The sequence below is a fragment of the Nicotiana tabacum genome, chromosome 9, assembly GCF_000715075.1.
Source record: "Nicotiana tabacum cultivar K326 chromosome 9, ASM71507v2, whole genome shotgun sequence".
Lineage (NCBI taxonomy): Eukaryota > Viridiplantae > Streptophyta > Magnoliopsida > Solanales > Solanaceae > Nicotiana > Nicotiana tabacum.
The window spans coordinates 82,455,832-82,527,920 of NC_134088.1; the positions used below are offsets into that span (position 1 = coordinate 82,455,832).

At 39.4% G+C, this 72,089-nt stretch overlaps 2 protein-coding genes across 2 annotated transcripts; one reads left to right on the forward strand and one right to left on the reverse strand.

Moving 5' to 3' along the window:
* Positions 1–26,126: 26,126 nt before the first annotated feature.
* LOC107784868 (tobamovirus multiplication protein 3-like) lies at positions 26,127–34,697 on the reverse strand. Its single transcript, XM_075221784.1, has 11 exons — positions 34,330–34,697; positions 33,389–33,483; positions 33,214–33,262; positions 33,031–33,123; positions 32,883–32,954; positions 31,195–31,267; positions 31,067–31,112; positions 27,619–27,682; positions 27,468–27,521; positions 27,086–27,163; positions 26,127–26,505 (listed from the first exon to the last, which is right to left on the reverse strand). The coding sequence occupies exons 1-11, from the start codon at positions 34,495–34,497 to the stop codon at positions 26,413–26,415; spliced, it is 885 nt and encodes a 294-aa protein (XP_075077885.1). The 5' UTR covers positions 34,498–34,697; the 3' UTR covers positions 26,127–26,412.
* A 3,415-nt stretch (positions 34,698–38,112) lies between these two features.
* LOC142163990 (uncharacterized) lies at positions 38,113–39,276 on the forward strand. The gene is made up of 3 exons (XM_075221150.1): positions 38,113–38,361; positions 38,461–38,595; positions 38,650–39,276. The coding sequence occupies exons 1-3, from the start codon at positions 38,113–38,115 to the stop codon at positions 39,274–39,276; spliced, it is 1,011 nt and encodes a 336-aa protein (XP_075077251.1).
* The last annotated feature ends 32,813 nt before the right edge of the window (positions 39,277–72,089 follow it).

Genomic DNA, 72,089 nt, shown 5'->3' on the forward strand with positions numbered 1-72,089 from the left:
CACATGTGGAGTCCCAGTGGAATCTCATCTACGACCCGAAAAGGTACATTCTCAACGGTGCTCATTCTGCACAAAAAAAAAATCAAAACCGACACATTTTCCAAAAACACAAAGTGGTTAATTTTAAAAATCCAAATCAGTAAATTTCGTAAAAAAAAATTTTTTTTTTTTTTTTGGCAAATACGGCCCTTTCAGCACTTGAGGAAAGTTTTTAGGGTTGTTTCTGCCAACTAAGGTTGGTTATAGGAGAAAAAGACTGATTTGGGTTTACATTGTGGCATTCATGTGAAAACAGTTTTTCGGCGCTCCAGGAGAATATTTTAAGGCTATTTTGACAAGAACGATCCCGGGTGATGATCATGTTTCGAAAGGTTATTATTTTGGTTAGTTTTGAAAAAATATGGTCGGACTTGATAGGGATTGCCTACGTATCTCACATCCGGTGAGAATCAGACCCGCATAGTTCAGTAGGTTTTGGAGCAATAGGAAAATACGACTTATTTTGAAAATGACTTTTTTTCAGAGTTTCAGTATTTTTCAAATACCTGGATTTTCATAACCGGGTAAATTTTTTTTTTTTACCTCACTCTTTGTTTTTTCTTGGTTCCCTTTCCCTATTCTAGAAGCCGGTCAACATGCAAGCCGAAACAAATATATGCACAAATAGCACGTAAAATGCATCAAGATTATCCAATATATTGGGTACACTTGTCCTAGACGGACCCAACCCCTATGTTGAGTCCCCAAAGTCAAATACACGTGATGCAAATAAACGTTCCTACTAGGGATCCGGCATGAGGCTATGTTATTCTAGGTTTAGATCCTAGGTGTGTTGTTCTAGACCTGGCTTACCTGAGCAGACAACTCGAGCCGGGGGAGGGCAGCGTACTGGGAATACAAAAGCTTCACCGGCTTTGCAACTTGTCCGAACCTCGTTCTAAAATTAGGGTATGACTCTAATAGAAAAGAAGCCATGCGAAGTGCATGCTTCCCAAAAGATTTAGAAGACTCAGAGAGAAGAGGGTTTCGTAACAGTTTATATACAGTTCAAGCAATATCAAAGCGGTAAAAAGCGGCATTTAGCACATTAGGCTCAAACACGTAAAAATCAGATAATAAATAAAATCCAAGTACAACAGCTATTCTAAGCTCGAATTCTAAAACCTGAACCAGAGATTCTGGGTTCTTATTCCCCAGCAGAGTCGCCAGAGCTGTCACACCTCCTTTTTCCCGAGGGGATAGGGGATAGGAAATTTTTCCAATTTAAGTGACATTATTCGAAATGGGATTATTTATTTATTCAGAGTCGCCACTTGGAATAATTTATGGTGTCCCAAGTCACCGATTTATTTTAGAATCCCAAATCGAAGAAATTTGACTCTTATTTTTGGTCCGCGAACACAAAAGGCCGGGTAAGGAATTCTGTTAACCTGGGAGAAGGTGTGAGGCACTCCCGAGTTCCGTGGTTTTAGCACAGTCGCTTAACAATTAATACTTGGCGTAATTATCTGATTTATTACATGTTTTAAACCCATTGTGCATTTTTGTCTTTTACCGCTTTTTAATATTTATAGAATTTATTTGAACAAGTCGCGATGTCGCACACTTGTCGTTTTGGTACACATTGCGAACCGCGCAACGTGAAATGCACCCGCGATTTACAACATGTTTATTTTTATTATTATTTGAAGTTATGGTCAAGTCGCGTGAAACGCGCACTTGAATTGGGGTTTACGTATCATGACTATGCCACAGGAACCGTACTCATAGTCACGATGATTTATTATTAATCACCCCTAAATCAAGCTACGGTGTTCGAATATTATTCAATTACTAATTTTGACATTATTATAAGGTCATGAGGTATGTATATTGTTATGGAGGAAATGAAGTAAATTAATTATGGAAAAAGTTGGCTAGCTTGTGAATGTTTATTTGTTTTTGGTCATGTGCAACAATTAGCCCATAAATACGTTAGGGAAGTCCAATTAAAGTCTTACACCAATCATGGCCCAACCTAATCTCTTATAATTTTACTGCTAACCAATATTTGAAACTAGACTAAATTTATGGCAGGAATAGATAGATACAGGCAGGACCAATTTAGTCACTAAGATAGGAGATCAAAATGAAACTAAAGCATGCTAAAATGGAAAGCCATTACTTCATTGAATAAACAAGAAAAGTAACGAATTAATACATATTCATCAATAAAATTAACCATATAAATTGAACAAATACTTAACATGAGAACAAATTAATCTTAGCACACTCAGATGCGAACTCGATCATATCATACTCAAAGTTAAATTAAAACAGAGTGACCCAAAACATTAATGAGAAAAACAAAATAAAAAGAGAAGTGAACCTTTGTATTGATGATTGTGGATTTAAATTACAACCACTCAATGATCGGATAGCTCTCCACTGGACCCTTCGGACCACGAAAAACTCGAGCGGCAAATCTCAACTTGCAACCTCAATCGACCTTGCAAAATTGACGATTTAGTGGCTATTTTTGGAGCTTTTTTTATTTTTTGGGGGGTTAATGATGGCTCAAAAGTGGTCAAGGTATGGTGGTTTTGGGGTGGTGAAGCTACTGGATTTTTCGAAAGAAAGCCGAAGAAAGAATGAAACGAGTAGAAATTTCCTTATCCTAGAAGAAGAAAAATAAAGTTTTCTCAATTCCTTCCTCCCTATTTTTTCCTTTCTCTCCTCTCCTTTTTTTTCATCACATTTCTCTTCTATTTATAGAAAATAATTTCGGATTTTTCAGATTTTTATTTTTTATTTTTTATTTATTTTTTTATTTTTAATTAAAAAGAATTTCCACTTCCCATTTTTCTTATTTTTTAAAACAAAATAATTCTCCACTTTTATTTACTTGTATTTTTTAATTTCTCACTTTTTTACTTTTAATATATTTAAAATCCCACTTTTTTACTTTTCTTTTTTTATTTCCCACTTATTTTACTTTTCTTTTTTTATTTTCCACTTACTTTTACTTTTTTTTTTAAAAAAAAGCAGATACCCTTACTTTTATTTTTTAATTCCAACTTTATTTTACTTTTCATTTTTAAAATTTTCACATTCTTTTACTTTTATTTTTTTTAATTTTCCACTTTCTTTTACTTTTTTATTAAACAATTTCTACCTACTTTTACTTTTACTTTTTAATTTTATATTTCTACTTTTCCTATTTTTTAATTCCCACCAGAAATTTGTTTTAAAAATAATAATAATAATAATTAATTTTTATTTATTTTCGGTTTTTAATTCATTTTATTTAAAAATAAAGACAAAAATAATAATAAAAATAATACTAATAGTAATAATTGACCTTTTACATAGTAACGAAGCTAAAAAATATATATTAAATTCTGAAAATATTTACATAGTAGAAGGTGATAAAAATATATATAAGTGTAACAAAGCTAAAATATATATTAAATTCTGAAAATATTTATATAGTAGAAGGTGATAAAAATTCAAATATAGTCAAAAATTAGGTGCTCACAGTACTGATCGGGCTGCGAGGCATCTACCCTTATGCTCCTATAAGGGTAATGAGGCAGGCTGGAAGGAAACAAATCATACCTTGGGTTTCCAACATGGTTTAGTATAAAGCAGATTTCAAAGGAGATTCAAGTTCGAAGCACAACACGTGTGGAACCAAAAGATCATCGTGGAAGGAGAGACTATTGAACTAGACAGGTATCACGTCATTCATATGTACTACTATCTCTCGTGGTTGGAGGACGACGTAGTCGGGGACCTTAAATCGGGGGTCAATCTGAAAGATTGGATCATAGACAAGGTGGCTGAGGCACATGTGAAGTATAAGAGGCTACGCAAAAGGGTGTTCGAATCGGAAGCTAAACATCTCGAATAACATAAGGTGAAGATGGAGGCGATAAGGGAATGGAAGGAGATTTCCACTAAGTCGACAGAGAGGTTAGATTATCTAGAGCAATGATTGATGGAACTAGAAGGGAAGATGAGAAATAGGATTTGGGATTGTCAAGGCATGGACGATGATAAAGGCTTATTTGCTATTGGGCATGCGTGATCTGGAGAACATGATTGATGGGATCAAGAGATCCAAGCACGGAGAAGGTCCTGTGGGGGCCAAGTAGATTAAGAGATAATGTCCTTTACTACTTTCTAGATTAGATTAGATTTCGATGTAATAAGGCTTAATGCCATTAGTGACTTTATTATTATAGTCGATTTAGTGAAAGATTGATTTGGCTTATTTTCGCACTAATGAAATGAAGCAAACGTTGGCATAAATTTTCTCCAAGTCTATATGTCGCTTAGGCCTACCTCAGGTACAATGAGGTCCTCAAATTAGGACGAGAATTATTACATAACCTTATGTGATACATGTCTAAATAGTGCAAACACTCTTTTACTTCATCTTACTAACTTGGTTACCTTTTGTTTTTTCTTTCTTTTGATTATTCCTATTCCCAAAGGTTGGTTCATGCTTACTGGCATCATCAGCATACCACACCAGATCCAGAGGTCCTCCACCTTCACCTAGCGACCCAAAAAGAGTAAAGGCAGAGGCAACGGGAAGATGGATGATTTAAGCGGTATTCGAAAAGACAATGCTACCATGGCAAAAAACGTTGAAACCTCTAACAGAAAAAGTACTCTAGGACAGAAAAATTGGTCTTCCATTTGGAGCAGAAAATCCTGGAGTTGAAGGGTGAGCTTGAGCAGGTCCGAAATCTGGCAAACCTCCCTCTTACCCTAAATGTTCCTAACATCAACCAGCAAAACACAACCACTCAGAACCAAACACCACCACAAAATACACAAAACCAGAATCCACCACCCATAGCTCTGAATCCTCCCGCACCGCACCAGTACCACATTCCCGCACCTCTCCAAAACCTTAACCTACCACCAGTGCAAACCCCTCAACAACAACACTATCTCCCGACCCAATATCTGCAAACCACCACTTATCACACTCCTCAAAATGCACCACAACCTACCCCTGATCCCCCGCAAACCTCAAACAATCATCACCCATACACCCAAGTTCCAGGAACTCATCAAGGAAACCTGATATATGTGGAAACCTTACCCCATACACTGTAACAAACCCTATACATACCTGAGTCGACCGAGAAGGACCTGCTCATTCGAAATATGGAAGAAGAACTAAAGAAACTGACAGGGAGAGTCCAGATTGTTGAAGGTGAGAAGGGTGTTAAAGGTTTAAACTACGAAGATTAGTGTATTCAGCCAGATTTAGAACTGTCGGAGGGTTGCAAACCTCCCAAGTTTGAGATATTTGATGGTACTGGTGATCCTAAGGTGCATTTGAGAACTTACTATGACAAGCTTGTATGAGTGGGTAATAATGAACAAATCTGCATAAAATTGTTCATGTGAAATCTTACAGGAGATGAATTATCTTGGTATATCAGTCAAAATCCGAAGCAGTGGGCAAATTGGGTAAGCATAGCATCGAATTTCATGGACAGATTCAGGTTCAATACAGAGAACGCGCCAGGCATTTTCTACATTCAAAACCTCAAGAAGAAGCCGACAGAAACCTATCGCGAGTATGCTACTCGTTGGAGATCAGAGGTCGCCAAGGTAAGGCCATCACTTGAAGAAGAACAGATGAACAAGTTCTTTGTTAGAGCTCAAAATCCATAGTACTATGAAAGGCTGATGGTTATCGAGAATCACAAGTTCTTAGACATCATCAAGTTAGGATAAAGGATAGAAAAAAGGAATCAAGAACGGGATGGTGATTAATTTCGAGGCACTGCAAGCCACAAACAAAGACTTGTAATCAGGGGCATTTCAAAGAAGAGGGAAGCGGGTGCCGTAATGGTGGCCCAGGGCCCTAAGTCTCCCCTTACATACCAAACACATCCACCCCTATATCAACCAACACCTCCAAAATACCAATACCCCGCCACCACCTACCATGCCTATAACACCCAACCTGCATATTACCATTCACCTCCACCCGCCCACCAAAACTACCCCAAGCCACGACCAAATTTTCACCACAGAGCTCCCAGATAATACACCCTAATCGCTGAACACATAGCCCAACTGTATGAGAGAATAAGCGTCGCTAGTTACATCGCCCTTATTCATGTTGTTGTTGAGAACCCTTCCAATTGGATTACCCCAACAAAACAAGTGCCTATCACTCAGGAATGAAGGGTCATACCATTGAAGAATGTCGCATGTTAAAGGAAATGATTTAGACACTAATCGACACCAAGGTTATAAGGGAAAAGGAAGTCGTGCCAAATGTCTGTAACAACCCTCTCTCGGATCATAGGGGCGAGGGAGTGAATGTGATAGAAACTGATTAGGAATGGTATCAGGAGGGATCCATTGGACTTATTCGAGAGGGGGATACTCCCAAAATATCTTCTATCACCCTTACACTGATTTTGGTGCAAACCCAGGCACCATTTGAGGTCGAGGTAGCTATGCCTTTCACTGTGATGGTAGCTCCCACACCGTATTATAAGTCTAATGTTGTCCCATGGGATTATGTTGCAGAGGAAATAAGAAAAGAAAAAACCAAGATGGAAGAGACAGGTGTTGCGCAAGGTATGACTAGAACTGGCAGAGTTTATACACCTGAGAATCTTGGAGAAACAAGCAAAGAAGTTGCATCTAAGCCACCTGTCATTGAGACGAGCACTGATGATCTTTGGAGGAAGGTACATGCGAGGGAATACTTTGTTGTTGATCACCTAAACAAGACTCTCGCCCAAATATCCATTTTGTCAATGTTGCAAAATTCAGACGCGCACAAGAATGCCTTGATAAAGGTGTTAAGCGAAGCTTATGTGCCCTCCGGTATCACCAGCGGGAAGATGGCTAACATGGTCGGACAGGTACTGGAGAGTCATAAAAATACTTTCCACGAAGATGAGTTACAGCCAGAAGGGTTGATCCACAACAAAGCATTGCACATCACTGTATAATTTGAAGACAAGTTCATTGCCAGGGTCTTGATAGATGGAGGTTCGAGCCTGAACATATGACCGTTGACCACTCTGAAAAGATTAGGTAAAGGCATGCATGAGATACGGATGGGGAGCATGAATGTGAAAGCGTTAGATGGATCTCAGAAAGCCACTATTGGAGAAATCAACCTTGATATACAGATGGGCCCGACCTGGTTTGATGTCGAATTCCAAGTGCTAGACATATCCGCCACCTACAACTTGTTGTTGGGATGACCATGGATACACGCATCCGGGGCAGTCGCTTCTACCCTACACCAGGTTGTGAAGTTTGAGTGGAATCATCAGGAGGTGATCATTCATGGAGATGGAAGCAACCCTATTTACACCAACCAGACCGTATCAGTCATCGAAAATAAGAGGAAATTGGGAGGAGAAACATAACACCGCATTGAGTGAGTAAACGTAATTGAGAAAGATCGATGGTGGAGCAATAAGATAGAAAGCATATTAATGTGGTTGGGATATGAACCAGGCATGGGTCTTGGCCGAAAGCTTCAGGGGATCATAGAACCCATACGACCACGGTATCATGGCACGACCTTTGGGCTAGGATATGAATATACCCTGAAAGAATACTAGGATTGGATACCGATGTGGCGCACCAATTACTATCCACTGGAATAACCCATACCATCATTGCACCAAAAATTCCACCAGGCTGACATGATTTAGGGATCCGAGAAAGATGAGATTTTGGCCGGTATGAGGAAGTTATTTCTGAACGAGGAAGACATGGACTGCAGTGCAATTTTAGAGGAGGAGGAGGAGGAAGACCTTGCTATTCAGACAGTAGGAGAAGGAGTTGTTCTTAAGAACTGGACGGTTGCACCGTCCCGGGCTCGCCGAGTACCTGGGTAGCCTGGCAGAATTAGCATAACTTATTTTTAAATTGTTTTTGTGCATTTACGACATTTTTAAAGTGATTCAGAAGATTTGGAAGATGATATAATACCTGAGGAAATTGTCAAAGAAGTAGAGAATTTTGAGAAGAAATCAAAGTCCAACTTGGAGGAAACTGAAGCAATTAACTTAGGGGATTCTGAAACAGTCAAAGAAACTCGCATAAGCATTCATCTATCACCGTCAGAGAAGGAAGAATACATCAGGTTTCTAAAGGAATATGAGGATATTTTTGCATGGTCCTACGACGACATGACTGGGTTAAGCACATCCATAGTAGCTCACAAGCTCCCTACCAACCCCATGTGTCCGCCGGTAAAGCAGAAGCTCGGAAAATTCAAGTCAGATATGAGTCTGAAAATAATAGAGGAGGTTACCAAGCAAATCAAAGCCCAGGTCCTTCAAGTGATCGAATAACCGACCTGGTTAGCCAACATTGTACCAGTTTCGAAGAAAGATGGAAAAGTCAAAGTGTGTGTTGACTATCGAGATCTCAACAGAGCAAGTCCTAAGGATGATTTCCCATTGCCCAACATACACAGACTGATCGACAATTGTGCCAAGCATGAACTCCAATCCTTTGTGGATTGCTTCGCAGGATACCACCAGATTTGGATGGATGAGGAGGACGCCGAAAAGATAGCCTTTATCACGCCATGTGGGGTATATGTTACAAAATGATGCAATTTAGTTTGAAGAATGTTGGAGCCACATGTATGAGGGCTATGATGACCCTTTTCCACGATATGATACACAAAGAAAAAGAGGTGTACGTGGACGATGTTATCATCAAATCTATGAAAGGTTCAGATCACATAGCAGACTTGAGGAAGTTTTTCGACAGACTTCGAAAGTACAATTTGAAGCTAAATCCTGCAAAATATACTTTCGGAGTCCCTGCTGGGAAGTTGCTGGGTTGCATCATTAGTCACCGCAGTATTAAGCTAGACCCGTCAAAAATCAAAGCTATTCAGGATTTTCCATCGCCGAAGAATAAGAAAGATGTGATGAGTTTCCTGGGATGCCTCAATTATATTAGCCGTTTTATAGCACAATCAATGGTGATATGTGATCCTATCTTTAAGATGCTGAAGAAAGATGTTGCGATACGATGGACCGAAGAATGTCAAAAGGCTTTTGACAAAATCAAGGAGTACTTATCTAAATCGCCTATGTTGGTCCCGCTAGAACCAGGAAGACCTCTGCTGATGTATCTATTCGTGTTGGATGGAGCCTTTGGCTGTATTCTGGGGCAACATGATGAAACCGGGAGGAAAGAGCAGGTGATATATTATCAGAGCAAGAAGTTCACATCTTACGAGGACCGATATTCTTTACTAGAGCGCACTTGTTGTGCTTTGATATGGATAGCCCATAAGTTGAGACATTATTTCTGTACATACACTACATATCTCATATCAAGGATGGATCTACTGAAATACATCTTTCAGAAACCCATTCCTACAAGTAAGTTAGCAAGGTGGCAGATATTACTAAGTGAGTTCGACATCATTTATGTGACTAAGAAGGTAGTTAAGGGGAAAGCATTGGCTGATCACTTAGCAAAGAACCCCGTAGACGGAGAATACGAACCATTGAAGACATATTTTCCCGATGAAAAAGTGTCATTTATAGGTGAGGATATTGCCGAAACATACGACGGTTGGAGGATTTTTTTGATGGAGCAGCAGACTTCAAGAGAGTGGGCATTGGGCCTGTCTTGGTATCAAAAATTGGTCAACATTATCCGGTATCCGCAAATCTCAGGTTCCCGTGCACCAACAACATGGTAGAATATGAGGCCTGCATCCTAGGACTCAGGTTGGCCATCGACATGAATGTTCAGGAGTTGATGGTAATTGGAGATTCTGATTTATTGATACACCAGGTACTAGGAGAATGGGCCACCAAGAACACTAAAATATTGTCATACTTGCATTGTGAACAAGAGTAGATCAAGAGGTTCACAAAAATAGAATTCAAGCATGTTCCAAGTATCCAGAATGAGTTCGCAGATGCATTAGCTATCTTGTCTTCCATGATACAACATCTGGACAAGAATTTCATTGATCATATCCCAATAGAGATTCGTAAGCAGTCAGCTTATTATGCTCATGTTGAAGAAGAGTTTGACGGAAATTTATGGTTCCACGATATCAAGGAATATTTGGAGAAAGGAGAATACCCAAAAAATTCCATACACACTCAGAAGTTCACACTTCAAAGATTGGCCAACCATTTCTTTTAGAGCGGAGGAATTCTATAAGAAGGACTCCTGAATTGGGATTGCTGCGATGTGTCGATGCCAAGGAGGCATCTAGATTGCTCGAAGAAATACACGTCGGAACCTGCGGACCTCACATGAACGGGTTCGTTCTGGCCAAGAAGATATTAAGAGTAGGGTATTTCTGGATGACTATGGAGACAGACTGCATCAAATATGTTCAAAAGTGTCACTAATGCCAGGTACATGCTGATATGATAGGGGTGCCACCCAACGAACTCAATGCAACGAGTAAACCCTAGCCTTTCTCCGCTTGGGCATGGATATCATCTGACCAATTGAACTCGCTGCTTCAAACGGACACAAGTTCATTTTGGTGGCTATAGATTACTTCACAAAATGGGTTGAAGTCGCTTCCTATAAAGTTGTGACTAAGAAGGTCGTAGCGGATTTCGTCCGGGATCGTATTGTTTGTCGATTTGGAGTACCTGAGTCAATCATTACTGACAATGCCGCCAATATCAATAGTGATCTGATGAAAGCTATGGGTGAAACATTCAAGATCAAGCATCGGAACTCTACAACATACAGGCCGCAGATGAATGGAGTCGTAGAAGCCGCCAACAAGAACATCAAAAAGATATTGAGGAAGATGGTGGACAACAACAAGAAATGGAACGAGAAGCAACCATTTGCTTTGCTTGGGTACCGCACCACAGTTCGTACGTCAACTGGGGCAACCCCTTATCTACTAGTCTACAGTACTGAAGTCGTTATCCCCGCTGAAGTGGAGATTCATTCCTTAAAAATCATACAAGAGGATGAGCTCAGTGACGCGGAATGGATACGGAGCCGGTATGAATAGCTGGCTCACATTGATAGTAAGAGGATGAACGCAGTATGTCACAGTCAACTCTACCAGAATAGAATAGCAAGGGCTTTCAACAAAAAGGTTAGATCGAGGCAATTCACACTGGGGCAATTGGTGTTGAAACGGATCTTCCCGCATCAGGATGAAGCAAAAGGGAAATTCTCACCTAACTGCCAAGGCCCTTACATGGTTCACCAAATACTGACAGGAGGAGCGCTTATAATTGCAGAGATGGATATTGCTCATTTTCTCATGATACGCTTACCTTGTGTGAGCAATCAATCGTGACAAGTCAACACGGGAAATTTTTTCTCTTGGTCCGCTAACTTCATAAAAGGTTGGTGGGTAGGGATAGAGCCTCTAGCACCAATGTCGATAAATCAAAGGTGTCTGTTTATGGTATAGAATAGGAAGAGCAAGAATCTAACCGCTATCGCTTATCCTATCATCCTCGATGAGCTTCTTTCATTCGTCAGTATGGGGTAGGTAGAGTCCTTTGCTCGTATGCTTGGCATTACTATAGTCGCACCAGTCTTCCTTCCTTTTTAGTGCACATAAAACGGAAACCCTAATAGAGACTACCCACACGGTGATCAAAACTCTTCCTTCTCTGCTTCACTGTCAATTGATTGGCCATTTTAGTAGTCCTAGCTTTCCACTCCACTATATGGTAGAGTGTTCGTCCCCACCCCTTCGTAGGGGTACCTTCCCTTTTAATTGAGAAGGACTCGGAATTGACTCCCTCGCTTGACAAGTATACCTATTAATCAGTTGACATATCTCTATTTGTGTTTTCTTCTAGGTAGGCTGACCCTGGTCTTCTTTGAGTGTATGATATTCCTCGCTCGTCCGAGATTTTGTAAGTCGAAGAAAATGCTTAGATGAGAAGAAGTCAGAGCAAAAGTCAAAACAAGAAGGACAAAGAAGTCTCTTCCACTCCTCTAGAGGTTGAGGATGAGGAAGTGATGGGGACGACGATGCTCGTGCAAGATAAGATGACGACTGGCTGACTTACCGAACGGACGGACACTTTGATCTTGATCGTGCAATCTAAGTTGCAATGAAGGACTATCGTCAATGCGGTTGGAGCTGCTAGATCCCACAGCAGCGATCTTCAAACTATCAAAAATACTTTCTTAAAGTGGCGAATCGGCCGAACAGAATACAGACTTGATTGCTTATTTCATTCTATCTCTGCTCCTGGAAGATATGTCCAAGACCTATCAATTCAGACGCAGTCAAGAGATATTACGTTTAAGATTATGTTTGCACTTTCTATTTGATGTAACCTGAACTACGATTGACCTGATTCCCGTTTAAGGGGAGATATGTAGGCAGCCTGTGGGTTCGGTCACATCATAATAAAATCTTCACCCCTCCCCCCCCCTCCCCCACATGGTCAGAAACTAGGCAAGATTTTGAGTTCGTTAATCTCATTATGTCAAAGATCACTAAGAAGTATATCGCGAGAGGTAAGCATTTAAATTGGGGCAGAATTTTGAGGAGGGTCCTCAAAATTCCAAGTTGAGGAGGTTGCAATGTCTCAAAGCGTGTCATAGTATCCGATTCAAAAATTATTTGTTTTACGCATCATCACAAATTTTGAACAAACTGCATTTTTATACAAACGATTTATCAAAAATGCATATTTTTCGAAAATATTTCATTTTTTCTGTAGTAGTCACATGTTACCCAGGGTGACTCAAACAAGGCCTCAAGACAAGGATCAAAATGAAGAATCGAAAGCACAAACCAACCTTTCCCCCAAAACTCACAATTTTTCTTTGGATGCAGGTATAATGGGCATAGCGAGCACGTCTGACAATATGTACATACTATAAGATCACTATTTTCACACCGACATAGGTCGCCAAGTACAAACGTGTCAAGCTAAGGACCACCTTTCCCTCTCACATTTAATCGTTGCTCTTTCTGCATAGGGATAAACACTGCCCTCATCACTGCATAAGGCTAAGAACTACCTTTCCTTGCTTGCGGCTAAGCACTGCCTCCACTATTGCATAAGGATAAGCAAATCCTTCCCTTGCATGAGACTAAGCACCGTCTCCATTATATTGTATGAGGCTAAGCATTACCTTCACCATTGCATAAGGCTAAACATCGCCTTCTATTGCATGAGACTAAGCACTATCTCTATTACATGGCATGAGGCTAAGAATTGCCTCCATCATTGCATAAGGCTAAATGTTGTCTTCCCTTGCATGAGACTAAGCACTGTCTCTATTCTTTGCATGAGGCTAAGCACTGTCTCAATTATTACATAAGGCTAAGAATTGCCTCCATTATTACATAAGGCTAAGCACTGACTTCCTTTGCATGAAGCTAAGCATTGTCTCCATTCTTTGCATGAGGCTAAGCATTGCCTCCATTATTGCATAAGGGTAAGTATTGGCTTCCTTGCATAGGGCTAAACACTACCCTCATCACACACAAGGCTAAGCGATGTCTTGTCTCGTCCTCGCATACAACTAAGCATCAGTTGTTCCCTCTATCAAATGATCGATATCTCCGCATATTTGCATTTCATGGGCTGAAACATTGCCACATTGTCCGAAGGCATCATAGTCTGAAGGAATCATCCTCATAGCCCGAGGACATCATGCCATGGCCTAAGGACCTCTCAAAACTGCACATTATTATTCAAAGGCATCATCCTCATGGCCAAAGGACACCATTTCATGGCCTACGAATCCCTTATCATACGCTTCATGGCCCAGGACGTCATGGTCTAAGGACATCATCCTCATCGTCCAAAGACAACTCTCATGGTCTAAAGGGAATTTGCATCATGTCTAAATTTCTGCAATAACCTCATATATTCGTGTGCATCGTGTTTTAAGTTTTTTAGGTAACTCGGGAGGTAACCGTCCTACAAACATGAGCAATTCTCGCTCCGGTTTCCGTTCACATACTTCGATCATCTCAAACGTAATCAATGATCAGTAATTGATTACCCTTTGTCCCGTAACCGTTCAAATATTTGCCTTACAACTGTAACATTCAAATACGCATTCATAGCTCTACCTAAAGTTATTCGTTACTTACGAAAAGATCCTTTTCAAAACGCATGACCACTCTTATAATAACTCTATCGGTTTCATTCGTTGTTGGATCCAGAACTACACAAGGCCTGATTCCCGTAACACCAGGAAAATGTAGGCAACTCAAGAACCAGAGTCCATCCCCCATTTTTTTCAAAAATGCATCATCCCCACTCATTTCGGACAAAATTGGTCATCATTCTCTTTACCCGGCAACTCTTTCATCATTCCCGGGTAAAGAGGGGCAGTTGTTAATACCCAAATTTGCCCTCACATTTTATAAATATCATAGATACTTTAAAATATCATTTCTGCATCATCACCAATTTACAAAAGTCATATAAGTACTTTCTATAATTTTTCATAATTTTAAGGCTTTAAAATTTATTTTCTTGCATTTAAATTATTCAAATATTTATTAATAACTTCTTCAAATTATTTTTTGATGATTTAATCGTCCAAATTTATTGTGTACACCCACGTATATGCTTTATAATATTTTTATTTATTTTATATAATTACATCTGCATTTTGGAACTATTTACGCATTTTTTGCAATAATAGCCTATATTTTACAATTAATTGCATTTATCATTTTTATTCAGGGTAAAAATAATTTTATATTTTTATTAACTTGATCTATTATTTTAAAATGTTAAGTTGCATAAGTAATATTTTTGTATTTATTTAAATATTTTATTAAATTATTTTCCTTTAATTTCTTGTATTAAAAAGCTAGCCCAATCCTAAGGCAATTTTCGGACGCAATTAATGGCCCAAACACCCCAAATACCTAACCCAATTCCCAGAACCCAAATCAAACAACCCCCACTAATCCAACCCGGTTGCTACCCATTCATTCGACCAGACCCGCTTCTCCTCTAATCCTGGTTGTTTATCTCAAATGATCAACGGCCCCGCAGCCACTCCCCCGTTTTTAATTACCCTCGCCCAAACCCTAACGCCCATTCTTTTGAGATAGTCTCCCCTAAATCCTCTCATCCTCTCCCTTTTCTCTGAGAAACCCTAGCCGCCTCCATTCAAACCCCAGCCCTAATCCGATATCACATGGAAAATCTTCCATATCCCCTTTTCTTTTTTGCCCACACGATGGTTCTTACCATTTCCTCAACGTTACAATATTTGTTACTCGATTATTTATGGAAGTTGAGTCATTAGGTGTTCGTTCAACTCTGATTCTATACTATCCTCATGTTTCTGACCTGATACACTCACTAACATGCAATATGGGTCTGATTCAGTGAGATCGGTTACTATTTTTGTTCTTCGTTTTGAACTAGGGTTCGCCTGATTTCTCCTAAATTGATTTTGAATTGATTTCACATGATATTATTTCCTTTTTTATGTTTAATTGACTGTTTTTCCTTGTTTGTGTGTTTACTTTTGCTACTATATAAACCCTCATTTCCCGTTCCCCTCTAAGGCTCAAGGATCCATTACTTAACTATTGCTACCACTATTGTTCTCTCAACTCTCATTCTTCTATACTTTCTGCACTCTTGGCTCTTGGCCGATTGAAAGCCAAGGCCACCATAACCCTCTCTATCGACCTCCCTAGTGTGAGCACTGCTCGGGGCTCATTTGAGGCTCCTATGAACTCTAACGTACTAGGATTTGCGTCTTTTGGTTGTTCTCTTTGTTGCTGATATTCGAAGGTGTTATTGACACTTAGTTTTCTCTTCTATTTGTTTGTTGAATCTCCCTTTTCAATTCTATGCCCTTTGCTTATTTCTAGTGCTTCGCATACCCATGTTGTTTGAGCTAATATGACTCCAATATTATGTTATTATCATTGGCAATTTTACTTTCTTTGTAGTTATTCTACAATTCTGAGTCTTCGAGTGTCACAACCTGCCTAGATTTTTAAAACTCCAATATGTTAAGCTTGAATGACTGTGTATTTTTAAGTTTACTTTGTTGTTCTGCTGTTTATTGTTAGTTTTTCACATGCCTTGTTCTGGATTCTTGCACTGAAATTAATAGGGAATCATCTCCTACCCAGAATTTGCCTTAATGAATTTCTACTGATAATTCCTTTATGTGAACTTTGTTCTTACCTGCTTACATGAACCATATCTGTTGTCGCAATGCTTTAACCAAATATGTTAATTTATCTTTGGTGTTTGGTCAGTTCTACATTCTTTGGTATCGTTTATACTTCTAGTTGAATCCTAATACATTTAGATTCGATTATCATGCATAGTCGACTAGCTTAAGCTCCGAGTATTCTTGTTCTATTTAACCTTAAGATAATATATTTTCCTGCCATGATACCTTTGGACTTTGAGATCTTTGTGTTATACTCAGCATGATTAGGTCTCTCATTGATTTCTTGCTTGCCTATTCGTCATGTATAATTGTCATCTCCTGACTATGACTCTGTCTGACCCCTTATGACTTAGACCCCTAAGTTTTTAAATCCTTTAATGGCTAATGCTCTATTCTGAATTCACTCTGGAAAGCCTAGCATGTTCACCTCTTATGTGTTTAATATGTTTACCCTATTAATCCAAAGTGGCATGTCTCTTTAACTCTCCTAGTGTTATGACTATCCCTAGCATGATGTCACTTGCTTAATGATTTAACCTATGTTGCATTTACTATGTTGCAAATTGAGTCTATTGACTCTCCTAGTTCCATGTTCTTTGTTTAATCAATACTGTCACTCTTGCTTCTAAAATGCCAATGTGTTTACGAATCCTGCTAAATGTCATACAACCTTGTCTCTATGAGGTGTTACTTTAGAACTGTTTGGTTGATTTCCATGTGTGGTCCATTAATTTATTTGGTAAATTGGTCAATATTGTGATTATTGGGCTGGATATGAGTCTATGTGTGGCTTTGGGCTGTGCAAATGGGCATACTCTCCTATTTTGAGAAGTGCTTGGATTTAGGCCTGCTATTCGAGTGAAAGAGTCTATTAAAGGCCCAGGCAGTGCTGGGTTAGCTCTTCCTGAGTCTGCTCTATTTGTTAGGCCTGTAATCATCTCGATTCTGTAATATTTGAGTCTGTTTCTTCTTTTATCCTTGGTTATGTAATAATTTGTAAACAAACGATGGGGAGATTAGTGAAAAGGGTAGGGGTATTCTGATTCTCGCATGAACGGGTAGAAAACTTGCCTATAGGATTTAACTGCCTTGTTTGCTATTCGTTTGACATGCTCCTATTCTACACACTCATAGAAATCATGTCTATAGGGATCATGCACACTTCACTTGTACACCGTTCAAGCATGTTAGTCCAAGTATTTGCCATACTTGTTTCTATGTTTACTACTATGCACACTTAGACAGCATGCCTATAGGATGTAATAATATATGCTTTGTTAATCTAGATACCATGCCTATAGGACTCCAACTAATCAATCGGTCAATCGATTCTAATGCTTTTAGTACACTGCTCATCTAGATATCATGACTATAGGATCTTAATCAACTAATCAATTACTTTTATTGCTTCATTGTATTGACACACTTAGATGATATGCCTATAGGGATAAAGTATTATTAATTCAATTTCAATTGTCAACTGTTAGAAATCCTGCCCATTGGATACTGTTATTTGTCTTAGACAGTATGTTTATAAAAATCAGCGCTGTTAATCCTGAGCTTTCAAGCAGTGTACCATCTCATCATGCAAACAATTAGAGATCATGCCTATAGGACTTGCAATGTCTTTAATCTGCCTATGCGTTAGTCTAAAGCTGCAGTACTACTTGTACGATACTAGAAATCAGAATCACATAGAAACCATGTCTATAGGACTTAACGACTCTAATGCGTCTTAATTCTAAAAACTGTCTACTGCCTAATCTGCCGCGTGCATTTGTTGTTTATGTGTGGAGGTTAACTTGAACCTTTTATTGTCTTTATGTGAAGTCCTATATGTTTTGAGTGTGCGCTAGTTTTATCATTTTTAGCATCCTAAGTAGAGTCTAGAACCACCTAATAGTAGGTCCAAAGCCTCCTAGACCATAGGCATGGGACGGGTAGTGCATGCATAGGACACGACCTAGAATTGAATTAGAGCGTCTTTAGCTAAACAACTTTAACATAGTAATCGGGTAGCAGGAGATGATAGTTTGTGCCCGCTGAATAATATAAGCAACCCCTACCCTAAGAGAGTTGTGCAGTATTATTTATGTTGCACGGGGTGATCCTTTAGGCTAAAAAACTTAGGACCCTCCCCCATTTTCTTTTATATGTTTATTGTTCATCAAATATAGACTAATCAAGTTGTACTGTATAACCTCTAAAGACTTGTACTGATTATCTATATAGTTTAACTGTTGTCCGATTTTCCTTACACTTGTTCACAATAGAACCTTTAAATTCTTTGTCTTCCCTCGCTTATATGATCACATAGGACAGTTATAATTTATAATCCGCATAGTGTAAAATTCGGTTGGGGCCCACAGTTGTGGACCTCGAAGAGTGCCTAACACCTTCTCTTCGAGGTAATTTAAGCCCTTACCCGATCTTTGGTAACACGGACTAGTTAAAACAGAGTTAGTTGCAAATAGGTGCCCTAACGCACCTCAAAATCGTTAGGTGGCGACTCTTCTATTTTAATACCCATTTAAAAGAGTTGTCACATGTCGAAATCCACTTTCGCGAGAAAACGGAGCGCGACAATAACCCGCCAATCCCAAGAAGCTCCAAATATCTGTAGCTAAAGTAGGTCTAGGCCAGTTCTAAACTACCTCAATGTTCTGAGGATCCACCTTGATAGCCTCGAAAGCTACAACATTATCCAAAAAGGTGACTAAGTCCAAACAGAACTCACACTTCAAAAATTTGGCATATATTTGATGATCCTTCAAAGTCTGAAGCACAATCCGTATGTGCTGCTCATGCTCCTCTCTACTGCGAGAGTAAACCAGAATGTCATCAATGAAGACAATTATGAAGGAATCCAAATAAGGATTGAACACTCGGTTCATCAAATCCATGAAAGCTGTTGGAGTATTAGTCAAACTAAATGACATTACTAAGAACTCGTAGTGACCATATCGAGTCGTAAAAGCTATATTAGGGACATCTGATGCCCTAATCTTCACCTGATGGTAGCCAGATCTCAAATCAATCTTGGAAAACACCTTGGCACTCTGAAGTTGATCAAATAAATCATCAATCCTAGGCCACGGATACTAGTTCTTAATGGTAACTTTGTTTAACTTCCATTAATCTATGCACATCCTCATCGATCTGTCCTTTTTCATAACAAACAACACCGGTGCACCCTGAGGCGAAACACTACGTTTAATGAATCCCTTTTCAAGTAAATCCTGCAATTGATCCTTCAATTCTTTCAACTCAACTGGATCCATATGGTAAGGTAGGATAGAAACAGGTTGAGTGCCCAGAACCAAATCAATGCAAAAGTTAATATCCCCGTCGGGTGGCATACCTGATAAATCTATAGGAAATAGCTTTAGAAACTCACTCGCAGTCGGTATCAAATCCATAGAAGGAACCTCCGTATTAGAATCTCGCATATAAGCCAAGTATGCTAAATACCCCTTCTCAACCATGCACCGAGCCTTCAAATATGAAACCACCCTGTTAGTGGAATGACTGAGATTCCCTCTCCACTCTAATCCAGGCAACCCCAACATGGCTAAAATCACAGTCTTGGCATGATAATCCAAGATAGCATGATATAGGGACAACCAAGCCATACCAAGAATGAGTTCAAATTTCACCATATTCAACAACAAAAGATCAACTACAGTATCAAAGCCATTAATAGTAACAACATAAGACATGTACACTCAATCAACTACTATAGAATCTCCCACCGGTATAGACATAGAAACCAGAACATCAACAAAATCACAAGGCATACTCCAATGCAAAGAAAAATATAAAGACACATACGAATATGTAGAACCCAGATCAAACAACACAGAAGCATCTCTATGACAGACCAAGATAATACCTGTAATAACTGCATCGGATGACTCCGCCTCGGAGTGACCTAAAACTGCATAACAACAGGGATGAACCCTACCAACACTTCCTCCATCTCTCAGACAACCTCTCACTGACTGGACTCCACCTCTAACTGACTAGCCTCCACCTCGGGCTACCTGACCCGCACCTCTAGATGGTTGAGCGAGTGGTGGAGAAATCGGTATCAAAAGTATAGCACAAGTACCATGTTGTGTCATTCTGCCCTGCATCTTGGGATAATATTTCCTGATATGACCCACATCTCCGCACTCAAAGCATCCTCTCTGCTGATGTGGCTGTTGAATCTGAGACTGGCCCCGATGGCCCGAATAACCATTGTAATAGCTTTGAATCAGTGGTGCACTAATAAGAGCTGGAGGTGAACTGAATGCTAGCTGATCTGATCAAGGTCCATAAGCATTACGAGTGCCTACAATACCATGTGTGACTTGTAGGGCTGACTGTATCGGCCTAATAGGATGGCCTCTACCAAAGGAACTCTTGCCGCCAGATGAGGCACCACTAAATCCTCCAAAATGCCGGGGCCTCTTATCAGAGCTCGTCTTTCTCACCTGGCCTCTAATGCACTCAATCCTCCTAGAGCTTTCCACTACCTGATTAAAAGAAATCTCAGTCTCGACCTCTCTAGCCATCTGAAGTTTGATGTCATATGTAAGGCCCTCTATGAACCTCCACACCTTCTGCCTCTCGGTAGGGATCAGGATAGCTGTATGGTGAGACATATCCACAAATCTAGTCTTATACTAAGTAACATTCATACTACCTGTTGTAGGCTCTCGAACTGATTGCATAATTCCTCTGTCTGAGTGAAGGGTATAAACTTTTCCAAGAACAACTGCAAAAACTAAGCCCATGTGAGAGGAGGTGATCCTGCTGGCATGCCCTACTCGTACATCTGCCACCACCTCTTGGTAGAACCATGCATATGAAAGACAGTGAAATCAACTTTGTTGGACATCACTATCTTCATGTTACGTAAAATCTCATGGCAACGGTCCAAGAAGTCATGGGCATCCTCTGAAGGTGCACCACTAAAGTGAGGGGGAAACAACTTGGTGAACCTGTCTAACCTCTTCAGCTCATCCTTACTAGTAGAACTCCTGGGGTCTGGTAACCATGATCCATCGGCTTCGCAGAATGAGTAGCGGGAGTGTAAACTCCTCCCCGGCCTAAGAAACGACCGATGCCACAGGAAACATACTGGCCTGAGCCATACTCTCCATGAGACCAACCATGTAGACTAAGGCGTCCTGAAGCAGTAGGGTAGAAATAAACCCCTCTGAAACTTGATCCGGTCCTACGTATATGTCCTCACCATCTGTGAGAGAATAAGAGAAGAAAGATTCAAACTTCATGATAGAACAAAGTCCCACGATAGAGAAAGAAAGAAAGTGCAGTTTCCTAAAGTCTTATAGCCTCTAGAAGATAAGTACAGATGTCTCTGCATCGATCCTCAAGACTCTACCAAGCTTGCTCATGACTCGTGAGACCTATGCAACCTAGGGCTCTGATACCAATTTGTCACGACCCAAAATCTCAACCATGGAACTATGATGGCGTCTAACATTCGCTTGCTAGGCAAGCCAACATTAGCCAAACAATTAAAGAAGTTTAACAATTTAGAAGCACAATAGTAAGAAATAAGAGTAAAATCTCGTGAAATGTATAATAAATTCATAACCATCGTTGTCTAAGACTATTCCCAGAAACTGGTGTCACAAGTACATGAGCCACTAATAATGCTAAATACAAGTCTGAAATAAAAATACAATGTTGTCTGGAATAATAAACATTAGATAGAAGTAGGAATGGGACTCTAGGGTCTGCGATCGCCAAGTAGCACTACCTCAAGTCTCTTGGAAGAAAGGGTCCGAGCTATCGCCTCCGAACGTTGTTGGGACCAATACCGGGATCTGAAGAAGAATTATAGAGGTGTAGTATGAGTAAAACCGATCCCATATACTCAGTAAGTATCGAGCCTAACCTCAACGAAGTAGTGACGAGGCTATGACAAGACACTCACTATGAACCTTTACTAGCAATAGGCAGAGAAGCAATAACGAGATAGAGAAATGACTAACTACATAATAAACGGTACTAGAAAATAAATGACAGAGGGCCCCAAAATATCATCACTTCACAGTCTTACAACACAACACGGTAGCAGGATCTAATAACCAAGAATAACCACAATACATCCTCTCTGTTGCGACGTGCAACCCGGTCCACATATATATAATAATACTGTTGTGGCGTGAAACATGATCCACATATATGATAATATTGTTTTGATGTGCAACTTGATCCACATATATATAATAATATTATTACAGCGTACAATCTAATCCACATATACCAGTAACAACCAAAAGAATCTTACAGCATAACGTAAAAGGGAACCAAAACGCATAATTCTCTAAAGCAATCTAATATAACATAGTAGAGTGAAACAGAAAATAAGTAAAGGCAATAAGACAAGTAAAAGCATAAAATAGTAGAAGCATCTACCTAATAGCACATGAGAGCATATAACAAGTAAAGGCAGACTATAAATAAAGGCATGAATAAGTGTAAGCATGTAGCAAATAGAGACATGTAACAAGTGAAGGCATGTATTTAACAAGTAAAGACATGTAGCAAGTAGGAGCGCATAACAAGTAAAAATATGGAATAAATTAAGACACGGTATAATTAAGAACATACAATAAAGCGGTAGCATGTTTGAACCCATGACAATCCATATGCACTAATCGCCTTGCATAAATATTGTCCCCACATATAAATCACGTAGAAAATAGACCAATCAAGTCCTAATTCCCTCAAATCAAGGTTAACCGCGATAGTTACCTTTATCCAGAACAATGTCAACAATTCAACACGGCTTTTCTTTTAGAACAATCCTCCAAATCACCTGAATCTAGTCAATTATTGTTCAAACAAGTCAAAGCAATCTTTCGAAACTACCCGCGAATGAAAAAGGTTCAATCTTTAACATAATTTAAAGAGTCAACAAAAAGTCAACCCGGGCTCACATGGTCGAAATCCAAAATTAAGACCAAATCCCGACTACCCATTCACCCCCGAGCCCGAATATGCAATTTATTTCGAAATTTGACCTCAGTTCGAGGTCTAAATCTCAATTTTACAAAATTCCTACAGTCTACCCAAAACCCCAATTTCTAGTTTATGAAATCTTAGATTTGATAATGAAAATTCATGAAAAAATAATGAAAATAAGTTAAAGTAACTAACCTATGAAGTTAGGAAGAAATTGCTCTCCAAAAATCGCCTCTTTGGAGTCTAGGTTTCAAAAATATTGTAAAATGAGCTAAGTCCCAAAATTTCTAACTTTTTGCGATGTTCGCAAAAGCAAACCACTGATCGCAACTGTGATCGGTGCATGAGCTCATCTAATGTCGCAAATGCGACACTATGATTACAAATACGAACCTGGGATCATCGCAAAAAGCGGAATTAGCTTCGCAAAAGCGAAGTTGTCCCCTATTCTCCGGAGTGCAAATGCAATAACTCAATCGCAATTGTGAAGGCCACCTCCCTCGCAAAAGCAGACATAGCTTCGCAAATGTGAAGCTGTCCAACCCTCCTCTAGCATCGCAAAAGCGACAAGGACTTCACAAATGCGAAGTCTTCCAGCCCCTGCCCAACATTGCAAATATGAGCCTCACTTCGCAAAAGCAAAACTTGCATTTGCGAACAGGTCATCGCAAATGCGAGACCCGCAGTTCAGCTACACCAGAAATCTCCCAGCTATGCAAAATCATCTGCAACCCATCCAAAACTCACCCGAGCCTCTCGGGCCCTAGTACGAACATTCACACAAGTGTAATAACATTATACAAACTCACTCGTAAGCTCAAATCATCAAAATAACATCAAAAATCAAAAATCGATCATCAAAACTCAAGATTTATAAAGTTCAAAACTCAATTTTCTAACTTTTCACATAAAGTTACTATTTTCTAGGACCTTGTCACTGCATTAATTATTGATATTGCTTATTGATATTACTTTTTCAGGTATATTTTCTGACTCGTGGCTTGCTGGTACTACCTTTCTGGTTATGTTGTTGGTACTATTCTATTGTCGCATTTCATCTTCTTGTGCTGAGGGTCTATTCGGAAACAGCCTCCTTACCCCCAGGGTAGGGGTAAGGTCTGCGGACACACTACCCTCTTCAGACCCCACTTGTGGGATTATACTGGGTTGTTATTGTCACATAAAGTGCTAAAGTGGCCTCGGGTCACCCCGGACCCCAACCAAACATGCGTACAAGTCCAAAATCATCATACAGATCTATCGGAATCGTCAAAACAACGATCCGAGGTCGTTTACCAAAAACGTTGACCGTGGTCAATTCTAGCCATTTTCAAAGATTAAAAAATACATTTTTAAAAAAAAATCACATTTAAACTTTCCAGAAATCGACACGGACCGCGCACACAAGTCATAAATAATCAAATCGAGCTATTGAAATACAAAAAGGGGAAGCTAGTACTCAAAACGACCTATCGGGTCATTACATCAAATATAACACAGATGATGTATTTGGTAATCCAGGTAAGAGTGTATTGATGTGGTGGGAAGAGTATATCAAGCTGAAGGCGATCCCCATAACTACAGTTTTTGGGTATTGTTTGGCATAATGCACGTTGCTATCACGGTTTGGAGCACAATCAATTGCCAATTCTTGCAAGCAATCATCCATCATAGATGGGATTAATCATACCTTATCATAGACGCGTCTAATTCTTTGGAGATTCTCAATGCAGCATGCGCTGAAATTCATGGATCCAAATTGATCGGAGAAAAAAATCGCGCTACACAAAATTTGAGGAAAGATAGAGAACTTTTTATGCTTTCCTGATCAAATTAAGAGTTCACTTTGCTAGTCAACTAATACTTCACACCAGTAGTTTAAGGAATTGGTCAGCTACGAGTTGGAGCCTGACTCGAAAAAATTAAGATTTAGGGTAGATTCAATACCCAAAGTTTGCGTTTTGATTCATAGGAGTTCCAGATATTGTTTTTCATTTCACGTATCGCCCTCCCACCCAATTTTTACTGGTAAAAAGATGGTCTCATTTTGCTGATACATTGAAGCCACATAGAGGAATGTTTTAACTTTTTCAATTGCTCAGAAATACATTGGGAGCTTTTAATTGTTGAAGAACATGCTTCAAATTACTACATATAGTCTTTTTGTTAATGTCTGTAGACTAATTTGATAGTTTTCAGGGTATATGAATTTTTTTATTTTTCTACATGACTCCATCGTGGCAAATGCCAGAGTCAAGCTAGCCAGCCATTAAAGGAAAGATCACGTGGGACAAAATTATAATGGAAAATGTTAGACAAATCACATACTGTGGGTTAAGTTTATACCTTTTCCCTTTAAAAAATGGACCTCATTACAACTAAGCTTGAAAAGTCGCTCATACCTAATCAAATGCGATCAAACTTGAGACAAAAGTTAAGAGGCAAAATCATTAGCCGCAAATTCTCAACTTGATACCTAACGGTCGGAGCCATGCAATAGATGTTGGAAATGCAGAATTGCAAGTCCACCAACCAGTCCTCTTCCAAAGGACAAAAGGAGATAGGTCCATCCATTCAACCAGCTATTTTGGTTGATCATCTCGACCATCAAGAAATCAGCAAGCACGACTACTCATAAGCTCATGGATCAGAGCACAGCATTTCAGTTTCAGGTATGTTCCATGAAATCTTTGCTCGTTTGATGAATCAATAAACCATCGTCTACTATGAATCATACAAAATCATATTTTCTTATTATGATGGTAAAGATCCTGTATTAATCATGCTATGATAGTAGCCAACACCTTGTAAGTAATAGACCAACCCAATGTATCCAAACTTGGGAGACGCAATGGCGGCTGTGGATCGGAACGTTAGGACAGCAAGCAACCAGGGTGGAGAATGAGGGTATTTGTGATCACGTAAAACCAACGACTATCTAAGATTGAGCCAAAAGATTACAGAACCCGAGCTGGGAAACAACCATGAAATTTCAGGGGGGAAAATGAATCAATTGAAATCTGACACATACAAAGACGAATAATATACCAAAAATCATAACATGCTTCACAATTCCTTCTTTAACTAATAGTACCAAACAGAACTACACAATCTGCCAAGTGGGGACAAACAGACATTTCATTGTCCATCACAAACCACACTCCATTTACATGATCACTCCTCTCGTATTTCTTGCTTTCAATCATATCCAGGTAAGAAAAGTATCAATACCTGATCCCGGGGGTTGATTTCCATCATTAACTACCCTCTAGCATATTAGCGAATAGGGTGGTACTGTGTGATCCCTCGCTTTGGAGGCAACTTCCTCAAAATAAAAAGGACAAGTGAAGAAGGCAGTATCTCCACCAACTGCAAAGAGTTTAAGAAGTTTGCTTAATCTCAAACATAAAGAGTTTAAGAAGTTTGCTTAATCTCAAACATATAAACAAGTATTACTCCACCTTTCATGCACTTTCTACCCGGCAACCTCAAAGTAAAAAGCACCATATCCAAGAATGCACTCACAATTTGATATTTAGATCAAACCAAGGTTTAGCTAGGACACAAAACCAAATGAAAGAAATAACCATGCTTTAATTTCAGAACAGGATTTCCGCTCCTTCTGTCTCAAATATTTCACCACAATCTTAAGATTGAAGCCAATTTTCAATGTAACCAAAAATGTCAACCAAGAGAGAAATCTGAATTCATGGCATAAGCAAGAAACTCCTATCCCCAAACCAAAAGACAATAGAAAAGTTGGCACATAAAAACAGGTCGTAAGATGCCACAAGCTGATATATCATGTGAGTTATCCAAGTTGGTCATGATTTGGCAATTATTAAATACAGAATACTGACTGTCAATAGTTCTCTTTTTCATTATGGCACAACGACCAATATGCACACCTAAAGAAGTACTACCAAAAGTTCAATGATATGGAGCTTACCAGGTAATATATCAAATTCAAAATTGGATGATCCAAAACATCAAGATCTGCAGCTTTATTAAATGCATTGAAGCACATCTGTGGCAAAGAAACACTTACTATTAAGCCATATAGAAGAACCACATTGGCTTCATGCCCTTTATAAACAAAGCTAATGCATCAGCCAAGACTTTATTATAAAAGGTGGTGCTCGGGCCAGCTTGCACGCATATCAACTAAGACTAATTTGTTGTATCAAGAAGGTACTAGAGAAAAAGAAACCATCTAAAGCAAAACATAGATTACATTCACACCCGACAAACATGGTGGAACTACTTACGGGGCTCTCACCTAGCAATAAGTCAGTTAAAGATTGCTTATATCACAAAGAATACAGACTTACCATAACGCATCTAATGAGGAAGCATGAAAAACATATTGTTGTGACATAGCCAACCTGCAGAAGCCCAAATGTACGAGCAGTCAAAATACCTAAAATAAGAAGAAACAACCATCCAAAAAGAAAAATACTAACAAAGATACTAATAATGTACCTCCTGTAGCTTTTTGCGTCTTCCTTTTGATTCTACTGGAAACCGCTGTAACATAAGGAAAAGCCTGGAAGGAAGTGATAGAAGATCAAGGCAAATTGTGAGGTGATATTGAAGGATGAATATGAACGACACACAAGTTGCACGGACCTAATTCTTCAAACGTAAGAGTAAGCAAGGTATCCAAGTGTGGATATAGCAAAGGTCAATCCACAAACTAAACAAGCATATGATATCCACTTTAGGAGCACCAAAAGCACTTTATCGAAGTATCTTATCATTTTAATAACTATTTTCATTTTCTAACAGCATGTTTCAACAATACTATGCAGCTGTTTGCGTTAGTACAAACGAATTAAGATGTGAAAAGCTAAGAAAGCAGTGTAGTCAAGGGCAAAAAGTGTCTAAAGGCCCCAAGATATGCTGAGCCTTTAAGTGCAAAATATGATTAAATAGTGGGCTTCAGCAAAGAAAATTATAAACACAAAGAAAAATTTCTGGACAGCAGAATGGAAAAGCAATAATAAAGCCAAATGTATGACATAAAAATCATCTAGATCAAGTTCAAAAATCACTTTTCCAACCAACAAGACAGATACTGCTTATCTGCCTCAGATGTTTGTCATATGCATCTAAAGCCTAAACAATATTATATGTTCTACGATGTTGCAGCTGTGAATACACATGTCACCTTCAGTTCCAAGACATCCCTATTTTCTGCACTCAATGCTTTTCTATCTATACAAAGGGGAGAAAGAGAATCTAACTATGTGAAAAGTATGACAAACTGACAACAGTCGCCAACACAGCTGAAAGGCAAACCATCAAAAGACTGATAAATTACTTAATCCACCACATTTTTGGCCTTAGTTATTCTTTTGCGACCCTCTTACATCCCTAGCTATTTAGTACTTTCCATCATGTTTGTATCTTGAAATGTTCTTAAATCAACAACACAAAAACTACTGCAAGAGAGGGGATGATTGTACTTTCTTCAATCATCCATCATCTTCAACTTCTAGCTCACCGTTTCTTCCCCTTCTAGGTCCATTAGATATCGCTATACCATGGAATGCCAATATGCTGTACTTTTATAGTGCCAATGTTCATATATTTTATGCATGGCAGATCAGTGTCTATTCTACCAGCTACTAAACCCAATAATTTTGCAGTCATTTGAATAACAAAAGTAACCTATCCATCTATATTTACCGAGAAAAAGGAAGAGAGGAAATTTTGTGGCTTTCTCATTTGGTCATGCTATACCTATAAGCACCTTTTCTAACAAGAAACAACTGAAAGAATAGTAGTCTAGCCAAAAATATTAGAAAATGCAGCAAAAGCAAACAGTTCATGATCCTAACATTCAGCTAAAGTTACAAACCACTTACAATAATACAGACACATTTGGCAACAATGCTATAGCGCCATTTTCTTAGAAAGTATTTTGGCCTGCTAAAGATGAATGATAAAGCCGGGTTATAGTGGCCACACTGGGTAATTATCTACTATCACTGACACTTAAAGGAGTGGTAGAATACTGTGCAGAAGAGGGGGGATAATGACTAGCCTATATGTGGATTCAGATGCAGTATCGGAAACCAAAATAAGAATCTTACAGTCAGATTCGCTTTTTCCTAGATCTTAGAATTCAGGATACAGATAGAAGCAAGCAATGATACTGCTTAAAGTTATGTCCAACTCCGTAAAATAGAACCTGTGGAATGTAACTACAAATATCATGCCTGAGAAGATCCGTGAATATGAATTTTCCAGAAATATGGGGTGATGAAGGACAATTTACCTTTCACTAAAAGTGTAACTAAGAAAGTTTGCAATTCTAACATATAAACTTGCTAGTTATTTTTTAAATGTTGACAAGGATAACACTAGCCAAATGTTATTTTTCTTTACTTATTTTTGAAAGGTTAGACATCCATTAATGATAAACTCTAGCGGTGAACCATTTATGAATACACTGATATATTCGGTAACAATGCTATAGCACCATTAGTAACTCAGCAATTTGCCCACCTAAAGATGAATGAAAAAGTAACGCCGGGTATTTTCTACTATCAAGGACACTTGACTGATACAATAACATGTAGAGAGGGGGGACTCACTTATGGTACGTGGACTGGGGCTTCCTTATCATACACGGGTGCAAATTGAAGAGTCAGGTTCGTTGTCTCGTAGATTTTTGAATATGGGATACAGATAGGAGTACACTAATATGCTGCTTAAAATTATGTCCAACTCCAACATTAGAACTCTTAAAATGTAACTACAAGATCATGCATGAAAAGACTTTTGACAATTATACTCAATTAATTTTCAAAAAATGATATCAATAGGCATGACGATGAAAGTTTACTTGAACTTTCACTAAAAGTAAGTGTAATTGAAGATATTTTACTTTTTTAACAAGTTAATTTGCTACTAATTTTCTAAAACGTCAACAAGGATAACATTAGCCAAATGTTACTCTTCAGTTATTTTTTAAATGTTTGACATCCATTACTGTCGTGATAATATTGTTTTGTGTTCATTCAATCTAACACCTGCCAAATTCTTTCTTCTGTGTTAGGGACTTCACTCTGGATTATTCTTTAGAGTTGAGGGAAGACTTCAATGGGGGAATCTTCCACTTTTCAGCTAGGAAAAATGATGATGAAGATGATCGATACAGAGGATGCGAATGGGAAGACGGCAATGCCGAGGTTAATGGTAGCATAGCCAGACTAGCTTTTCAGCATGGGATGCTTCCTCCACTCCTCGCTCCTCCTAAAGAGCTCTCCAGTCATTTCTCAAAGGTTTCAATTTTCAATATTTTTCTCCTATCTTCTCTAATTCACCATATTGGAGTTTGTTTTCTTTCATTTTCCTTCTTTTCTTTCCTCTCTTCCTCTGCCCCCCACCCCCCCTCTTTTTCCCTCCTCCTTCATCTTCCTCATTACCTTTGTCCTCTTTGTCGATGTGCACTCCTTGCATCAGCTGAATGCAGTATAGATCCCACAACTCTGTTGAAATTGTCCCGTGTCAACACGGATCACCAAAAGTAACTGAAAGATCCGCATAAAATGCATGCCAGCTTATACAAAAATACATAAGTTCAGAAAAATGTGAAGCTTAGGGCTCCACAGGATTCATCTCATGAAGGTTTAAATCTGTGGTTGTATAGGCTAGTAAGCAGATCGTCCTTCAATCCAGAAGATTTTGGCTTTCAATCAAGCAAACAACAATTGACAACATAAAAAACTCTAGCTTTTAATGCGGAAGAGTTACGAATAGCCACTAATCAGAAGATAAGCATCCTTTATACGAATGATAGAAACAAGTGCTAAGCCATATGCTTGTGAGCTTGGTTTATACCCATTTTGCATGAGGTTCAACAAATGCACATTTGGTACTCTCAATCACAGAGCGACTGATAATAGAAATTAGATTTTACCTTCCACCATAAAGGAGAAACCCTAATGCTGCAAATAGGGATACACCTGCCAGTACATTGTGTTAGTACTTTGCAACAGATCCATACAATCAAAAGCACTTAAAATAAGTTAAACCTAAAACAAGAACCTGCAAAGAACATCTTGGATAAGATCACAAGTACTCGAATAGGTTTCCACCATATTATCAGCCACAATATAATCTGCAAGATATTAGAAAGAAAGAAATAATCAGCAATGAACATCCACCAAAAAGGTATAGCAATTTAAAAGAATAAATCTTTGTTTCACATGTTTCATGTAACAGTTCCACGAGAAAACATAAGCCTTTGTATGCCTAACTGTGACAGTAAGTGTCTCACCAAGAAATGCAGTCATGATAAAGTATCTTCAAACAGCAAACATGTGTTCCCATCAATGACACTTCATTTGATATAACCTAAGATATGAGCGGTCTCAACATTTTGTGATATACATGGCATTGTGCCAGTTTTAATTTCTTTTTCTTTTACCATTATAAAGGTTGTAATGTTGATAATCCAACAACCAGAAGGTGCTGCAGACCCTTGGAAGGGAAATATTTAATAATTACTGATGCTCATATGGAGGGTGCCCTTTTTGTTTGGGAGGGGAAGGGATGGCAAGGGAAATATGTGAACTACCCCATGAACGACATGACTAGATTTTGAACTCAGGCTGGGTTAAGAAGAGGTATCGAGCCAAGCTGAAGCCTTGTTGAATAACAGAGAAGATTTAAGGCCCATTTGCCATAAGATCTTAAAGACTGTATCCAGTTGTATAATTGATACGATTCAAGGCTCATTTACAAGATGTTTCTTGAAGTGCTACTCTTTCCCAACCACTTACCTCTAAGTTTATGCTGGCTTATAGAAGCTTCGAGCCCAACTGTAGCCTGTTTGTATGATTAAGTAAACTCAAGGCTCATTTACCATTCTATGATCTGCAACAGCCACGACGCTTCTCCTTCCCAAACACGTACCGCTAAGTTTATGCTGGCTTAGGTAAAGGCTTCAAGCCAGGCTGAAGCTTGTTTGTATAATGATTAAGAAGACTCAAAGGCTCATCTATCCAATTTTATGATCTTTAACAGCCATGGTGCTGCTCCTTTCCAAGAACATACCACTAAGTTTATGCTGGCTTAGGTAAAGGCTTCGACCCAAGCTGAAGCCCCATTCGTATTATCAAGAAGACTCAAGGCCCATTTATCATTTTATGATCTTCAACAGCCACAGTGCTGCCCTTTCCCTTATACATACAGCTAAATTTTATTGCTTGATGCCATCCATCCCAACCTCTGCTTCATATTAATTTGCCTCTTTCGAAGCAGCTTCTGCAACAAAACTGATGCAGATAAGCAAATGATGGTCCGTTAGCGAATTGCAGAACACGTGTCCAGATGCATTCTCTCTCCTTCTTCCTTCATCGCACAACCACCACACCACCACCCACCCACCCACCCGGCGCCCATCTATTCATTTCTCTTTTTGAGCTGGAAAATAGTATTTACACACTATGTAGACCAACTTTAAACAATATATTATAAAATCAAGGAATGACAAAGAACTATTGGATAAAATTAAGTCAATAAAAAGAATACACAAAGGCAAAGAATGAAAAGATCTGTAAATTAAGAAAATCAGTGATAGTATGAAACCTGATTTTCATTTTTTTATATAAATATAGTGATGTCCAAACTCCCAGACCAGAGTTTATTTCTAGATAGCACCAAATAAGTTGATGCTCTTACAATACTGTTTATTCAACAAAAAAATAATTGCATAACTATCACATATTTACCTGGATAGCATAAACCACTCCATTAATTGTGAAGAAACTAGGTCTAAGCCCATCCGTGGATACGGCACGTGCCTGTGACAGGAAAGAGAGATATTTAAACCTCGACAAGAGAATAATCTGCACAGATTGAGAAAGAGACCACAAGTACCTGGTAGTATATCTCAGCCCAGAATAATACTAGCAGGGCATAAGTTGTGAAGAATGCAAGACTTGGCATATCAAGCAAAATATGTTGGACAATCTGCCAAAATGTAGCATACAACGTTAAGAACTGAAAGGAGTGTACAGACAAAGACATCAACCGGACATCAAGATAGTTGTGGTGCCTAACCTCGGGGTACAATTTCTGAACATCCCGCCGAAATGCAAAAACTAGAGACAATTAAATAACAAAGCCAACAATCAAAACAAAGAGTAGCATATAGGACTAATCATTTGAAAAACATGTGTAATGAAACTTCCCATTAGGATCTTTAAGGGGAGAAAATTAGAATAAGGAAAGATACCGACCCCCATTCACCAAGAAATTGAGAAAGTGGAAGACTTTTTGAGTGGTCCAACCATATTCAGGAACTCTCATTTGAATGCGAATTAATTGAACCTGAAATTGCCAAGTTGGAATGTCAGAAAAAAATTCCACAGCAGCAGATAAACTTAAGTATTAGCGCCAGCGAGAACAGTTGTTGAGAGCAACAACTGATTAACAATATAATTATTTGATGTGCGCGGACACACATATGACCTTAAACTTGAAACAAGTATACCAAAATCAATCAATGAGACACAGACAAAACCAATTTGGTGAAGCTTCAAATATCAAACTACAAATGTGTCCCTCTTTTTTGCACACGTAAACAAATTAGTGAGAAATTAAAACAGTTTTAACTTTAATCAAATATATACATACATATTATAAGTGCAATTTTTCCTGGTTCACCTGACCTCCTCATAATTTGCCATGATTAAATGACCAGCGTGAACTCCAACCCACCCACCCACCCAAAAAAGAAAACTAAAAACAATCAAAAACTTTCAGGGAGAAAAACCATGCAATTCTTTATTAAACGTTTTACCTAACTTTCCTTTTCGGTTTCAAATTTTGTTTTAATAACTATCAAGTTTCCATATTCGTTGCAAGTGCCGCCAAACACAAGTCAAATATGCCTCAAATTTGAAAGTTTCATAGAGCTCTCGTGTAATTTCATTCCCTTGACATTCAGATTCATTTCTGAAGTTACATGATGCACAGGAGATTCAATTCAAAATTCACAATAAAGAGGTCTAGTAAATTACCACCTACTATCAGATTTTTCATACATCTGCGAATTGCCATAATATGTGTGTATGCGTGTGCGCCAGCTTACTTACCAAATAACATCCAATTCAGGTAAAATTACATTCACAAAATTCAGAATTTCAAAAAGCAGAGAGGGAAAGAGAGAAATACAAGAGCAACGGCGGAGACAATGCCGTAGAAGATAGCGAGGACGTGGAATATACGGTCTTGCCAAGCTCGAGATCTGTTCACCTCTTCCCACCAACTAATTGCCTCATTCTTCAGGTGGTACGCCACCGCCGCCGCCGACGGGCCTACCACCATCTCTGCCCGTCCCATCGCCGGAGATTCCAAAATTCAAATCAAATCAGACTCCTGTTTGTTTCCTTTTTGGTACCCGAATTATTTTTTTCGTTTCCTTTTTTGCTTAAATCTTGTGTTCCTCTTTCTTTTTTCTTTTTTCTTTTTTCTTTTTTTTTAACGGCCGGCTAGGAAGGAGAGGTATAAATGTGCTTTACAGCCACGTATCTATCCTTGTCGGATTCCAAATACGATCACGTCGGGTGATGGAGTTATTCAGGGGTAATATTGTCATATATGTACAAATCCTTAATGCATTAAGTTAAGAAAATGAATGGACGAGTAACCGTCATAGCCGGTGATTCCTTCCCGCTTGTTTTGGACAAATTACACGTGGGGTGACGATGGAGATGGGTGTACTTTTCGTTTCGTATCTGCATTCAATTTACCTCATTACTTGTTCTTATCACAAACGATTTAGGAATTGTTATACAATTTTCCTGGTGGCTTTAAACTAATAAAATTATTTTTGAAATTTTAATAAGCTTTTCAGGAAAAATAATTTGAAAGACAAAGTTAGTTAAAATTTAAAATAACTCACAAAAAGTATCACGCAATAACATTTCGTCGGAAAATTTAATTAAATACAAATATAAATAATATGCAAAAAGAAAGAATGACGTATAGATAATGTAACGTCACATTGATCGATCTGTGCCACTTGCTCCATTAGTTAGGCGTTTCAATAACTTGTACATGCAGGTCCAGGGTTTGAGCCCCAACCCCATATGTGTTTCTATTGATTTTTAAGTTTTTGAGCTTTATTATTGAAAAGGGCTGCAATGTGACGCCCCATAAAATTTTCGCTATCTATTTCATCCTCGGAAACAGACAAGAGTGGTTGCTCTAGTGGTGAGCACCTGATAGTAGGCTATATTCATGCAATTTAGACACTACTTATATTCTAATTTAGCCGCACTTTATTGATATTTGAATGCTAAAAGATAACAAAATGCTCTAATTAAGAATTTGATGCTTTGCAGGAGCTACTCCGAGCTAGGAGGGAGCTAACGAGTGTTTTGGAGTCAACATGGAATATGAAAGGGCAATCGAAGGTTAGCCCGGTCGAAAAGGAGCGAGAAAAGCAAGCGAAATGACCCCTCCAGGTGCGCGGCCGCGAACTGGTCCGCGAACTCAAGGCAGTGAGGCAGTCCAAATCCGCGGCCGGATCCGCGGCCGCGGACGGGCAGACGAAAGCCAAACACACAGGGTTAATTATGTAATTTCTTATACAACTAACCTAAACCTATATGAAACCTAAACTCTCCCAGAAGTGGGGGATAGCTGTTTTTAGAAGATTTTAGAGGCAAGAACGAGGGAGAAAAGACGGATAAATTCCTAAGAGTTTTCATCTTCTTCTTCATACTTCTATTTGTTGATTATGAATTATTTTAGTGATTTATTTTCCATTAGTATGAGTAGCTAAATCTATTATCTAGGGTTTATGGAACCAATTATTGGATGAAGTCTTGACTCTATTTTGTTATAATTGAGCCGTATTTATTCTATGATTGTTCAATTATGTATTGTATTGTGGTTAATTGAAAGGGCCCTCGATTAATCGTGTTTATTCACCTTGTGTTTCTTGAGAAAGAACACTTGGTTAGATTGTTGTTGAACAACACCACTTTTGGGGAAGTTAAGAGATTAATTACTTGAATTTAAAAGTGGGGTTAGAAATAACGAAGCTTTGGTGGGATAATTCTGCGTTGCATAAATTGTTAACTAGAGTAGTTCGAGAGAATGCTTCTAGTAAATTATCGTAATTGATCGAAAGGTAATTACGGTAGCCCGGAACTCATAATCCTCATAGAGTATTACGGCGAGATTATAGCTAAAGAGTTGAGAATTAATCCGGCAATTGGGAAAATCAATAGCCCTAGATTTATTTACCCTTGAATTCAATTTTAGTCTTGATTATTGCTAATTTTATTGTCATTTTTCCTTGGCTAAATAAATTCCACTGATTATTCATAAAACTATTGCATCTGGAAGTTGTCTGAGTTTATCATTAGCATTATTTAAGGTTGTAGTAAATAGGTTAGTTCCCTGTGGGATTCGACTCCAGGACTTGAACCGGATTATATTTACAGCAACCGCTTAGTCCTTCTTACAAGGCATAGTTGGGCGTGATCAAATTTTGGCGCCGTTGCCGGGGAACTAACGGTGTTATTTATTACAACTTAGAAGAATTGTTAGGATTCTTAGTTTAGATCAATTTCTTATGGTGTTTAAATTTTTTTCATTGAAATTCTCACGTTTGAATTCTCTTGTGACTCATGTGTATGCCTAGAAGCTCTTCGAGGACTGGTGAACTTTTTGAAGGACTCTCAGACCCCGAGAAAGCATTCAAGGCATTAAATCGAGCCAACAAGAAGAACAAACAGTTACAACAAAAATACACACTCAAAATTGAAATGGACAAAGTGGACGATGTCAACGAAAACAATCGGAATAATCGGGTTGACCCAAACAATGGAGTGGTGGAACCTCTTATGCCAGAAGCTGCTCTATATGATTGGGCACAACCAACTGCTGATAACTTAGCCACCGCCATTGCTGTACCTCAGATACGAGCGGAGACATTCCAGATCACCAACAACATACCGCATCCATTGCAAAATAAAGGATTGTTCTCCGGGTCATACATTGAAGACCCACAATAATATCTGAAGAATTTTCTATCAATATGTGTGACCCAAAGACAGCCGAATGTGACTCCTGAAGCCATCAAGCTATTACTATTTTCATTCTTTGTGACTGGAGAGGCTCAAACTTGGCTGAATTCACTCCCAATAAACTCCATTGCCACTTGGGAAGAATTAGTCAAATAGTTCTTAAACAAGTTTTATCCTCCCAACAAGACTGCAAGGCAGATTGATGAGATATTGCAGTTCAGGCAAAAACTAACTGAGTCCTTGCAAGAAACCTGGGAGAGGTTCAAGGGTATGCTAGTGAAGTGTCCACACCATGGCATTCCAGATCAGATGCTAGGACAGAGATTCTACATGGGTTTAGCAGATAGTTTGAAGGCCAATGTAGACGCTTCAGCTGGGGGTGTATTTTTTAGCAATACGTTCACAGAGTGCAAGATTCTTCTTGACAAGATGGCTCAAAATTCAGGCTGGATGGCTAGAGGTACGACACTTGCACCAATAGTGCATTCTGTTGCTCTTGACCCAAACAATTCCCATGTAGAGAACATAGCCACTCTCATGACTCAGATGAGCATACTGATAAAGAAAATTGATGAGATGGGTACAAAGCAAGTGCACATTGTTGATACAACGAATGGAGGATTGTGCACTCCTTGCATAAACCAGTCATATGTGTGCTCGTGGAGAGAATAACAATCAGGGCTTCAGAGAAGACATGAATTATGTCAATAATTTTGGAGGTCAGGGGCAAGGTGGGCAACAATGGGGACCATTACCAAACCAGCAGTACAGACCCAACCTACCACAACACAACCCCAATTCTGGAGGCGCACGACCACAAGGTCAAGTTGTGCCTTATCAAAGGCAGCAGGGCTATAATCAACAGCACTAGGAACAGTTGGCCTACTAACCACCTCATCAACAACAGGACAACAATATGGTAGAAGTCAGGGGTATGCTGCAACAACTCATTAGAACAAATGGTAAGATGCAAGAAAAGTTAGTAGCACATGATTCAGCAATCAAAGGCATTGAAACTCAACTGGGACAACTATCTATGGCCTTGAACAATCGCCCCCAAGGAACATTGCCTGCAGATATAAATATTAACCCAAAGGAACAGAACCCAAATCAGCTAATGGCAGTGAGTCTCAGGAATGGAAGAGATTTAGACAAAGAGCAAGAAGTTGCTCAATTTAGGAGAGAGACTACGCCAACTACTCTAGTTACATTAGAGGCAGATGAGTCAGCATAGCTCACTGAGGTTGTAATTGAACAAGCACAGGTTGACAAGGGTAAGGAGAATGACGGTGAACAAGTCTCAGAACAGGTGGCACCTCTTGTTCCAGAAGCTTCCAACAAAGAAAAGACATCAAGTAATGGACAAAGATTTACTCCTGCACCATTCCCTCAGAGATTGGCAAAACAAAAGAAAGATGATCAATATAGGAAATTCATGGAAATGCTTCGACAGATTCAATTGAATATTCCACTGATGGATGCTTTAAGGGAAATGCCAGGGTATGCAAAAATGATGAAGGACCTGATGTCGCGGAAATTTGACTTCCAGGACCTGTCCACTGTAACTCTGACACAGACCTGCAGTGCGGTAGTGACAAGACATATGGCCCAAAAGGTGTCTGATCCAGGTAGCTTCACTATCCCATGCACTATTGGGAGTTATGCTTTTGTTAAAGCATTGTGTGACTTGGGAGCCAGCATAAACTTGATGCCTTTGGCAATCTATACGAAACTGGGCATTGGCAGAGCTAGACCGACCTCAATGTTGCTGCAACTGGTTGATCGCACAGTCAAAAAACCGAAAGGAATTCTTGATGATGTGCTTGTGAAAATGGGGAAATTTATATTTCCTGCAGACTTTGTTATTCTTGATTGTCAGGTGGATGAAGAGATACCCATCATTCTGGGAAGGCCATTCTTAGCCACTAGGAGAGCATTAATTGATTGTGAGACTGGAGAGTTAAAAATGAGGTTGAACAATAAAGAAATAATATTCAACGTTCAACAATCCATGAGAAGACCCAGTGAATTTGCAAACTGTTCACTAGTGGAGGCCGTAGATGTGATACTACAAGAATAGGACGAGACCCTTAATGTCAAGGATCCACTAGAAGCTTGCTTGATGAATTTGGAAGATATGGACAGTGAAGTGTTGGCAGAGTGGGTCATGGCTCTCGAAGGTCAAGGATTTTGGAAAAGGGAATCTCAGTTCGAGCTCCTACGCTTAGAAGAGAGAGCAACACCACCTGCAAAACCATCAATAGAGGAGCCACCACAGTTGGACTTAAAACCGCTTCCATCCCACCTCAGGTACGCTTTCTTGGGGCCTAATTCTACTTTGCCTGTTATTATATCATCTGGTTTGCAAGCTGTGCAGGTAGAGCAACAATTGAAGGTATTGCAAGAATGTAAAACTGCCATTGGTTGGACCATGGCAGCCATAAAGGGTATCAGCCCAGCCTTTTGCATGCACAAGATTCTTCTGGAAGAGGGGCACAAACCTTCCAGGGAACATCAATGACGTCTGAACCCAAATATGAAGGAAGTAGTAAAGAAGGAAGTGATCAAGTGGCTGGATACGGGTATCATCTTCCCCATCTCTAACAGCAACTGGGTCAGTCCTGTCCAATGTGTGCCGAAAAAGGGGGAATGACGGTCGTACAAAATGAGAATAACGAGTTGATCTCGACTCGTACAGTCACGGGATGGCGGATTTACATGGACTATCGGAAACTGAACATAGCCACTCGAAAGGACCATTTCCCATTGCCTTTCATTGACCAAATGTTGGGCAGGTTAGCTGGGCGGTCCCACTTCTGTTTCTTGGATGGATATTCGGGGTATAACCAGATCTCAATAGCCCCGGAAGACAGAGAGAAAACATCCTTCACTTGTCCATATGGCATCTTTGCCTTTCGGAGAATGCCCTTTGGACTTTGCAATGCACCGACTACATTCCAGCGGTGCATGTTAGCCATATTCACTGACATGGTGGAGGATATTATGGAGGTTTTTATGGATGATTTCTCCGTGGTGGGGGATTCATTTGAAGATTGTCTTCACAATTTAAGAAGAGTGCTCAAAATATGTATGGAGACAAATTTGGTGCTGAATTGGGAAAAGTGCCATTTTATGGTACAAGAAGGAATAGTTTTGGGGCATCAAATGTCCAGTAAGGGAATTGAGGTCGACCATGCTAAAGTTGGTGTGATTGAGAAATTGCCACCGCCCACTTCGGTCAAGGCAGTGAGAAGTTTTCTTGGACGCCGGGTTCTACAGGCAATTCATAAAAGATTTTTTCAAGATTGCTAACCCTTTATGTAAACTTCTTGAAAAGGATCAGCCCTTTGTGTTGTCTAATGATTGCAGGTTGGCATTTGAGGAGCTAAAGAAGAGACTGATAACTGCACCCATCATTGTTGCACCCAACTGGGAGCAACCATTCGAGCTCATGTGCGACGCCAGTGATTATGCTATAGGAGCAGTCTTGGGACAGCAAAAAGACATATGATGCACCCGATTTAGTATGCAAGCAGGACGCTCAGCGATGCACATCTCAATTATACTGTAATGGAAAAGGAAATGCTGGCTGTAGTGTTTGCCTTCGACAAATTCAGGTTGTACTTAATTGCTTCAAAAGTTATTGTTTATACTGACCATGCAGCAATTAGGTACTTGATAGCAAAGAAGGAGTCAAAGCCACGCTTGATTCGCTGGGTTCTTTTGCTACAAGAATTCGATCTGGAAATTCGTGATAGAAAGGGGACGGACAATCAAGTGGCATACCACCTCTCAAGATTGGAAGGAGCTGAAAAGAGAATGGAGGTTGAAGACATAACAGAGACATTCCCGGATGAACAGTTACTTGTTGTGACAATGGAGGAGACGCCATGGTATGCTGATATTGCTAACTATTTAGCAAACGGTATTGTACCTTATGAACTTTCCTCAATTCAAAAGAAAACGTTATTCCGCGACTGTCGAGCCTTTTATTGGGATGAACCTCTATTGTTTAAACTATGTGTAGATAACATGATCCGGAGGTGTATCCCCGAGAAAGATCAACCTTCTGTTTTACAGGCTTGCCATGCTTCACCATATGGTGGACAATTTGAAGGAATTCGGACAGCAGCAAAAGTGTTGGAATCGGGATTGTATTGGCCTACTCTGTTCAAGGATGCCCATGCTTGGGTCAAAAGTTGCGATGAATGCCAAAGGACGGGTAACATATCTCGCCGTCACGAGATGCCGATGACCACAATTCAAGAGGTGGAGGTTTTTGACATGTGGGGATCGACTTTATGGGACCGTTCGTCAGCTCGTATGGTAACAAATATATATTGGTAGCGGTTGACTATGTCTCCAAGTGGGTCGAAGTGGTGGCTCTCCCAACCAATGATGCAAAAGGGGTAACAAGTTTCCTAAAGAAAAACATCTTCACACGTTTTGGCACCTCGAGAGCTATAATAAGTGATGGTGGAACTCATTTTTGCAATAGAGCATTCGCACGTCTGTTGGAAAAGTATGGAGTTCGCCACAAAGTAGCCACATCGTACCACCCACAGACGAGCGGGCAAGTTGAAGTGTCCAATAGAGAAATTAAAAGCGTCATGACAAAGACAGTGAATGCAACAAGGACCGATTGGGGTGAAGAAGTTGGATGATGCATCATGCGCATACCGCACAGCATTCAAAACTCCAATTGGTATGTTACCGTACAAGTTGGTGTTTGGAAAGGCATGCCACCTTCCGATAGAGCTGGACACCCGAATCACGTCAAATCAACTCCGTTTCTCATCAAATTTCAAAGACAAGTGTTACACCCTATATTTTCGTATGTAAAAATGCGTCGTAAGCAAACTAATGTAGGACAAAAAAATGAGATAATATTTAAAAGTATATAAAGTAAGTTAATCATGTTACCTCTGAGGTTACAAATATTGAAGATCATGAACAACAAGTACAAAGAGGGTTGGACAGTTCAGAAGCTAAAGCAATTAAATAAAACAATGTTTCATCGAAAGTCGACAAGTTGGGAATGTTATAACATGTACCTTTGGGGTGAGACTAGGGTGATTAACATGATAAAGAGATTATGTTATGATTTATATTAGTCGTATTACATCCGTGTGTTATGTTTTTAAGTCAAGCGAGTTGTGGAACAAAAGTCGATGAAAGTCATCACAAGTTACATTCATAAGTTTTACTGAAACTTTGGGTCAAATGTAACTGCAATTTTCTCCCAATATACTTAGAGTTATGGTGTGTTCCACACATCAAATTAAAGATCTATGAGTCTATTTTCCAACGCATTAAACCATTTGTCAATACGACATCGGAGTAGAGAGATATGTGCATTTTTGCGATACTGCGCAAGCTGCTAGGTGACAAGTAGGTGTGTCACCTACTTGCTTAAATGAAAGCCCAAAAATGGGCCATTTCGGGTCGTCCAAAGAGGCCTTTTAAGGGCCTATTTTCTTTATATATTAGACTTAAAATAGAGCATAATAACCAGACATAAGCTCTGCAAAGAATCCTCCCAAAAATTTCTCACAAACCCTAATTGATTTTCTCTCCCTTTCAAGTTCCAATTGGAGGTAAAACTTAGAGTTTGAAGAACCAAGATAGGAGCTGAGTTATCCAACAAATAAGGTGAGTTTACTGCTCTCTTTCATCCATTTTTTCTTCTGTAAATTCATGGTAAGTCGTTCTATACTTGTAAGAACTCACGGGATGGTGATCGGAAGCCGTGAGTTCGAGTTATTCACTTGTAGCGGACTGTTTTGTGGACTGTTTTGTGTTGCTGTTGGGCTGCGTATTTTATTACTATTTTGTGGAGTTTTGGAGGAGGAAGGGGGTTTATAAACACCATATAAATGTAGGGTGGTTGGCTGGTCGTTCGTCATAACATTTTCGGGTCGTTTGACACTACTACGGTGGTCGTTTTGTGTACGAAGAGATTGGGGTGTGTTGGGCTGTTTTGTAGTATTTGATGGTGTATATAGGGCTGGAAAATGATGTATATATGTTGTTATTGTTCTGTCCTTATATTTTTGGTGTTATCTTGAAGTTGGAGGAAGGGCATATTATAGGGGAGATGCTGCCCGTTTTAATACAAAATAGGTTTGTCGTTCGTTGTGCGATAGTTGTACCTTTCGTAACTTAACGATAGTATTATTATCATTCTTGTAGATTAAGGTGCGAAGAGGTGAGTTCAACTTGGTGATTGAAAAGATTGTGATAAGGTATGTTAAGGCTAAGCCTTCCTTCATTTTGGCATGATCTCGTAGCTACATGTGTTAGTAATGAGACAAAAGAGAAGTTCATATTCATGAATTTATTCACACTATTCTAGTCTCATAAGTTACAATATTATTCCTTATCGAGACTCTATATTCAATTTTAGTATTGTCTTCTTTCAGTCAAGAGAGCAGCAAGCCTATATATACAGTATTACAGTATTTTCATTACCATCGAGCTATAATCGATGGGCAGGCCCCTATTGGGCAACCTCTGATCAGATGGAAAGTTATATACCGAGCCTACTGTGGCCGAGCGCCTATGAGCGAGCCCAGCATGGTCGAGATACATAGCCTAGTATGGCCGAGCGCCTATAAGCGAGCCTACTATGGCAGAGCAGTTATATATACCGAGCCTTATAAGGCCGTACAATTATTTTACTTACTATATTGAAGGAGTTGAGTCAGTATCAGCAGGTAAGTATATCTCCAGATCATCTTTGACTCCCAGTTAATTTCAGTTATCATATTATCAGTTCAGTTTCAGATTTCGGTTATTTTATTGCCTTACATACTCGGTACATTATTTCGTACTGACGTCCCTTTTTGGGGGCGCTGCATTTCATGCGTGCAGGTTCAGACAGACAGACGGGTAGACCTCCTCAGTAGGTGTTTTCCGAGTTCCGCCTGATCGGTAAGCTCCACGTCTTTCGGAGTTGCCAGGATTAGAGTTTTGTGTACATCTTATGTATATCTGTATATATGTTATGGGTAGGTCGGGGCCCTGTTCCGATCACAGTACATCTATTAGTAGAGGCTTGTAGGCATATCCTGTTGGTTAGTGCAGTATGTTGGGTTTGTATAAATTGGTGGTTTGTCAGCTGTAGTAGCTATGACGGCCTTGTCGGCCTAGCTTTATATTGATATTTAGTTAGTGCTAGTTTCCATTCAGTTTTATATTTTGCTTCGCAAATTGTCTTGCAAGGTGGCCCCATGGCCAAAGTATGACATTATGTGTTCAGAGTCCCTTAGTCGCAATTTGGTACGCCAGGTTAGGTGAGGCACGGGGTGCTTGTCTCGCTCCTAGGTTCGGGGCGTGACAAACTTGGTATCAGAGCAGTTCTGTCCTAGGGAGTCTACAAGCCGTGTCTAGTAGGGTCTTGTTTATAGATGTGTTGTGCACCACATTATATAAGCAAGGAACTACAGGGCATTTAGGAGTTGGTTACACTTCTTTGAAATCTAAATCGTGCTATAGAACTGAGTTATAGGAAATTTTAATTAAACTTATGTGTTGGTGTTTGCATGCACAGATGACGGTGACTAGGAAGACTACGGCTAGCCAGAGGAGAGATACAGTAGTAGGTGAGGGGACCAACAGGGTACCCCCAGTAGATGGGGCCCAGTCTGAGGCTCAAGGGGAGACCCCTACTCAGCCATTACCGGCTCCTCCACCAACTACGGAGATTCCTAGGGAAACCGCACATCCAGTTCCCCCTCCACTTCCATCAGATCAGGACTTAAGGAGTGCGGTGCATTTGTTGACACAGTTGGTAGCTACCCAGCAACATGCTAGGGCATCAGCTAGTGCAGGAACTTCTGAGGGGTCTGGGAGTTCAAGGGTCCGAGAGTTTATTGCTTTGAGTCCCCCAGAGTTCACGGGGACAGATCAGAGGGAGGACCCGCAGGATTTCATAGATCAGCTTCACAGGATCTTTCGTGTTATGCATGCCACGGAGAAAGAGGCAGTTGAGCTAGCAGCTTTTCGACTCCGAGATATAGCCATCCTTTGGTATGAGGGATGGGAGAGGTCCAGGGGACGTGATACACCTCCAGCTATTTGGGAGAATTTTTCAGATGCTTTCCTTGACCAGTACTTACCGCGGGAGATCCGACAGGCTCGAGTCGATCAGTTTCTAGCCCTCAAGCAGGGTAATATGAGTGTTCGAGAGTATAGTCTCCATTTTGACTCATTGGCCAGATATGCACCATCCATAGTTTCTACTATGCGGGACAGGATTCACAGGTTTATAGCAGGGTTAGCCCCAGAGTTAACCGAGGCATGTGCCACCGCTGCATTGCAGGATAGTATGGATATCTCCCGGATTCAGGCATTCGCCCAGAATATAGAAAGGGGTAGGCGTCGGCAGCAGGGTACAGAGAGGGCTGAGCAAGGGCAACGTAAGAGGATGAGATTTCCCAGGTCTCAGGAGCAATCTCAGGGTAGTTATAGGACTCAGTACTTCGGACGGCCACCTAGGCCTCCGCCACCTCAGTTACAGGGTTACGGGTATGACCGCTATACTCAGTCAGGACCAGGTGAGAGCTCACGGGTGTCGGGTTTGCAGCGACAACGAGGTTCTGCGCAGACATGGTCATTTCCTCCGCGGTGTGACCTCTGTGGTAGAGGACACTTGGGTCAATGCCGAGCAGGTTCTGATGCTTGTTATACATGTGGGCGTCCGGGGCATATGATGCGAGATTGCCCAAATAGAGATTCTGGGGGAATGGCACAACCAGCGAGTTCAGCAACAGGATCGTCTATGTCCGTGCATCCTTCAAGGCGTGAGTCTCAGTCTTCGGCTGGTAGAGGTCGAGGCAGAGGTAGAGGTTCCAGTTCAAGTGGTAATCAGAACCGTATCTATGCTTTAGCGGGTCGACAGGACCAGGAGTCTTCACCAGACGTTGTGACAGGTATATTAACCATTTTCTCTCACGATGCTTATGCTTTGATAGACCCAGGATCTACTTTATTGTATATTACCCCATTTGTCGCGAGGAAGTTTGGTATAGTGCCTGAAATACTAAGTGATCCTTTTGCGGTATCTACACCGGTCGGAGAATCGATTATTGCTAGACGGGTTTACCGAGGTTGTACGGTGACAATTTGTAGTCGTCAGACCTCAGCTGACCTAGTTGAGCTAGAGATGATGGACTTTGATGCTATCATGGGCATGGACTGGTTGGCAGCTTGCTATGCCACAGTTGATTGCCGAGCAAAGGTAGCCAAATTTCATTTTTCGGGTGAGCCAGTCCTTGAATGGGTAGGTAATACACCAACACCCAGAGGTAGGTTTATTTCCTATCTGAAGGCGAGGAAAATGATCGCAAAAGGGTGCATTTATCATATTGTGCGAGTTAGAGATGCAGATGCTGAGATACCTACACTTCTGTCTATTCCCATAGTCAAAGAGTATGCAGATGTGTTTCCAGATGAGCTTCCAGGTATTCCTCCAGAGCGAGAGATTGATTTTAGCATCGATTTGCTTCCAGGAACTCAACCAATATCCGTCCCTCCGTATAGAATGGCACCTGCCGAATTGAAGGAGTTGAAGGAGCAGTTAAAAGATTTGCTGGAGAAAGGTTACATTAGGCCCAGTACCTCACCTTGGGGTGCACCGGTACTATTTGTGCGGAAGAAAGACGGCTCGCTGAGGATGTGTATCGATTATAGGCAGTTGAACAAGGTAACTATTAAGAATAAGTATCCACTTCCAAGGATCGATGACTTGTTTGATCAGTTGCAGGGAGCTAGATGCTTTTCCAAGATTGATTTGAGGTCGGGGTACCACCAGGTCAGAGTTCGGGAAAAAGATATTCCGAAGATAGCCTTCAGGACCCGATATGGCCACTTCGAGTTCCTTGTCATGTCCTTCGGGTTGACTAATGCACCCGCTGTATTTATGGACTTGATGAATAGCCTATTCCGGCCATTTTTAGATCTGTTCGTGATAGTATTTATTGATGATATTCTGGTTTATTCCCGTTCAGAGGATGAGCATGCGGACCACCTGCGAGCGGTACTCCAAACCCTCCGTGATCGTAAGTTGTATGCTAAGTTTTCTAAATGTGAGTTCTGGTTGAAGTCTGTAGCATTCTTGGGGCATATTGTATCAGATGAAGGGATAAAGGTGGACACTCAGAAGATTGAGGCCGTGAAATCTTGGCCTAGACCTACCACTCCGACAGAGGTTCGTAGCTTTCTAGGCTTAGCAGGATACTATCGGAGGTTCGTAGAGGGTTTTTCTTCCCTTTCGGCACCATTGACGAAGTTGACACAGAAAGAAACTAAGTTTCAATGGACAGAGGCTTGTGAGCAGAGTTTCCAAGAGCTTAAGAACAAGTTGACCTCAGCTCCAGTTCTAACACTTCCAGAGGGTCTAGAGGGTTATGCCGTGTATTGTGATGCATCAGGTGTCGGGTTAGGATGTGTCCTGATGCAACATGGGAAGGTAATTGCATATGCTTCAAGGCAGTTGAGGAAGCACGAGAGGAATTATCCGACCCACGACCTCGAGTTAGCTGCGGTTGTCCATGCACTTAAGATATGGCGGCATTATTTATATGGTGTTCATGTTGATATATTTACTGATCATAAAAGCCTACAATATATTTTCAAGCAGAAAGAGTTGAATTTGCGACAGAGGCGATGGCTTGAGTTATTGAAAGATTACGATGTTAACATTCTCTACCATCCAGGAAAGCTAATGTTGTAGCAGATGCCTTAAGTCGCCGATCTATGGGTAGCTTAGCACATGTAGAGCCCGAGAAAAGACAATTAGCTAGAGATATTCATCAATTGGCTTCGTTGGGGGTTCGGTTAGTAGATTCTGAGGATGGTGGAGTTGTAATCCAAAACACTGCAAAATCATCCCTCATAGCTGAAGTCAAGGAAAGGCAGTACGAGGACCCAGAGTTGGTCGAGTTGAGAGAGCGAGTTCCGCAGCAGAAGAAGCCATTGTTAGAGCTCAAAGGAGATGGGGTTCTCAGATACAAGGGTCGTTTGTGTGTTCCAGATGTAGCAGGGCTACGAGACAGGATTATGTCAGAGGCACATTATTCATGGTATTCCATCCACCCTGGATCGACGAAGATGTATCATGACATTAAGGATATGTACTGGTGGAATGATATGAAGAAGAACATTGCTGAGTTTGTCGCCCAATGTACTAGTTGCCAGCAAGTGAAGGTAGAACACCAGAAGCCCGGAGGGCTAATGCAGACTATAGAGATCCCGACATGGAAATGGGAGGCGATAAACATGGACTTTATCATGGGTTTACCTCGTTCTAATCGTAAGTTCGATTCCATATGGGTGATAGTCGATAGGCTCACGAAATCAGCTCACTTCCTACCGGTCAGATCTACATATACAGCAGAAGATTATGCAAAGTTATATATTAAGGAGATAGTGCGGCTACACGGAGTACCAGTTTCTATTATATCTGACCGTGGGGCTCAGTTTACAGCACATTTTTGGAGGTCATTTCAGAGAGGTCTAGGGACTCAGGTGAATCTCAGCACAGCTTTTCATCCACAGACTGATGGACAAGCCGAGCGCACAATTCAGACGCTCGAGGATATGTTACGAGTATGTGTGTTGGATTTTAAAAGAAGTTGGGATGAACATCTACCTCTTATCGAGTTTGCATATAATAACAGTTACCACTCCAGTATCCAGATGGCTCCGTACGAGGCTTTGTATGGGCGTAAGTGCAGATCTCCTATAGGGTGGTTTGATGTTGGAGAATCTGGGTTACATGGGCCAGACCTGGTTCAGCAGGCCGTAGAGAAAGTAAAGGTTATCCGGGAGCGACTGTTGACAGCTCAGAGTCGTCAGAAGTCATATTTTGACGTGCGGCGACGAGACTTAGAGTTCAGGATTAATGACTGGGTATTCTTAAAGGTATCACCTATGAAGGACGTGATGAGGTTTGGCAAGAAAGGAAAGCTTAGCCCACGGTATATTGGGCCTTATAGGATCATTCGGAGAGTGGGCCAACTAGCTTATGAGTTAGAGTTGCCCTCAGAATTGGAGTCTGTCCATCCGGTTTTTCACGTATCTATGCTACGGAAGTGCATTGGCGATCCTACCCGAGTGGTGCCCACGGATGATGTACAGATTACAGAGGACTTGTCATACGAGGAAATTCCAGTTGCCATCCTAGACCGACAAATCCGCAATCTACGAAATAAGGAGGTAGCTTCCGTAAAGGTTTTATGGAGGAGCAAGAATGTAGAAGAGATGACGTGGGAATCGGAGGAAGAAATGAAGTCTAAATACCCCCACCTATTTCAAAATGAAGATATGGTTCGAGATGGGACGCTACAACATAGCTCTATGTAGGCTAGCAGGTCATCAGGTAAGCTTTTATTTTTCACTTTCAATATTTATGATTTACGGTCGGTGAGGCAAATTGCTGCTATTTATAAAGATTGGCCATGTGTGGCATGCATAGTATGTTTCTGGCTACGTGCAGGTTGGTTTTAACCTAGTGTACGAAGGATACTCTGAAAAAAGTTTCCAAAGTCTCCAAGAGTAAACATTCGAGGACGAATGTTCCCAAGGGGGAGTGATGTTACACCCTATATTTTCGTATGTAAAAATGCGTCGTAAGCAAACTAATGTAGGACAAAAAAATGAGATAATATTTAAAAGTATATAAAGTAAGTTAATCATGTTACCTCTGAGGTTACAAATATTGAAGATCATGAACAACAAGTACAAAGAGGGTTGGACAGTTCAGAAGCTAAAGCAATTAAATAAAACAATGTTTCATCGAAAGTCGACAAGTTGAGAATGTTATAACATGTACCTTTGGGGTGAGACTAGGGTGATTAACATGATAAAGAGATTATGTTATGATTTATATTAGTCGTATTACATCCGTGTGTTATGTTTTTAAGTCAAGCGAGTTGTGGAACAAAAGTCGATGAAAGTCATCACAAGTTACATTCATAAGTTTTACTGAAACTTTGGGTCAAATGTAACTGCAATTTTCTCCCAATATACTTAGAGTTATGGTGTGTTCCACACATCAAATTAAAGATCTATGAGTCTATTTTCCAACGCATTAAACCATTTGTCAATACGACATCGGAGTAGAGAGATATGTGCATTTTTGCGATACTGCGCAAGCTGCTAGGTGACAAGTAGGTGTGTCACCTACTTGCTTAAATGAAAGCCCAAAAATAGGCCATTTCGGGTCGTCCAAAGAGGCCTTTTAAGGGCCTATTTTCTTCATATATTAGACTTAAAATAGAGCATAATAACCAGACATAAGCTCTGCAAAGAATCCTCCCAAAAATTTCTCACAAACCCTAATTGATTTTCTCTCCCTTTCAAGTTCCAATTGGAGGTAAAACTTAGAGTTTGAAGAACCAAGATAGGAGCTGAGTTATCCAACAAATAAGGTGAGTTTACTGCTCTCTTTCATCCATTTTTTCTTCTGTAAATTCATGGTAAGTCGTTCTATACTTGTAAGAACTCACGGGATGGTGATCGGAAGCCGTGAGTTCGAGTTATTCACTTGTAGCGGACTGTTTTGTGGACTATTTTGTGTTGCTGTTGGGCTGCGTATTTTATTACTATTTTGTGGAGTTTTGGAGGAGGAAGGGGGTTTATAAACACCATATAAATGTAGGGTGGTTGGCTGGTCGTTCGTCATAACATTTTCGGGTCGTTTGACACTACTACGGTGGTCGTTTTGTGTACGAAGAGATTGGGGTGTGTTGGGCTGTTTTGTAGTATTTGATGGTGTATATAGGGCTGGAAAATGATGTATATATGTTGTTATTGTTCTGTCCTTATATTTTTGGTGTTATCTTGAAGTTGGAGGAAGGGCATATTATAGGGGAGATGCTGCCCGTTTTAATACAAAATAGGTTTGTCGTTCGTTGTGCGATAGTTGTACCTTTCGTAACTTAACGATAGTATTATTATCATTCTTGTAGATTAAGGTGCGAAGAGGTGAGTTCAACTTGGTGATTGAAAAGATTGTGATAAGGTATGTTAAGGCTAAGCCTTCCTTCATTTTGGCATGATCTCGTAGCTACATGTGTTAGTAATGAGACAAAAAGAGAAGTTCATATTCATGAATTTATTCACACTATTCTAGTCTCATAAGTTACAATATTATTCCTTATCGAGACTCTATATTCAATTTTAGTATTGTCTTCTTTCAGTCAAGAGAGCAGCAAGCCTATATATACAGTATTACAGTATTTTCATTACCATCGAGCTATAATCGATGGGCAGGCCCCTATTGGGCAACCTCTGATCAGATGGAAAGTTATATACCGAGCCTACTGTGGCCGAGCGCCTATGAGCGAGCCCAGCATGGTCGAGATACATAGCCTAGTATGGCCGAGCGCCTATAAGCGAGCCTACTATGGCAGAGCAGTTATATATACTGAGCCTTATAAGGCCGTACAATTATTTTACTTACTATATTGAAGGAGTTGAGTCAGTATCAGCAGGTAAGTATATCTCCAGATCATCTTTGACTCCCAGTTAATTTCAGTTATCATATTATCAGTTCAGTTTCAGATTTCAGTTATTTTATTGCCTTACATACTCGGTACATTATTTCGTACTGACGTCCCTTTTTGGGGGCGCTGCATTTCATGCGTGCAGGTTCAGACAGACAGACAGGTAGACCTCCTCAGTAGGTGTTTTCCGAGTTCCGCCTGATCGGTAAGCTCCACGTCTTTCGGAGTTGCCAGGACTAGAGTTTTGTGTACATCTTATGTATATCTGTATATATGTTATGGGTAGGTCGGGGCCCTGTTCCGATCACAGTACATCTATCAGTAGAGGCTTGTAGGCATATCCTGTTGGTTAGTGCAGTATGTTGGGTTTGTATAAATTGGTGGTTTGTCAGCTGTAGTAGCTATGACGGCCTTGTCGGCCTAGCTTTATATTGATATTTAGTTAGTGCTAGTTTCCATTCAGTTTTATATTTTGCTTCGCAAATTGTCTTGCAAGGTGGCCCCATGGCCAAAGTATGACATTATGTGTTCAGAGTCCCTTAGTCGCAATTTGGTACGCCAGGTTAGGTGAGGCACGGGGTGCTTGTCTCGCTCCTAGGTTCGGGGCGTGACAAGCTGAGTCACTGAGCTACATGAGCTCGAGGAATTCAGGTTCCATGCATTTGAAAATGCTAGATTATACAAAGAAAAGATGAAAATGATCCATGATAAGCACATCTTAGATCGAAACTTTAAGCCCGGAGATCTAGTGTTGTTATGCAACTCAAGATTGAGGTTGTTTTTAGGTAAGTTGAAGTCCAGATGGTCAGGACCCTTCAGAGTGGTGCAAGTGTTCTCAAGCGGAGCTGTGGAGATTGAATCCGAAGATGGGACAAACAAGTTCACGGTAAATGGGCAAAGGTTGAAACATTACCTTGGAATGGTCGAAGAGAAAAGGGATAGAGTGGTGATAACTTTGGAAGAGCCCCAGTACGCGAACGAGGAGTGATAATGAAAGCCTGCGTCGTGCCGCGACGTTAAATCAGGCGCTTCCTGGGAGGCAACCCATGGTTTGTTGTAAATCGTCGTGCCGCGATGTTAACTTAGGCTCTTTTTGGGAGGCAACCCATTATTTTTCTTACTTTGTTTGTTGTAATTGATTTTGAACGACTTTGACCGACCTACTAGTGTGCAGGGCAAAGATCATGCGCATCAGAAGGATTCGGGGGGTCGTAATTAACCCAAGACTAGGTAAAAAATGCAGCAAACACAAAAATTGGCTGGAGACGGAGATCTGCAGCTGCGGATTGGACCGCGGATTGGGCCACAGATTTTGGCCTGTGTTCTACCCCCGTCCATGGCCGCGGATCGAACCGTGAATTGGGGCGCGGATTTTGGGACCCCCTCTGCCCAGAATTCGCAGCCGCAACTTGGACCGCGGATTGGGGCGCGGAAGCGCGGGCGTGTCCAGGTAAGTTGTTTTATTTTTAATCCCCCACCCCCTCTTTTCCTTAACCCAAACCCTCACTTCTCCCACTTCTCTTCTTCCCTCCCTAACTTCAAGAACCCAAACCTCTCCCTTCCCTCATATTTTCCTTTTAACACAAGACTCTTCTCCTTCCTTCTCTTCTCCACTCAACCGATCTCCAACCTCCGTTCTTCTCAAGATCTCCAAGTAAGTACATGATTTTATTCCTCTTTCTTAGTATTTTTTTTCCTTTTCCGTATAGGGTAGTAAAATCATAGGTACTTTTGTCTGGGATTTGGATTGTGGTTTATATGTAGTATATGGAGGCTATTTGAATTGATTGATTTTGAGGAAGCCATTGTTGGGTTTGATTGGGTCTTTGGGTGATTTGGGGGGTACATATGAACACTACTTGTTTGTTGATTTGCCTTAATGAGTGTTAAAGACAAATTGTGACCAATTGTGCGAGTGAAGTCTGAGTAACCGCCATTGGGACACATATTCCTCTCTCCACTGATAGTAGTATTTATTGTGTAGGTAACATGCAACCTTCAAGGAAGAAACGTGCTACCGGGGTCTCATCAAGTGGTCATGGAGGCTCATCTCGGGGACGGGCATCGACCAGTGCAGCTCAGTTTGATCGTACCAGGTTTGTCTCCAGAGCTGCCCAAGACCGTTTCAGTTTGAAGGTCACTAAAAACCTGTACCGGAAAGGGGTATTGACAGGGCGTCCCTCCAGGATGAATGCCCTAATATGTATCAGGAGTTGATCAGGCGCAGATTGGATAGCTTTTTCGAAGAGCCGGAGGAGGGTAACTTGATGCTTGTTTGGTAGTTCTATGCCAACTGCCCGGAACATGAGGATAGAATATGCACTGTGCGACACACGAGGGTGGATGCCTCGTTAGAAGCCATCAGGAAAGTATATCGATTGCCTGAATTCAATGGGGAGGAGGATTTCTATGATGCTTACAGGAGAGAACCCATCATATGGAACAGGTTTTTCAGAACTATCTGTGCACCAGACAAAGAGGTAGTATGGGTTGTGCCGGGATCGAAGCTACACTCTTCCTCACTCACTTTTGAAGGAAAATGCTGGTTGTACATCATCAACAGTCACTTACTGCCGTCCCACAACACCACGGAGGTAAATGGTCCGAGAGCTGCCTTGATATGGTGCTTCGTGAGTGGCCACGACTTCGATGTGGCCAAGGTTATTCAGTCTGAGATGTTCGTCCGTTCAACACATAAGAGGTATGGATTCTTTTTCCCCTCTCTGATCACTAGATTGTGCCGGGCAGTAAGGGTGCCTGAGAACCCAAATGCGGATGGCATGGTAAAGAAAGAAGCAAAGTTCCGGGCAGACAAAGTGACCATCGAGAAAGACCCAGTGGCACCAGGAGCAACTCATGGTGACGATTCTAAGGCGTCGAAAGAGGGCGACAAAGGGCAGAAGGAGGTTGAACCTTCCTCACCCCCACAGGAACAAGCTGCAGTGGTTGAAAGACCATCCCAGGGCAGACGGAGCACGCGAATGACAGCCCTAGAACAAGACATGGCAGGACTGCGCACTTCCATCACGGAATTGGTGCTAGAGTTGATGCTTTGGCAACCCAAAATGCGAAGTCAGAAAAGAAAATCATGGGCTGGCTACGTGCGCTGGGGAGAGCATGTCATCTCGACCCTGGCACTATCTCCGATCAAGACTGATCCACCAGGGAAGTTCCTTTACCTCACATTACTTTACTTTGTATGACATGGGGACATGCCATCTTTTTAAGTGTGGGGTGGGGGGTACTTTGTTGTATGTAGATAGTTTTGTAGTTTATTTAAATAAATCAATTTCGACTTGGCCCAACGATGGATATCATTCGACGGGTTTCTTGAGGGACTAAGGTCGAAAGAAAAAAAAAGATTTTCTTTTGTAGTAGTGTATCAATTCTCCCTTGGTTTTTCTTCAAACCACTGTTCTTTTCCAAGGATTTTGTTTGAACCGGGTGTAGTTAGCTTTTTATTTTTTAGTTAGGAACTTATGGGCTATGGGCAGAATTAAAATAGGAAGCCTTGTTTGATTTCGTAATGCCTTGAATATAGCGGTTACTTTAGTGTGACGCTTAGGCTCATTTGTTGACTCTTGTAAGAAGGCCTTAAAATGTATGTTCTTAATTTGGCTGAAGTACCCTGATCTGAGTGTTTGATGATCTAATCTGGAATGAGCTATGTGCCATGTATGTAGGAGGCTTGTTATATTCTGTGCACGACATTTAACGCCTAGAACTTGCCATGTGTGTCTGCAAAGCGAAATGGTAGTCTTGTTTAGTCTGGGAAGTGATATAGGCATTTCTTTGTTGAACCATATATATTCATACTCCACCCACTTATTTGCTATGTACCATAGTTAACCCCATTGAGTCTGTAATCCTGTTTCCTTGGCAACCACATTACAAGCCCTATCCCTTGTTTGAATTGACCATCTTTTTTAATTCTTTACCTCTCGTAAGCACTGGAAATACTATGAATTTACAAAGGATAAAGTGTGGGGTGGTTGATGGAGCTTTTGAGTGGAACTAGGAAAAAAGGAGAAAGGTATATCTTGTTGGAAAAGGCCACTTGTGAAAAAAAAAAAGAAAAAAAAAAGAGAAGAACATTGTTAATAATGTATCATGTTGATTGGTAATAAATCTTTGGTGACTTTTAAGGTAATTGTGCTCAAAGAAGAAGTGTGGGGTGGTATATGTGGTGTTAAAAAATAAAAATATTAGTTTAACTTAGGTGTGGACTTGATTGTAAAATAAATGTATTAAAGTGTTTAGGGAGGTGTAGTCACTATTATATATCCAAATATATCCTACCCAACCTACATCCTACATTACATCAAAATAAAGTCCTACTTGATCCTAGACTGAGTGAGCTCAATTAGTAGAGTCGTACACTACGGGCAAGCCTATGATGCATTTTCTGTGACACAAGAATATCATTTCTGAGGGTGAGTGAATTATGTTCCTTTTAAAGTTCCTCAGTGTGTGTGAATTTTACTGATTGTGAAATGAGTCTCTTTTGTTGTGAGCAGGCACTTGATTCATGAAGGAGAGGTAAGTCTGGACCTTTGATATAAAGTAAGTAAGCCAGTTAAAAACATTGCATGGCTAAAGGGAGTCATCTCTTGAGGTGTAGATATTGCACTAATGTACTCAATTTATGTGAAATATTCTTGGTGTGACGAGTAGGGAAGTCGCTCAGTGAAGTTAGGCCTCTTAGAGTGTGGTTTGATTGCTCGGGGATGAGCAATGGTTTAAGTGTGGGGTATTGATAGTAGGCTTTATTCATGCAATTTAGACACTACTTACACTCTAATTTAGCCGCACTTTATTAATATTTGAATGCTAAAAGATAACAAATGCTCTAATTAAGAATTTGATGCATTGCAGGAGCTACTCCAAGCTAGGAGGGATCTAACGAGTGTTTTGGAGTCAACATGGAATGTGAAAGGGAAATCGAAGGTTAGCCCGGTCGAAAAGGAGTGAGAAAAGCAAGCGAAATGACCCCTCCAGGTGCGCGGCCGCGGAGTGGGCCGCAAACTCAAGGCATTGAGGCAGTCCAAATCCGCGGTCGAATCCGCAGCCGCGGACGGGCGGACGAAAGCCAAACACGCAGGGTTAATTATGTAATTTCTTAGGTGACTAACCTAAACCTATATGAAACCTAAACTCGCCTAGAAGTGGGGGATAGCTGTTTTTAGAAGATTTTAGAGGCAAGAACGAGGGAGAAAAGACTGATAAATTCCTAAGAGTTTTCATCTTCTTCTTCATACTTCTATTTGTTGATTATGAATTATTTTAGTGATTTATTTTTCATTAGTATGAGTAGCTAAATCTATTATCTAGGGTTGATGGAACCAATTGTTGGATGAAGTCTTGACTCTATTTTGTTATAATTAAGCCGTGTTTGTTCTATGATTGTTCAATTACGTATTGTATTGTGGTTAATTGAAAGGGCCCTCGATTAATCGTGTCTAGTTATCTTGTGTTGCTTGAGAAAGAACACTTGGTTAGATTGTTGTTGAACAACACCACTTTTGAAAAAGTTAAGAGATTAATTACTTGAATTTAAAAGTGGGGTTAGAAATAACGAAGCTTTGGTGGGATAATTCTGCGTTGCATAAATTGTTAACTAGAGTAGTTCGAGAGAATGCTTCTAGTAAATTATCGTAATTGATCGAAAGGTAATTACGGGCTACCCGGAACTCATAATCCTCATAGAGTATTACGGCGAGATTATAGCTAAAGAGTTGAGAATTAATCCGGCAATTGGGAAAATCAATAGCCCTAGATCCTTTTACCCTTTAATTCAATTTTAGTTTTTATTATTGCTAATTTTATTATCATTTTTCCTTGGCCAAATAAATTTCACTGATTATTCATAAAACTATTGCATCTGGAAGTTGTCTGAGCTTATCATTAGCATTATTTAAGGTTGTAGTAACTAGGTTAGTTCCCTGTAGATTCGACTCCGAACTTGAACCGGGTTATATTTGCAGCGACCGCTTAGTCCTTCTTACAAGGCATAGTTGGGCGTGATCAGCACCCTCCACTTCCAACCAAGAGGTTATGAGTTCGAGTCACCCCAAGATTAAGGTGGGGAGTTCTTGGAGGGAGGGGCCGAGGGTCTATCGGAAACAGCCTCTCTACCCTAGGGTAGGGGTAAGGTCTGCGTACAAAGTACCCTCTCCAGACCCCATTAGTGGGATTATACTGGGTTGTTGTTGTTATTTCATCCTCGTTCGAGCACTAAGTTGGACATAAGGAATGTCTGAAGAATTTATAGCACCTAAATCTCATGTTTGGAAAGTAGTATAAGTGTGTAGAAAAAGGGAGAGATATTATGGAACAAATTGGAATTATTTACGAGAAGAAAGCAAGCATAGTTGCACATGCTCTAGCTTCAAATGATCATATTTTACATTGAGCTATGAGCTATATATCAAATGAAAGATCTTTCACTGTAGTTTTTAGAACATTCATCGTTCCAATACGTGATTTTATCATTCTTAACACCCCAAGGAGCTAAAGTTCCGTATTTTCAAGGAGATATTAAGCCAAAATCGTTCCCCAATCCCAAGGTAAGTCTTTAACGCGATTATAGTAAGATTATTAAGCCCAAAATAGATTCTAACAAGATTTTATCTTGAAATCCTTAAATCATCTTCAAGAACTCAATACATAAAGAACTAGGGTTTTATCAAGAAGGTAATTTATGTTACTTTTACTATTAAATTATAATCTTTATAATATATTATGATTATGGAATGCACGATCGATGGAATTTAAGGATAGAAGTAACCATAATCGCAAAAATGGCTAAATGAGACTTTAATGGAGGAATTGGGTTGAATGAATAGTTTAGATTAACGGGTTTAACTGCTTAAATTGTAGATTCCAAAGAGTTGGCTACGTGAGATTATACAGCTTGTTTGGATCGTTGTTACATATTGTAGAGTATCGTATTGTTACTTTAAATACGATGTTTATTTTGACTGTTACTTAAATTTTATTGTATCGTATCGTTAAATCCATCGTTACGTAACGACGAAATGTGCTACTTTATATAACAACCGATTTGGTGTGGTCGCGTCGTTAATTACCTTGCCTTTTTCTCTTATATCACCCTTCATTATTATTAAATAATTTTATTTTATCATTTACCCTACCTTTTAATATACCAATTTTATCCCGTATCATAATTTTTCTTTATAATATTACAAATTTATTCTTCATATTATTGGTGCGTGATATCATGAAATATCGGCAAATGATACAATCTATCCAAATATTATATTCATCAAATAATACATTATAATACAATACAATGCAATACGATACATTTCAAATGTGACAACCATCCAAACAAGTTGTTAAAGAATGACCGGACAATTGTTTCGGAGTAAATTAAGGTTTCTTCCCTAAGTCAAGGGCAAGATTAGAATGTGCATAGTATATTGCTTGTTTGCTTGCCCTATTTTCATAATAAACTATATATGTATACAAGCAAAAACCTCTAAGATAGAAAGAGATTAACTAGTATGGCTTGTTGTAATTATTTGCTTATGAGCAATTATTTGCTTGTGTGAAGTTATTTGTAATGCTCATACCCTCAGTTTCAGATTTTGAATGAAAAATAATTAGTTTCTTGATGTGTTGTGATTGCATGTTTACGTGCAATTGCGTGTACTGCTCACACTTTTAGTTCATATTCAGAAAAGAGAAAATGGTCTAGTAGACACTCTATCTACGAGGGCCTAGTGTACGTGAGTTTGTATTGTAGATATTTTATCCACAAGGGTCTAGTGTATTTAGATTCAGATTTAGAAATGGAGAAGTAGCCAACTTCCTGAGCATGAGAGCCACGGTAGCTAGGGCGAGCTACCCCTGCTTCAGGTGCTAACGCGTTAAAATAGACTGAGCTTGATTGAGCTACTTGATGATCTGATAGATGGTTTGAGCTGAGTGAGCATAATCAGAGGCCCTACTAACGCACCATATAAGGATTGAGCTTGATTGGGCCACTCTATGGTCCCACATAGTTGAACTTGAGTGACTATAATCATAGGCCTAACAATAATTTTAGCAGTTCATGTATGTGTTTCCAGATTCTCAAATACATACGGTCACTATGTGTAAAATCTTCAGAAAAGCTATTTCTTTAAAAATAACTATGTTTTCAACTTCAATTTTAGATATCAGTTTTCATCTTTAGCTTCAATTATAGATATAGACTCATACAGCTTCAACTTTTAGTTATTAGTTCGAATTCAGTTATCAAAATCAATTTCAGCTTTTAAATTATTCAGTTCTATTATGTAAATTGTCTACTCTACTTATTGTGTTTTACTATATTTATATATAGCTCATGCTAGTGTTGTCCTCTGCTTAGGGGGTTGTCAACGAGACTTTATGGATATCCTTAGAGATGCTTAGCCCGTTTGGACCTATCACGTTGTGTGATAGGTATTGAGTTTGTAGGTGATGAAGTACGTGGCTAGAGAGGAATTCAGTAGACTCAGTGGTGAGCCTACTCTTCAGACCGTTAGCACGTGGCTAGAGAGGAATGAAACCGTTAATTCTTTCCATTGGTGTCAATATTTTGTTCCGACCATTAGTTGTTATTAGACATTTATATTATTTTAGGGAAATGGCCAAAGACTTATGTACTCAGATTCTTCAGATAGAGGCTCATTAGTTGTCATAGTAGGTTTAGATCTTTAAATTCCTATTCGTCTTATGTTACTAATCGTTTTCATATTTATATTATTTAAGAATTATGAGACCTAGCTTTAATATGCTTAACTTGCTCAATAGTACCTTTCAGTTCGTTAGAATTGGACTTGCTCAACGGGTAAGATAGGTTGAGCGTCATTATGTCCCACCTAAATTTCAGGGCGTGAGAAGTTTCAAACCTCACCTTCCCATAAAAGTTTGAAACAATTAGACCAACACTCCACAATTTCAACTGATGACCTGTACTCCCTTAGAAAACTAATAAAGTGACTATATGTTAAAAAAATCTTGAATAATATTTATTTATATTCACTAAATTGTTATGATATCATTACAAAACTATTTGTTCACTTTTAAAAATGTGACACGCTTACAAAAAAAATGTGTAACTTTTACTCTCTTTTTATAAGTTATTTTATTAAACTTTTATTCTATTTTTCGCTTCTATTTGGATTATGTTTTATATATATATATATATATATATATATATATATATATATATATATATATATATATATATATATATATATATATATATTTATGAGACTAAAATGCACATTACTTGGTTAAACTATGTAAGTCCTACTCCTAAGCTTTCATGCAAGAGGTTACGAGTTCATGTATATTGTGGTGTTGGAAATAGGCCATGCATGTGACAATAGGTTGTAGTATATGGGATTAATGAACCATTTTGGTTAGTTTCTTGTTAAAATTGGTTGAGGGAGGACGGGATTACCATTGTAGAGCTTTATAGTCTATTTTGCATACTAGGTGTTTGACAAAATTCCTAAGAGAGTTACACCATGTGAATCCTTCTAATTATTATCCGATTTTCGCTATCTTCCTATAGATTGTTATTGCTAGAAGTGTTGGGACATTGTAGTAACTTAAGGAAATCTCAAACAAGGTATGTTGGCTATGTGACTTACCGGGGTGATTAGTTTGGGACCAATGAGGTTTAAGGAATGAATTGAAACACTTAGTTCCAAGGTTTAAAGTTTAAGTTAAAATAGTGACCGGACGTCGACTTACGTGTAAATGACCTCGCAATAGAGTTTTAATGATTTCAATAGCTCTGTATGGTGATTTTGGACTTAGGAGCGTATCCGAAAAATTATTTGAAAGTCCGTAGTGGAATTTGGCTTGAAATGGCAAAAGTTAAATTTTTGGGAAGTTTGACCGGGAGTTAAATTTTTGATATCGGGGTCAGAATCCAATTCTGAAAATTTTTATAGCTCCGTTATATCATTTATGACTTGTGTGTAAAATTTGAGATCAATCGGACTTGATTTGATAGGTTTCGACATCGAATGTAGAAATTAAAAATTCTTAAGTTCGTTAAGCTTGAATTGGGGTATGATTCATGGTTTTAGCATTGTTTTATGTGATTTGAGATTCCAACTAAATTCGTATGATGTTTTAGGACTTGTTGATGTATTTGGTTGAGATCCCGAGGGCCTCGGGTGAGTTTCGGATGGTTAAAGGATCAAAATTTGGACTTAAACAACTATTGGAAATTTTTCTGTTGGAAATAGGCTGGAAATCAAGGCCGGAAATAGGCTGGAAATCGAGGCCGGAAATCGAGGGCATGAAATCGAGGGCTAAAAATCGAGGGCTGAAAATTGAGGGTAGGAAATCGAGGGCAAGAAATCGAGGGCAGCGCCTCGACATAAACTTTAAGTTATAAAAAGGGGACTTCGTCCCATTTTCCATTTTGACAAATTGGAGTTTGGGGAGAGGCGATTTTTGAGAGATTTTTAAGGAAAAACACCGAGATAAGTGATTCTAACTTGCATTTGGTCAATATACACTAATATATCATTATTTTTATCATTTAATTAGTGTTTTGATATGGAAACTTGGGCAAGATTGTAGAAATTTCATAAAACGAATTTTTGAGATTTCGATGTCGATTCGGAGTCGGATTTGAGTGAAACCAGTATGGTTGGACTCGTAATTAAATGGGTTATCGGATTTTGTGAGTTTCGTCGAATTCCGAGATGTGAGCCCCACAGGCGATTTTTGGGTTAAATTTCGGATTTTGTTAGAAAAATTATATTTTCTTATGAAATTTATTCCTATAATTGGTATTGATTGAATCGAATTAATTATGATTAGTCGAGCCGATCGGAGTCGGAAAATTGAGGAAAAATATATTACTTGACTGATTGAGCGTGGTTTGAGGTAAGTGACTTGTCTAACCTTGTGTTGGGAAAATTTCCCTTAGGATTGGTATTGATATGAAAATGTTGATGTGTTGAAAGTCGTGTACACGAGGTGACGAGTGTGTAGATGGCCTAAATGTGAAAGATTATGTCTTTAAATTGTGTAGAGCACTCTTGCATATTAATTAAATTATTTTATTCTGTTATATTCATCATCCTTAATATATTTTCGTCTCTTAAATTTGTCTGACCTGTTCCTACTAAGTGTATTACCTGTTTAGTTGAAACTCTGTTTCTTTGTTCTTTGCATTATTTGAAAGATGAATTTCTTAAATTTAAATATTATTAAAAATGAAGTATTTTACATTTAAAATTTTGACATTTAGACAAGGTATTAAGTTTGTGAAATATTATTTTTGCTGAATATTTTGTGAGGTTTTTGTACTCATTGTGATTGAGCCGTGAACTCCTTATTGTGGAAAAAAATATTGTTGTTGCTTTATTTTGGCATGAGTCGTGAGCTCTTTATTGTGAAAAAATGTTGTTGTTGTTGATTTATTTTGATAAGTTGAGATATTTGGGCACTTGAGATGCAAATTGTGATATATTGTGATGTTGATACGCATGCGGTGGTATAAGGTCTGAGTGTTGAAACGCATGCGGTGAGATAAGGGTGGCTTGATACGTGTGGCTAGTAGGGGAACTACTAGAAGTCATGCAGTGTGATAAGGGTGGCTAAAACGCGGGATGCTATTTCGGGAAAAAATATTTTCTCTAAAATTTAATGTGAAGGCTCCCGCGGTGATATAAGAAAATGAGATATTGTGAATTTATTTATGATTTGGGACTACAAGGTGGTACCTCGGGAGTGCCCTTGTTGATATTTCTTTTATGGTTGTATTGCCTTTGGTTAATTTTGGTGTTTTCTTAAAGTTGTAAATTTCTGTTTTCCTTCCGCGAGGTGTTAATTGCCCTTATTCTGTATAGTTAAATTGTGACATACTACTTATTTGATTTATCCCCATTGTCATTATTGTTATTATATTATTAAACTTTTCTCCTTGTCTTTTATTATTCCAGTAGTGCCTGATCTGACCTCGTCACTACTCTACCGAGGTTAGGTTTGACACTTACTGGGTACTGCTGTGGTGTACTCATACTATATTTCTGCACATCATTTTGTGCAGATCCAGGTACATCTTGTCAGACTAGGCATCAATGAATTATCAGTACGAGGAGACTTCGAGGTATATGTGCTAGCGTCCGTAGACTCCGGAGTCCCCTTGTATCTTATTATGTTGTCTTCCTTATTTGCTTTGGACTCTGATGTATAGAGACATTGAGAATAATTTTTTAGAAGATTGTGACTTATTCCTACCGGGTTTTGGGGGTTGAAATTGTTAAATTTGTAGTTCTTATTTATTCGACTGTTGAGGATTAAATTTTAATTTATATTCTGTTATTCCGCATTGATAGGCTTACCTAGTCTTAGAGACTAGGTAACATCACGAAATCCTACGGAAGGAATTTGGGGTCGTGACATTGTTATTGCTAGAAGTGTCGGGACGTTGTAGTAACTTAAGGAAGCTCAAAACAAGGTATGTTGGCTAAACTCTTCCCTTAGAATTGAACCCCACGATATCCTTGTAAGTCCCGTTTCTCATTATAAATTGATTATTTCGAATAAACCTTGTGTCCAAAAGATATATGCCCAATATGTATTCCAAAAATACTTGTTATGTTATGTGCTATTTGAAAATGTGCTCGAAGCATAGGTTGCATATCTAAATGTTATAACTTCAAGTCGTGATCCAAATGAAAGCTATTGTGCCAAATTGTGTAAGAAATCTCAATGTGCTTAACACTCTTATTTGCTCACATGTGGACTTAAATTATTGAATAGAAATTCTTTGATGTTGATGATACGTGATGTTGTTTGAAAGTGAAAGAAGCGAGTATGAGATGTAGAAATATGGCCATCGTGCCAAGAATGAGAATTACATTTGTGGCCAATAGTGCCAATGAAATGAAAGAATATGTGAAACATTATGAGATGAGTGTTGACTCCTTTATATAATAATGTCATTAATGTCCTATGACCACCCATGGCTAGTACAAGTAAGTGATGGTATGGACATGAATTGTGGTCGCTTGCTGAAATGAGAATTACGAGGCATTGTATGTTTCAATGGTTTCAATCATTATATATATGCTTCTAAAATAATTAATGCAAATGACTTCGATGTTAAGTCCCCAAGAATCATGAACTTAGCTAATGACATTAAGTTGACAAGAGGGTATATAATGAGCTGAAAAAGAGATGTCTTATGCTAAATGATGGTAAATCTTATGAAAACGAATTTGGGCCATGTGCCATTGAAATTGACTTATTGATTTACCATACATGTGCTAATGTAATGAGCTATGTTTCTCCATGATGAGCATAAACATGAAGTGTTCCAATGATCCGGGAACTTACGACCTTGAAAGTAGCATTAGTCATGTCGCTTAAGATTATATATAGTTATGTGCATAATGATGTATATGGAATCCTATGGACGCTCTATGAAACACATAGGTATATTGTATATGTGATCCTATGGACGGTCTATAAAACGCATAGATGTATTGTGTATGAATCCCTATAGACGGTCTATGAAACGCATAGGTGTGTAATATGAATGAACCCTATGGACGGTCTATCAAACGCATAGGTGTATGATATAATATGTGAACCTTATGGACGGTTTATGAAATACATAGGTGTATAATATAATATGTGAACCCTATGGACGGTCTATGAAACGCATAGGTGTATAATATCATATGTGAACCTTATGGACGGTCTGGTGAGACGCATAGGCAACACGAACAATAGGTGCCACTTCCATTTCCCTTGTTTATACATGTTGGTACTTTACATTATATTTTGTATCTCACGCATAGTTCATAGGTTACGCTTGACCCTAAAAGAAGTTCAGAATGATGTAAGTATGATAAGACTTGACATGTGATGCTATGGGTCATTTCGTAGTTTCTTGACTTAATGTAATTGCCTCTTATTTGAGTTACTATATTTCCATATGTTGTTCTGTCTGCCTTACATACGAGTACTATTCCACATGTACTCACGTCCCTTTTGCCGGGGGCACTACATCTTTTAATGGATGCATGTGGTTCCATAGCAGGCGGCATCGATCAGTGATAGCAGTACATCCTCCTCTCAGCTGACTTGGTGAGCCCCACTTCAGGGTCATGTATCTTTTGTTTCTCATGTATTGTATTTTGAGGTATAGCCGGGGCCTTGTTGCCGGAACTATCCTAGTACTCTTTTGTACCGTTAGAGGCTCCATAGATATGGTGTGGGTTGTACGTTGGTATTGGGAAGGTCAAACTAAAGACGTTGTAATTGTATCACATGTTCCACTTCTAAACTAGGGATGTGTAATGTAATATTTTGGGGGCTTATAAATGAAGTAGTTAATAGTAATGGATTGGCGTTATATACATGATCTCCTTATTGTCTAATTAATGAAACTATATCTTCTTGTTATTCATGGGTGAGTTTGGGTAGAAGGAAATCTAGCAGGCTTGCTCGGCAGGGTTATCCCGGTTGAGCGCCGGTCGCGCATCCTGAGGTCGGGGCGTGACACCTGTATATATGTATATTTTTATGTAAAGTTTCTAAAATTTTATGGTACATATTAGTCGTTCATATTGTTAGTGTAGTTTTGCTGTTATAATAATTTAATTATTTGCCTTTATATTCTAGTTTGATTGATAGTTTTCTTTTGCTAAATAGAAGAATTTATTTCATGTTAAAAATAATCGATTTTTAATTGAGTACTTAAATTATTCATCATTATTTGATTCAATTATCATCAATATATCTTGGTAAATGATATATTTCTCAAAGAGCAATTGATTTGATAGTGTTATGTTGAAAATGTAGTCTCTGAAATATGTGTTTGGTTGTGTATGTCTCATATTTAAGAAAAAACTGATAAATAACTGAAAAAACTGAAAAAATGACTAAAACCAACAAAAATCGAATCAATAAAAAACCGACTTAATCGGTTTGGTTTGGTTCCAATATTTAAAAAACTAACTTACTTGGTTTGGTTTCTTTTTAGAAAAAAACTAATCCAAACCGAACCTTGAACACCCCTCCACCAAGGATTCTGATAGAACGAATAGAATTTCTTGAGTATCACATTAGTAAATTGATTAACTGATGTCCCAATGGTGATACGACACCTAGGGTGGAAAAAGCTATACGGGATAATTAATTCACATCAATATCAACTAGTATTTATACCCGCGCGTTGCGTGGGGAATATTTTGTAGTATCTTGACATTTGGCTTAATTGAATAAAAACAAATATCCTAAAATTGCTAAGTGGCTTATTATTATGTTGTCACTTGTTTTAATATGATGTTTTTGCATATCCTTTTATTATGTATAGATAATATAATATATAATGTATAGATACCTCCTTTAATATAACTATCACGACCCAAAACTCAACCTGTCGTGATGGCGCCTATCATGGTACTAGGCAAGCCGACTACTTAGACAATTCCAACACTTTCAAGTTTGAAATATACTAAAACAATTTAAATAAATAAAAATCTCATAAAACGCGATAGAATGACATAACTCAATACATAAGTTTTTCCAAAACCAGGGTGTCACTGAGTACATGAGCAAAATGCCAAGTCTGATACACTGTCTAAGAAAAATAGAAACCAAATAACCAAATTGAAGGATAGGGGGAAGGAGAGTTAAGGTCTGCGGACGCCAGGGCAGCTACCTCGATAGTCTCTGAATGGCTGAACTCTGTGAATCAGCACCCACCGTGAATGGAAACACCTGGATCTGCACACAAAGTGCAGGGTGTAGCGTGAGTACAACCAAATCAATAAGTAACAAATCTAACCTTTGGACTGAAAGTAGTGACATGCTCGAACTTTACATCCCACATACAGAATTAACAATACGGAAATTCACGGAAAGTATGATAGTAATATCTCAGATATTCATAATTTGCAGGTAACAGTACAAGAATTTAGGCATGCTTCCAGGTTTAACAATTAAATTCAGAACATATGAAATATGTCAAGTCTGAATAATATGAGGAATATGACATCTCTATATCTACATGCCAATATGCATGTCGTATGTGATGCAACACAATAAAAGCCTCGCGTACTCACACTCTCAGAGTACTCAATCTGACTGTCTCAATTCTCACTTATCACACTCAATCACTCAACATTGTACGAGGCACATCCAGCCCAAATGGAAATAAGTCCATGGTAGATACAACCCACATGCAAATAAATCCATGGCAGATCCAGCCCAAATGCAAATAAATCTAGGGCAGATCCAGACCAATGCAAATGAATCTATAGCAATTATGCTCATTGTGGGTGTGCAGACTCTGGAAGGGCAGATCCAATCCAAGCATTATAATAAGCCAAATCTGGGCATGAATCAATAAAGTTTGTTGCGGCGTGCAACCCGATCCCATAAATGCCACTTACAAACAGGACATCGGCCTCACTCAGTCATCAATCTCTCCAGTCTCTCGGGCTCACAACACTCATGCTAAGCAGCCCAAATTAATGATATAAGATGTGACTATAAATTGTAATGGAGACTGAGATATGATATGCAATGATGAATGTGACTGAGTAGATGACATCAATTAAGCAAAACAACTGAACAACAAAGATTGACCACTATGGGTCCCAATAGTACCAGCTTATAGTCTAAACATATTTTCTAGCATAAATCACAGCTCAAATGCTCTATCACATAGAGTACAATAATAATGTTCAGATAAGATAGCTACACAGTTCCATGAAATCGACTAGATCACAATTAATACGGTACACGCCCACACGCCCGTCACCAAGCATGCGCGTCACCTCAACACCAATCATATAACGCATAAATCGGGGTTTCATACCCTCAGAACCAAGTTTAGAAGTGTTACTTACCTCAAACCATGCAAATCACTACTCCAACAAGACCTTGCATCGCAAAACGACCTCTAAATGCCTCGAATCTAGCCACAAACAATTTGATACAATCAACACGAGCTAAAGGAATTAATTCCATAAGAAAATACAAAATTCTTAATCAAACGTTAAAAAGTCAACTCAAAAGCCGACCCAGGGCCCACGTCTCAAAATCAAATAAAAGTCACAAAATCTGGAAGCCCATTCAATCATGAGTCTAACCATACCAAATTTACCAAATTCTGATACCATATCACTAATCAAATTCCCAAATTAAACTCTCCAAATCCCTAGCTCAAACTACCAATTTTCACCTAAAAATACACAAACTAGGTGGGAAATTCAATGGGGAAACAAGATTATTTAATAAAAATGATCACAAGTGACTTACCTCAAGAAACCCCTCGAAAATCATCTCAAACATCGCCTTAGACCGAGTTTGCAGAGTCCAAAATGAGCAAAATCACGAACCCTTCGAATTTAATGTTTTGTCCAGGGGTTTTCACTTCTGCGGACAACTTACCTGCACCTGCTGTCCCGCATGTGCGATAATATTTCGCTTCTGCGATCCCACTCGACCACCGACCATGAGCACCTGTGGCAAAATTCCCCGCATCTGTGAGGCCTCGTCCGCTTCTGCGGAGATGGCTGCCACATGCCCCTTCGCACCATGCGACCTTAACTCTGCATCTGCGATCTAGCAGATGCGGCCCAAATTATCGCACCTGCGATCACTGCCCAGCTTCATCCAAACCACATCTGCAATCTCTCCTTCACTTCTGCGGCCACGCACATGCGACCAAAACGGTCACGCCCCGACCTCGGGGAGCGCGACTGGCGCTCAACCAGGATAACCCTGCCGAACAAGCCTGCTAGATTTTCCTCTACCCAAACTCACCCATGAATAATGAAAAGATGTATTTTCATTAATTAGACAATACAGAGATCATGTATACAACACCAATCCATTACTATTAGATATTTCATTTATAAGTCCCCAAAATGTTACATTACACATCCATAGTTTAGAAGTGGAACATGTGATACAATTACAACTTCATTAGTTTGACGTTTCCAATACCAACGTACACCCCACATCATGTCTACGGAGCCTCTAACGGGTACAAAAGAGTACTAGGATAATGCCGACAACAACTCCCCGACTATACCTTAAAACACAATACATGAGAAACAACAGATACATGACCCCGATATGAAGTGGGGCTCACCATGTCAGCTGAGAGGAGGATGTACTGCTATTACTTATCGATGCCGCCTGCTATGGAACCACCTGTATCCATTAAAAGATGTAGCGCCCCCGGCAAAAAGGACGTGAGTACATGTGAAATAGTACTCGTATGTAAGGCAAACAGAACAACATATGGAAATACAGTAACTCAAATAAAAAGCAAAATAAATTTCGTCAAGAAACTACGAAGTGACACATAGCATCACATGTCAAGTCTTATTATACTTACATCATTTTGAACTTCTTTTAGGGTCAAGCGTGCCCTATGAACTATGCGTGGGATACAAAATATAATGTAAAAGTACCAACATGTACAAACAAGGGCAATGGAAGTGGCACCTATTGTTCGTGTTACCTGTCCGTCTCACCAGACCGTCCATAGGATTCACATATGATATTATACACCTATGTGCTTCATAGACCATTCATAGTGTTCACATATTCTATTATACACTTATGCGTTGCATAGACCGTTCATATGATTTCACATATTATATTATGCACCTATGCATTTCATAGACCGTCCATAGGGTTTCTTTCATATTACACACCTATGCGTTTCATAGACCGTCAATAGGGATTCATTTGTATTATACACCTATACGTTTCATAGACCGTCCATAGGAATTCATTCATATTATACACCTATGCGTTTCATAGACTGTCCATAGGATTCCATACATAATACACCTATGCATTTCATAGACCGTCCATAGGATCACATATACAATACACCTATGTGTTTCATAGACCGTCCATAGGGTTCATAACACATCTTTATGCACATAACCATATATAAACTCAAACGACATGACTAACGCTACTTTTAAGGTCGTAAGTTCCCTGATCATTAGAACACTTCATGTTCATGCTCATCATGGAGAAACATAGCTCATTACATTAACACATGCATGGCAAATCACTAAGTAGGTTTCAATGGTACATAGACCCAATTTCTTTTCTTAAGGTTCATCATCATTTAACATAGAACGTCTCTTTTCCACCTCATTATATACCTATTTGTCATCTTAAGGTCTTAACATCAAAGTCATTTACATTCATTATTTTCGAAGCATTCAACTATAGTTGAAACCGTTGGAACATACAATGCCTCGTGATTCTCATTTTGGCAAACAGCCATAGTTCATGTTCGTACTATCACTTACTTGTACTAGCCACAGGTGATCATAGGACATCAATGATACTATTATATAAAGGAGTTAAAACTCATCTCATAATGTTCACACATTCTTTCATTTCATTGGCACTATTGGCCACAAATGTAATCCTCATTCTTGGCACGATGGCCACATTTCTACATCTCACACTCGCTTCTTTCACTTTCAAACATCATCATGGATCATCAACAACAAAGCATTTCTATTCAAGACTTTAAGTTCACATGTGAGCAAATACGAACATTAAGCACATTGAGATTTCTTACAAAATTTAGCATAATAGCTTTCATTTGGGCCACGACTTAAAGTTATGACAATTAGATACACAACCCATGCTTCTAGCACATTTTCAAATAGCACATAACATAATAGGAACATTTGGAACAAATTGAGTATATATCTTTTGGACACAAGGTTTATTCGGAATAATTCAATTTATAATAAGCATCATGGGACTTACAAGAACATCGTGGGAATTCAATACTAAGAGAAAAGTTTAGCCAACATACCTCGCTTTGAGCTTTATTAAATTACTATAATATTTCAGAAATCTCAGCAACTTCAATCTATTTAGAAACATAACAAAATTGAACCATAATTAGGAATAAGTTCATGGTCCAACTCATTTGAGAATTTTATCAAATACTATATGTGCAAATTAGTTACAAGGTACTTCTACAAGATTTCCTTCACCCCACAACCAACTCAACACCAAGAGTTCACCCATACTAGTTCAATGATCTTTCTACAACCCTTGATAGTACATGCATACATAAATAACACTCCCACACCCAAGATTCATACTTTCCATTAGCCATCTTCCACCCCAAATTCAAAATTTAAAACTAAGGTATGGAACCTTGCCTCTTAGATGAAGACCTTGTGAGTTATCCTTGTGAAATCTTCAAGACTTGAGCAAGAATTGATGAACAAAATGGCTAGGTCTTCTCTTTCTTTATCTAAGATACTCTCAACTCTCTCTAAAAATATCAAATGAAACTCTTAAAGATGACCCCCAAAGACTTTTTATAAAAATAGGATCG

Excerpts from the sequence above, each read along its gene's own strand:
- LOC142163990 (XM_075221150.1), top strand. The coding sequence starts at position 38,113 with ATGGTAGAAGTCAGGGGTATGCTGCAACAACTCATTAGAACAAATGGT. Across the intron at positions 38,362-38,460 it reads ATTTAGACAAAGAGCAAGAA|GTTGACAAGGGTAAGGAGAA; the intron begins GTTGCTCAATTT and ends GAACAAGCACAG. Across the intron at positions 38,596-38,649 it reads CACCATTCCCTCAGAGATTG|ATTCAATTGAATATTCCACT; the intron begins GCAAAACAAAAG and ends ATGCTTCGACAG.
- LOC107784868 (XM_075221784.1), bottom strand. The coding sequence starts at position 34,497 with ATGGGACGGGCAGAGATGGTGGTAGGCCCGTCGGCGGCGGCGGTGGCG. Across the intron at positions 32,955-33,030 it reads GGGCTGAGATATACTACCAG|GCACGTGCCGTATCCACGGA; the intron begins GTACTTGTGGTC and ends TTCCTGTCACAG. Across the intron at positions 27,164-27,467 it reads TCCTCATTAGATGCGTTATG|ATGTGCTTCAATGCATTTAA; the intron begins GTAAGTCTGTAT and ends TCTTTGCCACAG.